Source organism: Hakea prostrata, chromosome 3, assembly GCF_041222555.1.
Source record: "Hakea prostrata isolate BN-2017 chromosome 3, UWA_Hpros_2, whole genome shotgun sequence".
NCBI lineage: Eukaryota > Viridiplantae > Streptophyta > Magnoliopsida > Proteales > Proteaceae > Hakea > Hakea prostrata.
In genome coordinates this window covers 38426502-38498590 of record NC_142602.1, presented here as the reverse complement: position 1 = coordinate 38498590, position 72089 = coordinate 38426502, and the positions used below count along the sequence as shown (strand labels likewise).

Here is a 72089-nt window from a genome sequence, read left to right as displayed (position 1 = left end):
ATCTGAAACTTGGAGGGATGATTAATAACAATGTAAGAACACTGCCTAGCAAGTATTATCACAATCCAATGGTCCAAATGAAAACCCCCAAATTGAGGTCCTATGTTCTAAAGACAAGAATCCTAGCATTCATGAGAAATTGATGTAATTGAAAGGGAAGCTAGAGAATTAGTTGGGGAATAGGTTAGGAACATGATTATAATCACTTGCAAGCCAGAGATTAGACTAATCATACTCCACATCTCAGTTTAGTATAAGAAATCAAGTTGTTAGGCAAGGAATCATGGTAATGTATATGTAAGGATAAAGATGCAAGTGAAGCATAGCAAGAATGAAGAAAAAGCAAGTATAAATGGGAAGAGACATTCATGGCAAGGTGTTTGCAAGGTTGCAGCACCTTGGCCATGGTCTCATCAGTAAAAGAAGAAGGGAAGTGAGTAGAATAGAGAGCAAGAGAGAGAATCATACCTTAGAAGATGGTAGTTGGAGAAGAGAGACAAGGATTCTTGTAGAAGGTCATCACCCAAGCTAAGGAGGAGCCTAAGAGGAGCTTTCCCACGTTCTCAGGTGTTGAAATGAGTAAAATATCGTTCTAGGTTCAAGGTTTCACTTAAATAGATGAAGGAATATCCAAAAAGCATCTTTTTCTCGATTCTGGGCAACTTTGATCGATGGTCCTTGGTTGACCAAAACCATCGACCAAAATAGGTAACAGGTTTCAGCAGAAAATCCAGAAATAGTTCAGCAACTTCGAACAGGGATTTGGAGGGCTATACAAGGTCAAATTGATTGAGGTTTTCTCCTACAAGTCAATCAAGAAGTCTAGTTTCCAGAAATACCTTTGGATCAAGCATGGGAGGTCATTAGGTCCACCAACTAAGCTCACCTTCTTCGATGCGCAAGCAGGATTTGCCAGACAGTCCAGCAACTTCGGACAGGGATTTGGAGGGCTATATGGGGTCAAATGGAGTGGGGTTTTCTCCTACAAGTCCATCAAGAAGTGTAGTTTCAGGAAATATATTTGGATTGAGCACAGGAGTTCATTTGGTATTTCAACTAATTCACCCCTCTTCGGTGCACAGATTCAAAACTAACACTGACAATGCCCTCAAGTGAGGGGCATCATCGCCAATGTCCACGGGCTTGGGTTCCGACACCAAATCAACAACCAAAAGGGTCCACTAGTATATTTTCCCCCAATTTGGGTCTTCGGACCTATAAACATAATAGGTCCCGGGCCAGGCCAAGGTAGGATAAGGCCAAACATTACAAATCTACCCTAAGGGAAAGGTTTGACATGGCTTCCTAAGGTTTTCAAAGATAATAATATTGAAACTAAAGTCCAACTTTAAAGTCTAATATCAAACAAGTCTTTCTTTATCCCAAAATAAAAAGGGTGTCTGGGCTAGGTTTGGGCTGGATGTTACATTCTCCCACCCTTAAAATAATTTCGTCCTCGAAATTGGGAGAGTACTAGGCTTCTAAAGAGATGAAGGTACATCACTTTTACCTTGACCTTTCTTCTCCCAAAATCTTAGGAAAACAATTAACAAAAAGTCTTTTATAAGAAAACGAGAAATAAATCTAGCATGCTTCGAAATCAAATCAAAAGTATGATCATGGTTTCATGGAGACTTCACAAGGATCATGGCGAAGATCAATATGAAGATCATAAAACCATAAGAATGACAGGAGATTGTAGAAGAGATGGTTGCAAGGATGCAGCATCTTCTTCATAGTCTCAATCACAAAGAATAAAACATAGTAAGAGTAAAGTACGATCATGGCTTTATGAAGATTTCATAAGGATCATGGTGAAGATCAATATGAAGATCATAAAACCTTAAAATGAAAATAGATTGTAGAGAGATGATTGCAAGGATGCAGCATCTTCTTCTAAATCTCAATCACAAAGAATAAAACATAGTAAGAGTCGATCAATACAATACAAGAGAGATTATTAACCTTTGATTGAGGAATAGGAGGTGAAAAGCTTGAAGTCTTGAAACAATTAGAAGGGATAATTAATCATGAAGATCACACTTGATTTCCCTTCAAAATCGTCATGTGGAGAATTCACAAGGTTATAGGGTGTATGGAGATCCACTCTAGAATAGCAGGGATAGAAGGATCAGTCATGGGAATGACTTAAGATCACTCTCTCATCAAAGAGAATAAATAGAAGGGGAAAAAGATCAGCTTCGAGATAAACTTCCACCAAATGAAACTAGGCAACTCATATGACAAAGAATAAATCGAACAATGTATAAGGTAGGTATGGATTTGGCACAGTAGCAAGGTTAGGATTAGGCGGGATTTCACATTCTCCCCCCCTTAAAATAATTTCATCCTCGAAATTGAAAGCATACCTGGACTTCCAATAAGATGAGGAACTTTTTCAGGGGCGTGATTGTTCCACCAAATCTTTACCAAGGGAAAGGAAAGTACCACGAGAAATAAGTCTAATAGGTAAAGAAGCATGGGCTCTTGGCTGACTTCTCAAATAGTCAAGAGGAATTCAAACATTACTCATAGATATTTCATACGGACTAGGCAAATTCATATAGCAAGAATAAATCAAAATAACGCATATGGCCTTTATGCAATGAATCAGTAAGGATTAAATCAAGCAACACATATGATATGTATGTAATGCATAAGTAAAGAATAAATCGGAACAATGCCTGTGGTATTCATACAATGCACAGGCAACTATAAATCAAAACAATGCTTATAGTATCTATGCAAATGCAAAAATCAGAGAATAGGTCAATAACAAGAGTTGGGGGTTAAGAGTAACGCACTGGTTATGAGATCCTGATCTGGTTCCGATTCACTTTCAACAATGCTAATTACTTCATTGGCAGGAGGGGCTTGAACTGGTTTTGCAGCCAAGGCAACTTGACGACTTAGCTTGTGAGGGCAGCGGTGGGCGAAGTGTCCTTTTTGACGGCAGAGAAACAAGTGAGTTCCCTCGTCCCAAAGTTGCACCGGCTCTATAGGTCTTTGATGCACTGGCCTCGGATCTACCGAAGTTTGATTGAGGTTTGCATCCCCAACACCTTGTCCCACAGTTCGGGGCTGATAAGTCGAAGTGGGATACAGTGTAGGCCTAGTGAACTTTTTATCAGTCCTTTTAGTGTGGCTGGAACTTCCGCTGGGTAGGGACTTGGTGGCCTAACTTCACTTCTCCAACATTAACAAGGCCGTGGTCTGCCTAGGTAGCAAGCAACGGGTCTCGTCATGCCATTCCAAAAATTTGGTTACGCACACTCGTGTTGCAACATATCCCCCATGAGATTAATGATTTCTTGGTAGTTGACCACTGAGGAGCACCGGATAGGTTGCGGTAGCTTGACCCTTCGGAGGGTCGGACTTCAACATTCCGGAGGACACCCAGCTAGGAACAACCCCACACTGAGAAGCACACCTCATTCTAACAACCAAACAAAAAAATCTATAGGGAAAATGTTCAAATTCAAAATCACGCAATATCACAAAACACTGCTTTCAATAAGTCATCAAAAATCCAAACAAAGTAATAAAAATCAATTTTTCTCAAAATTGGCCAAACAGCAATTTTACTTCTTGTCGATGCATTTGTCGATGGCATCGACCAAAAGGATCGACCAAAAAAAGCCAAAATCAGATTTAAAGGCCATTCTTTTCTTGAAAACTTCATTTACCATTGATGTGTTTTTCATTAAAACTGAATAAAACTTGTTGCTAATGGTTAGAATCATGCATGTAGGTGATTAGAAACATGCTTCCATAACTTTTAAAGCAAGACTGAGCTTCAAACACAAGATTGCATTCATTTTGGTTACTAAAACACTATTCATTTCACAAAAACCCATCTTTACAAAAACTTGTCTCATTTTCAAACCAAAATGAATTTTAACATGAAATAAATTTCTACAATACTGATTTACTATGGGGAAGGTGTTCCCACTCTCCATTCGGTCAAATTCCAATTTTTCAAAAATCACAAATGCAAGCCAAAGGAGGGATTTTCTCTCTCCTACTTGCTGAATTTTCACTTTGAGGATGTCAAAAAGATGAATTTTCACCAAACAAAGTATTCCCGCATGTTTGTACAGGTCTTATGCACATGTTAGAATAATCAAATCAAAATTTTACCAAAAACGAAATTTTCTGAAAATTTACGAAAATGCCCTTCATTTAACAATCACACACTGGGACTAATCCAAATGAATTCCTTTCTTTGTTTCAACAGATTCACCATGCCTAGAGGAGGCCAACGGGTGGATAGGGGTAGAGGACTTGTTCCCCGGGTGAGGTCACGGACGAGGAGCATTTCACTACCCCTACGGCTGAGTTTTATATGAGTACATTTCATGATATTCCGAGAAACGTCGGTTGTTGATGTGGATGATTTAGAGGTGTTTCGTATTTGAGAGAGATTGGAGGCTATGGATTGGCTTCACTATCAAAGTACTAGCCCACATTGGAGAGGGAGGAGAGGGATTTCCGCTGGTAGATTCCGGTTGGCATAGACATCACGGAGGCTTCGCGACGCAAGCTAGGTCAGAGGATGAGGGTGATATTGTCAAGGATGATGACATAGAGGATGAGGATGCCGATGACAGTGATGATGGGGATGAGCATGGTGACAATGATGATCATGATGGGGCTCCAGTTCAGGATGAGGATGTTATTGATAATCAAGGAGATGATGATCATGGAGATGAGGATCGAGATCGGATGAGATTTCGAGACACGAGGAGATTCTTACACCACGCTTCGTGAGATTGAGATCAACACATAGACTTCGAGGCTGGGTGTGGCTTCTCATTAGTCATTGATTTACTCTATACTTGAGAGGATAAAAGCTCGACAGGAGAGGATACAGTCCTATATGTATACCTTGGGAGAGAGGTTTGCACGACTGGAGGAGGAGTTCAGATCTAGGAGGGATCAGACAGATCGTCAGAGTCGATCACCTAGATAGATAGTACTAGGAGTTTCCTTTTATGCTTTCAATGATGTATTTCCTTTCAGACTTATAAAAATCTCCTATGTGATTACTGAAATTCAGTTTGTTTCATTTATGTTATTGTACATTATGCATTTCTTTTATTGCATTAGAAATTGTTAATGTTTAGTTATGACTTATAACTCATGGACCACCACGACCATTACTCCCAATGACGACTCACTTAGACTCATACGACAACACATGAGACAACTCAACCGACTCATGGTGACATACGAGACAACCTGACTCACAATAGACTCAACAAGGCGACTCACGATGACAACTTCCAACTCAAGATCCAACTCACAACTCACAACACAAACACAATACTTAAAACTGACAACTTAACTCTAACCATGACTACAACCCAAGTACAAGTCATAAGTTTTTAATTATTGTGTATTATTCAACCAGTATGTATTATGCTTCATTTATTTAAGTTTCTAATCCAAATTTCTATTATTCACTTCTAAGAAAATTTGAGTCATGGGTCTATGACTCAAGGCTTCCATTAGGTGTGGTTATGATTGTCCGAAAACTTAGGCTCGATAAGTCATGCCCTAAATCCACCAAGGGGATACCCTATCTGGATTACCCGGGAGTGAATTACTGTCCCGCCGATCAAGTTTAGGAACGATCATAGTCACTTAGCACAATAATATAATCAAAAGCAAGAACAATTCCTTATTTCCAAATAATTCAATAATAATAGTAAAAGTACCTCGAAGGATTCACAAATAACATTAGAGTGCGAAAGATTTCATTAGTATAAACAATCAAGTGTAAAATGAGGGAGAAACTCGTCCTATAATATTAGCGGAAGATGAAAGACTAAAAGTAAAGGTTACAACCGATTACCAAATAAAAGTGAAACAACTAAACATAGTCCGACAATTCAAATAAAAGTTAAAAAGGGAATGAGGCGACATCCCATCCCTAAACACAAATATAAAACTGAATGCTACAAAAGTCCCATCTCGGTCTACTCGTCTTTATCAACTGGTTCATCGCCACCAGATGATACAAGTCTTCAACTCGGCTAGAGGGTTGATCGCCAATCAAACGGTGGTAGTACTGTAGGAAAGTCTAACAAAGTATGTTGCAAAAGGAGTGAGTTCGAAAGAACTCAAAGGTAGTCACCCATAAAATATAAACCATATGATACAAGCCATAACATGATGCAATATGATATGGAACACATGATGCAAGTATGGTTCTAACTCTATAAATGCTGCTCTCTAAGGTAGACATGCTTTAAGTCATAGCACCATACTCTGGGTCGTCGTCCCTCCCGTTCATATCTTGGGAATGCGGGAATATCGGTAAAGTCCTCAAAAAAACCATGGTTGGGATTTAGTCACCACTCTCTCACATCACCATGGTATAAGTATTGGTGCATGTCACAGTAAAGCCTAGCCCAATGCAAGTCATCTACTCATCATATCAACTAGATCCAGAAGCCATCGCCGGCGATCCTTTCCGGTATCCTTCTCACTAGAGTCAGCGTAATCCCGGATTACGGACTCATCAACCCTATTGGTCATCCACAAATAGTAAACGGGAAGCTCTCACGTCCTCTCACGGGTTGGTTACCGGTCTTAGCCGTAGCCCAAGTCTATCCAATGCAACCCTACCAATAAATGGCTCCCACAATGAGATTTATGACCTCTCACGGATTGGTTACCGGTCTTGATTGCCCACAAAACCCCGCTACCACGGGTGTTCGGTCTCAATGCCCTTGATTCGGGTCTGATACGACAGGGACATCCTAGCCAAACCACTAGACAGTCCTATGTATGTCATCCAATAACCCGGAAAGAGTCGATAGGCACCTTGGAGAACATCCCATACTATTCCTCGTGCCCAAGGACGAAGCGTCAATAGGACACTCCCCAATCCCAAGTCATACGTAAGCAATTACATATCCAATCTCATCATTTCTCATGCATCCAATGCATATTCATAATAGTAATCAAATCATGATATTGATAAGAATCATTATAAACATAAGCAAATCAAATTGATAAAGTAACACAACAAGAGTATAAAGATTTAAATGCTACTGTTCTAACACATATAAGTCTCATAATGATTGAAAGAAAATCAAGAGATCTCATTCTTTAAATAAAACACAATTCAATATTTGATGACTTATATGTTTATGGAGATAACCATCCTTACCTTGGGTTTAATTGATGATGAATTGAGAAAAGCAAGAATTAGTCCAAAAGAATTGTTAAGACCCTAAACAAACATCAATAATAAGTTAGAGAAGAAGTCGGGAAGATCGGATGTCAAACGGATCAAAACGGAGCAAGGTTGCTGTCAACAACAAGTTTGGTCGATGGTCTTGGTCGATGGTATCGACCAAAAGGATCGACCAAAATTGTCTTCGGGACAGAATAGTGGATTTTGGGGATTTGGTCCGAAATGGGTCTTCCGGGGTTCGGATCGATCTGAAACTTGGAGGGATGATTAATAACAATGTAAGAACACTACCTAGCAAGTATTATCACAATCCAATGGTCCAAATGAAAACCCCCAAATTGAGGTCCTATGTTCTAAAGACAAGAATCCTAGCATTCATGAGAAATTGATGTAATTGAAAGGGAAGCTAGAGAATTAGTTGGGGAATAGGTTAGGAACATGATTATAATCACTTGCAAGCCAGAGATTAGACTAATCATACTCCACATCTCAGTTTAGTATAAGAAATCAAGTTGTTAGGCAAGGAATCATGGTAATGTATATGTAAGGATAAAGATGCAAGTGAAGCATAGCAAGAATGAAGAAAAAGCAAGTATAAATGGGAAGAGACATTCATGGCAAGGTGTTTGCAAGGTTGCAGCACCTTGGCCATGGTCTCATCAGTAAAAGAAGAAGGGAAGTGAGTAGAATAGAGAGCAAGAGAGAGAATCATACCTTAGAAGATGGTAGTTGGAGAAGAGAGACAAGGATTCTTGTAGAAGGTCATCACCCAAGCTAAGGAGGAGCCTAAGAGGAGCTTTCCCACGTTCTCAGGTGTTGAAATGAGTAAAATATCGTTCTAGGTTCGAGGTTTCACTTAAATAGATGAAGGAATATCCAAAAAGCATCTTTTTCTCGATTCAGGGCAACTTTGGTCGATGGTCCTTGGTTGACCAAAACCATCGACCAAAATAGGTAACAGGTTTCAGCAGAAAATCCAGAAATAGTTCAGCAACTTCGAACAGGGATTCGGAGGGCTATACAAGGTCAAATTGAGTGAGATTTTCTCCTACAAGTCAATCAAGAAGTCTAGTTTCCAGAAATACCTTTGGATCAAGCATGGGAGGTCATTAGGTCCACCAACTAAGCTCACCTTCTTCGATGCGCAAGCAGGATTTGCCAGACACAGTTCAGCAACTTCAGACAGGGATTTGGAGGGCTATATGGGGTCAAAAGGAGTGGGGTTTTCTCCTACAAGTCCATCAAGAAGTCTAGTTTCAGGAAATAGATTTGGATTGAGCACAGGAGTTCATTTGGTATTTCAACTAATTCACCCCTCTTCGGTGTGCAGATTCAAAACTAAAACTGACAATGCCCTCAATTGAGGGGCATCATCGCCAATGTCCACGGGCTTGGGTTCCGACACCAAATCAACAACCAAAAGGGTCCACTAGTATATTTTCCCCCAATTTGGGTCTTCGGACCTATAAACATAATAGGTCCCGGGCCAGGCCAAGGTAGGATAAGGCCAAACATTACAAATCTACCCTAAGGGAAAGGTTTGACATGGCTTCCTAAGGTTTTCAAAGATAATAATATTGAAACTAAAGTCCAACTTTAAAGTCTAATATCAAACAAGTCTTTCTTTATCCCAAAATAAAAAGGGTGTCTGGGCTAGGTTTGGGCTGGATGTTACAATCTTGGAGGAAGAGCTTTGGCTTATAAAGTCTCAAGGCAAGGATTTTACTGGCCACAAATGCAGTTTGAGGCGATTGAATATGTAAGGAGATGCCATCAATGCCAAATCCATGCTCCAATTCAGAAGCAACCAGCGGAACAGTTGACTTCGATTTTAAATCCCATTCCATTTGCAATGTGGGGAATTGATTTACTTGGCCCATTTCCTATTACATATGGAGGAAGGAAATTTGTGGTAGCAGCAATTAATTATTGCACAAATTGGGAGGAAGCAGAAGCCTTAGCAACAACAACAACAAACCAGATGGAAAAAATTTTCAAAAACAAGATCATTTTCAGGTTCGGCCTGCCTAAGGTCTTGTTGACAGATCATGGCACCCAATTTGATAATGAGAGATTCAAGGAATTCTGTGCAGATTATCACATTGAGTATAGAAATTTCTCTGTGGCTTATCCCCAATGCAATGGACAGATTGAGATAACTAACAGAACTCTCTTGCAAGGAATTAAGAGAAGATTGGATGAGGCAAGTAACTTGTGGGTAGATGAGCTACCTCATGTGTTGTGGGCCTATAGAACTACAATAAGGACCCCAACAAGAGAGACACCTTTCAAATTGTCTTACAGATCAAAGGCCTTGGCCCTTGTAGAAGTGGTGGTTGGGTTAGAAAGATCAGAAAAATTCGATCCAATGACCAATGAAGAGGGATTGAGAATGAATCTGGAATTTTTAAATGAAGTCAAGGAAAAAGCTTTATATCGAAATATAGAATATCGAGAAAAAACGGTAGCATATTATAATGTTCGCGTAAGGCCCAAGTCTTTTAGAGTTGGAGATCTGGTTTTGAGGAAAAAATCAGCATTAGATCCAAGGAATTGTGGGAAACTATCTGCAAATTGGGAGGGGCCATATGTAGTAACAAAGGTTGTTAGCTCAAACACATATTGGCTTAAAGATCTACATGGAAGTTGTTTAAGGCGACCGTGGAATGTAACCCATCTCAGAAAATATTATCAATAGCAAGAACAGAGGTTCCTATCATTCTTAAAGACATATTTCTATTAGTTGTTATCACTTAAAGATTCTTCTTCAATCGTGCAAAAGGGTTTCTTCATCAAGCCAGCCTTCCGAGGCTTGATCATGCTTTCCAAAGCCGATCAAGGATCATACCTTCCGAGGATGATCCCGACTTTCTATAAGTCAGGCTCTTAGTAAGCCAGCCTTCCAAGGCTTGATCATGCTTTCTGAAGCTGATCAAGGATCATACCTTCTGAGGATGATCCCGACTTTCCGTAAGTCAGGCTCTTAGTAAGCCAGCCTTTCGAGGCTTGATCATGCTTTCCTAAGTTGATCAAGGATCATACCTTCTGAGGATGATCCCGACTTTCCGTAAGTCAATCTCTTAGTAAGCCAGCCTTCCGAGGCCTGATCATGTTTTTCGAAGCTGATCAAGGATCATACTTTCCGAGGATGATCCCGACTTTCCGTAAGTCAGGCTCTTAGTAAGCCAGCCTTCCGAGGCTTGATCACACTTTCTAAAGCTGATCAAGAAGATTTTATTTTTCACAAGACAAAGTATATTGAAGATCCTAATCAAAATTGCAAAGACTCTACTCAGCCGACTATCTAACGACAAAAGGATCTGATCAATAGTCATAAATCATCCACAACAGTCATAAGGGGTTATCTTATAAGAACTAAAAAGAGAAAGAAAAGGAGATTCACTGATCAAGAAAAGAAAATCAAAAGGATCAGTGGAATCAGTACATCAAAAGGGTGAATAAAAAATATAAAAAAAAGAGAGTATTTTCTTCTAAACATCTTGATTAATAGGAGAATTGTCTTCAATGGGAGGATTCTTGCCATCTTGCTTGGATGCTGACTCACCATCAAAATCATCATCCCCACCAGAGCTTGAGGTTTCTTCTTCTCCAGAATCTTCATCTTCATCTTCAGTTTCTTTTGAAGAAGTTTCGGAATCAGGATACTTTAAGTGCCTAAGATCAAAGAATTTCCTGGAGGGAAGGAATTTAGAGGGAAGAAATTTGAAGTTGACATTGGGACAAATTTTGAGTATTTCAGCAAATATTTGATCAAAGCAGATCTTCACCACATTCTTGCAAAATCCCAGAAAAATTGGATTATCTCCTGTTTGTTCACTTGCAGAGGTAACAATGCTGAAGGCAATCTAATGATCATCTTGCATCTTTTTCTTCTCAAGTTCGAATTGTTTCCTCTCTGTCTGAAAATCTTGAACTAAGGAAGTTTTCTCTTTAGGAACTTCATCCAGAATGGTAGCCAGACTATTCCTTTCTTTAGAAGCTTTATCTAGAGAAGCTTTAAGGTTATCCTTTTCGAAAGAGGTTTCACTCAAGGTCAACTTCAGACTATCCTTTTGGACCTCTAGATCAGACTTTTCCTTTGAAAGGGAATCAAAGGCTTGTTGTAAGCATCTGTTTCCTCTTTCTAAATTTGATTTTAGCCTGTCAACCTTTTGAAGCTTGGCCTAGAGGTCATCTTTTTCCTTTTCAAATATTTTTGACCAGATAATAGCCCTTTCCAATTTACCTTGAACTTCATTTCACTCAAGTGTTGCAAGTTTGGCCCTCTCTAGGGCATCATTCTTCAGCATTTCAATTTGCAAAAGTTCATCCTTATGCTTCGTTGTGGAAGCCCTTAAATTTGAAACCTCCTCCTGCAAGTCAGCACAGAGATCAGAACAAATTTGAAAATCAACCTGCAAATTATCTATCTCAGAGCATAAATCCTTTTCTCTAAGGTGGGCAGCTTCTAGTTTTCTTTTTGAGTGTTTCAGATTTTTCTTAAGTTCTTGTACCTCATCAATCAATTCAAAGTTCCATTTGATCAAATTTTCATTTTCCAAAAAAGAATTTCCTCCCTTTCTAGAACTTCGGAGAAAGCATTAAAAGCAACACCAAAGCATCTGTAGACAAAATTAGAGGGGCTTAGCAAAATAAAGCTCAAAAAAACAATCCATTCCAACAAAATAAGTAGAGGTTTATTTCTTACCCCCAGTCATGTGAGTAAAGTCCAAAGTCGATCATGCCAACCATCTCTCTCTTGTCACGAGGGATCTGCCTTTAGTTCCCCATTCACGGGCAACTTCACAATTCCAATTGGCAGTGTGATTCTCTTTCAAATTTCAGGTAGGGCTAAAGCGATCCCCAGAGTTAGCAACACTTTGAGCATCCTCCAACTATCCAGAGCCAATTGGATGAGGATTGGCGATTTCAATCATTTCGTGAGGATTTGCATCTGCTGCGGCATCATTAGAAGCGACTTGCAGGTCGACAACTTCAGCCACAACATTTTCCTAATCCTCAAGACCCGCAGGAGGATCAACTGGCATGTCAAAAGCAAGAGGAGCAATATCTAAAACATCATTTGGGGGTATAATTGGAATATTTTCTTCAAAGACATCAAGAACAACATTGATGTCTAGGATAACATTATCAAGAACAGGAGCAGGAAAAACAAGATCTAGTATGGGGGGTGCAAGAATAGGGGAATTGTCGGCAAGAGCAATATCATTTTTAGGAATATCCCTAGGGATATTTTCCTCAAACACATGTTCAGGAGGGGGAACAGAATTATTCTCATCAAATAACTGGTCAACTATTTGTTCATTGATGTTACTAGCAGCATGAGTAACAATCTCTTCAGCCATTTTCTTCAGCTGATCAAGAAAGTAGTCAGAAATTTCCTCACCTTGGCATTCAGTTTCAACTATTTTCTCTAAAGGGGCTGCCTTAGCATGAGGAAGATGAGGTGACATGGGAGGAGTAAAAACTTCATTTTCAGGAGAATGAACAGGTTCAACAATCTCCTCAGCGGTCTTTTCAATAGGATTTCTTTCTCAATGTGTACTTTAGCAGAAGGAGAAATAGAAGATTTTTTTTTTCTACTTTTCTTGGTGGTAGTTAATTCCTGGCCTGAGGAAGGGCCCATGGAGCGAAGTCTACTTCTCAGGGTCCTTGTTTTTTCAATAGGATTTTCACTGATCACCACCTTAACAAACCGCACATCAGAACTTTCAGCATCAGCATTTTCATGTACTTGGTCCACTTTTTCCTGATCAAATTGATCTTTCTCCTCAACAGTTTTTTCTTTAGTACCTTTGGAATTCTTCTTGGGAGATTTCTTAAGATTTTGATCATTTGAAGGACGGATGGCTGAATGTTTTCTCTTCCTTCCTGGCTTCTTGGGCTTGAGATCAAACCTTTTTTCTTCTGAAACAGGCCTTTCGATGTTCAGAAATATTGGGGATTTGGTAGATATCAATCCCTGAAAAGTAAACGAATATCAAAAAAATATATATATATATATATAAAAGAGAGAAGGGAAAAAGGGATTTCATGTACCTGGGAAAAGATTATGGCTTGCTAGGCCTGCATCAGACTTAAGGTCAGCCGCATTAATTGGTTTACCGTCAGGGATCAAATTCCATGTTTGTTGATCATACTCACTCAGTGTAGGACGCTGGTTCAAGGAAAGAAGGAAACTTTGTGCATGTAAACACCACCGAGAACGATAGTTGGGAGTGGGAATAGCACAAAAGAAATATTTCTCTCTCCACCTCTTGTTATCATGGGGTATGGAGGAATTAGTGAAGATTTTCGTCTTCTCACCTAATTCATTGGCAATGCATGTTATTCTGGAAAAATGGATGTAACCACGCTCACAGGAAACTTTGAGGGTATGGTAATTTTTGAAAAGTTCAATAGAAGGAATGCACCCCATTTTACGAATGAAGGCGAAAAAACAATAAACTAATCTCCAAGTGTTGGGAGTAAGTTGACAGGGACAGATACGATAGTAGTTGAGCTAAGATTGAACTATGGGAATCAAGGGAACTCTAAAGCCAGAGTCAAGATGATGAAGGTAAATAGCAATAACACCAGAGTCAGCATCGTATGGACGATCAAAGGGTTCGGGAACCCATACCTTGGCTTCGGAAGGAAAATGTTAATCTTGCAAGTAGGAAGACAAATGAGACTTCTTAACCTTGGTCGGATTCCATTCTGGTCCAGTGTGCATAGGGTCTTTCTTTTCTTTCGTGATGTCCAAAGGCACATAAGGAACAATCTTTTCATCCTAAGCATAAGGAGCAGGTATCCAGTCTAGTGGGGTTTGTTCAAAAGAAAAAACACTCAGGGCTTTTTCTTGGTTGACTTCTGAAGAAGTGTTAACTTGCCCAGAAGAATTGGGGGTTGAAGGGTTAGCAGAAGGATCCATAGAAAAAGGAAAGTAAGAATGGAGGTTCAAAAAGTGAAAGTGAAGAACAGAAGGAATAATAGGAAATGGCAAATGACCGTAGTCTGTGTTCGAAGAAGGAAGATATGTTATGGCCGAAGGATGAATAAGTGACATGATGGGATGTTTCTTGAAAATTGGAGGGAAATATACGATGATTCAAATCAATGGCTATAACTATTCGTAATCGACGCTTGAAATTAATCAGCGGATTTGGAAACATTGCGATCAGACATGTGGACAGTGCAAGAGAGATTAAGAAGGATGTTGTAATCGTGAGGTGAAAAGTAAGTGATATTTATGATCGAGCGTCGGGAAAGAGGATAACGTCAAGGAAGCCCGAAAACTTGTATTTATAAGGAGGTAAAAAGGTCTGACAAATAAAGATTTTTGGCTGATCCTCGAGATGGTTTGGGGGTTGAGCATAGTGATTTGATGATTATGGAGGATGGGTATACTTCCAAAAAGATTACAAGTTTATTTTTTAAATAAAAGACGGATCATAGATCAATGTTCAAATTTATGATGATCTGGAAACCCGAAATTGCAATTTTGGAAATCATAATTTCTGGGAGGAGTACGAAACGTTGATCAATCAAGACTCTGCCATGTGGAAGGAAAAAGTGGAGGTTTAATGTGGAAGACCAAGCGTATAAAGGGAAAACAGTTGAACTCAAAGAGATAGATGCATAATAAAGTGTTTTGATTGAATCCAGTATCTATTGATTGATCTCTCTAGCTGAGTTGAATTGGACGATACTAATGAGCTCTAAGGATGACAAATGAGCTCTACGAAGCTATAGATTGATCTCAGAATTTCTGATGAACTCTCTCAACCAAAGGATGAACTCAGCATCCAAACAATCCCTCATAACTGGAGATGAGCTCGAGTACTGAAGAATTCTCACAACCAATACGAGATACAAAATATTCTAAAATCATTTGGGAGAAAGATTCAAGGCTCCTGACCAGAGTCTCATAAAGGTTCAACCTGATTAGCAAGCTTGGGGGCTCGCGTTGTGAATGAAATATCCTGACTCCGGTTCAAACCGGTTCGCTCCAATTTAAAACCGGTTCAATTGGTTTAAGATGATGAAACAAGGCCATTATTGGGTCCGCCCAGGAACTAAGTGAAGGCCTAATCATGACCATCCAATTCATCATTATAATCCGAAGATCATAATCAAAAGAAAATGAGTTAGGAAATCTATAAATAGAGACGACATGTTCATTCAGAAGGTAAGAGACTGAGATCTATAAACACTCTCGTTCTTTCCTATTTTCCGCCATTAAAAGCATCTCAGAAGCTCTCAAAGAGTTCTGAAACCCTACTTCTTACCAGCTACAGACTTAATCGTCGGAGACGGAATGCCAATCCAGCTGATCGGCTATGTTTCTAACCAATCCTCTCTGTTTTACCGGAAACAAGAGTTCAATTCAGTTCAGTTCAAATCAATCCAGATCTGATAGGTTCGGTGCTGGATTCATGGTCTAAGGATCACGGCAAAATCTACACCAACAATAAGTTATTAAAATTATCCAAATTTAGTCAATCATTACCAAGTGTAAGATGTTCACATATAAACAATCTGTCCATCTCTATCCTAACCCACCAACCACACCACTACAATATGCGAGTCACATATGAACAAGAGTAGGAACAACACACGTCTTATACAACGGCTCAAGGGCTTGGCAGCCACCACATTACCAGACTCTTCTAGTGGAAGAGCCTCTAGGGCATTCATCTCAAGACTTGCATCATCATCTAAAATGAAAGACATCCCATAGGGTGAGTTCCATAAAACTCGTGAGGAGAACACAAACACATTCATTGTGTATGAATTGTGATCTTAGAATACCTTACAAGATACATTTCAAGATGTTGGTCTCTAACAACTATATCATGCATAAAAATTGCACCAGTCCTCTATGGGAGGGTCATCATCCCAAAGACTGGGTGTTCTGGGTAAGGGCCACACTCCGCTCCACAACCAATATTCAAGGGTATATCGGTCAACTCATCTCTCTCATGAACTCATCCATGAATTTTCATCATCTTTTCTATCTCTCGAAAATGAAAATGTATGAAGTATGACTAGCCATGTAGGGTTCCTTGTAGTGCTACGCATGGTTAAGCCATACCATTCCTTAAGAGTTAGCTATCTTGGTCAATGGTAGGCAGTTGGTGACCATCGACCACCACCCGTCAACCGCCTTCTATTTGACGACAGCAACAATATTAAACCTCTTCTCACTGTTTGTGGACCATAACTTCCTTGATACTGGTCCAATTGACTTGATTCTTTTTACATTGGTTTTTAGACCAAAAGTACATGAAGAAAACTTGATCAAATTCACCTTTTAACCTTCCCTAATATGGGTTGGAAACTGGCTATTGTGTCATCAGCATGTTGTTTGGGTGACTATATAGTGTCAACGGGTGGCTGGGTCTTGACACTATACCAAACTAAGGGTTATGATTTTAGGTAGTGATATTAGAAATAGAGTATCCCATTCCCCCAAATTACTCCAATTGATCAGTTGGCAATGCCACTCAATTGGCTATCAACTGGCTAGTTGACAACTCTATCAACCACCACTCCTAATAGTAGCTAGGTTTGACCCTTGCGCACTATTTGGGTCATAACTTGGTCGATACAAACTCAATATCTGATTCATTTTGCACTGTTTCTTAGACTTGGAGTGCTCCACTTCATAATGCGGATTTGAGCTTGATACGGAGAGATTATGATCAGACCGGGTTCATACCTGGTCCGACCCTCGACCCGGTCAAGACGGAGAGATCCAACTCTCTCCCGAGCAAACCGGATCCGGAAGATGGCTTGTTGAAGAAGAAAGCTTATTCGGCTGCAAGCACGCCCTAATCCTACTTATGGATTAGGGTAATCACCCTAATAATGGCAGACTCTAATTGACGGCTACGGATAATCATTATCGAAGGGATAATCATCACATAACCTAAAGGTTATCTCAGGAGTCCTCTAGTAGTCCAAACTAGTAGAAGTCTATTGCTCAATGGATCTAACTGTAAAGATCCAACGACTACCCGAAGAAGGCTCAAGTGCATCCAACGAAGGAGATTCGAAGGTACACTCTATATAAACCTCACTACCATACAAGGTGAGGGGATGGAAAAGAATACTATCTGAGACTCAGGTTCAGATACATACTGATAGACCTAAACTATCAGTGATCTGCTATCTAGATCACCTTTCCCAGTTCTTCATTCCTTAGCTCTGCGCTTCTAGCAGAGCCGTTTGTGATTAAGTTCATCAAATGACTTAGCCTTCGGAGGTGGACTCCCAACCCCAGTGGTCGGGCCACATCTGACGCTTTCGTTTTGCAGGACATCACGAGGAGATCTAAGGGCTGAGCAGATTTTGGACTCATCAATTGGCGCCATCTGTGGGAAACAACTTGAAAAGCCATGGGTGACTAGATCAGCAGCCGCTGCACAACGCGATTCCGGTGTTCAGATCCCTGGAGTGAATAATTCAGATATTCCCCAAGAAAGCCAAAATCCTATCGAGGTAGATGGTGGCCAGGGAGGACGTAATCCTCCTCCTGATACAATCCAAGATCAATTGGATCAGGTAAAGATTCAACTCTTGGAGGTGAGCCAAGCACTCCGCATGCTCACCGGACTAGTGGTTTTACCACAAGAGCACGATCGGCGCGATTCGGGGAGACGTGCATTGCCACGTGACCAAAGATTGGCTGAAGACCGGAATATCGATCAGAATTTCCGTGAAGGAGACCGAGGACTTAGGAGGATCGATGATCAACCGAGGCGAGACGATCGGTTTGACAGACCGCAAGAGAGTACAAACTGATTCAAACACAAGGTTGGATATAGGGGTAAGAACTCACTCACCCTTCGTCGGAAGAACCGTTCTTGATGATCGAGCGCGATTCGCGACGAGCGGAATGCTCGGGAAGGATGGGCTGTTCGTGATGATCGAGTAGCACGGGATGATCGTGTTAATCGAGGTTGTGATCATATTGCTTGAAGATCACCGACCCGGATCGGTCGGGAATTGGCCAACATCAATGAGAAATTAGGGCGTTGGCTAAGGGAAGAATAAGCGAGGATATTTACTCGGTCATTCGGAAGACTCCCTTTGCCGAGCCAATTGCGGGATATCGGTTTCCCCGTAACTTCCGTTTGCCTACCTTTTCAACATTCGATGGCTCCGGAGATCCAACAGCTCACATCGGCTATTACCAATAGACCATGGCGGATTTGAGGTAATTCGATGAAATTTTATGCGGGGTTTTTGGTTCATCACTTCTTTGGAGCAGCACAAAAGTGGTTTTTGAACCTCCCCTACTGGAAGGATCGTAAACTTTGACGAATTGGCGCCCCAATTCATAGGGCGATTCCAGAGTGGGATACGGGTTAAGAAAATGGAAGAAACCTTGTTTCTTGTCAAACAAGGAAAGAGCAAATCGATCGGAGAGTTTCGAAAAGATTCAACAAAGTGACGATGGAGATAGAAAATTTGGATGAACAAGTAGCCAAAACTGCTCTATTCACGGGACTCACTAATCGGAAACTCCTGGAGTTATTACTACGGGATATGCCTGCGACTTATGCTTGAGTTGGTACGAGAGATGCCGAAGCGAGGCTGAAGTCATGGAGATTCTAGATGCGCGCCAAGGAGATAATAAAGTCTCCAATAAAGGAACGAAGGCTCCTGAGCGAAGCGAAGCCAAAGAAAAATGTTCGTGATCGGGTTGGAAAATCTCAGCCTTGGCGCCAAAGGTCCCCCGGTAAAAGTGAGTACACTCCATTGAATGCTCCTCGGGCTGATATTTTAAATATCCTCAAAAGAAAAAATATTTTAAAGTGGCCGCCTAAAATTCTTTTGAAACGCGGAGAGCAAGCGGGATCGAGAAAAGTATTGCCGATTTCACAAGGACTATGGTCATTATACTAATGATTGTCGTCATACGAAGGCGAGATATTGAGAGATTAATATCTCGGGGACATCTGTCCAGTTTCGTTAGCAGAAGAAGGGAGGAGCCACGTGCGGCTGCTCCGAAAAGGGATCTTTCAGTTAGTTCGGAACGATCAAGGGAGGCCCCGAAATCTAAGAAGGGCAAGGACGTGATTGAAGCTACTCGGTCACCAATCCTTACCATCTTCGGGGGGACCAGAGCTCTGAATCACTCCGGAGTCGAAAACAAAATCCAAATTTGTTGGAACCGGAGAGACGCGAAGCGGAAGAAAGCTGAATGGTGAAGATTCTATCACCTTTAGCGAGGAAGACGAAAGAGATATTTGTTTACCTCATGATGATGCTATAGTCATCAAGGTAGAAATTGCACGACGGCAAGTGCATAGAGTTTTGATTGATACGGGTCTGCAGCTGACCTAATTTCCTACGAAGTGTATCAAAAATTGAAGGTGGACCAGGACTTGATGAAACCTTCATCCACACATCTATATGGTTTTGCGGGGGTCATCTGCGGTGGCGGAAGGATCGGTCCAGTTGGATTTATCCATTGGAAGTTTTCCTAAGGAAACAACTGTCCGAATCAATTTTTTGGTGGTTCGGGAACTGCCGACTTATAATATGATCCTCGGGCGACCATCTTTATCCAAGATAGGTGCTATTGTTTCGACAAAGCACACGAAGATAAAATTCCCGACTGATATGGGAATTGGTCAAGTCTCCTACGACCGGAAGATCTCTCGACAATGTTATGTTGCCTATTTAAAAGACAAGGAGGGCCCGAGGAAGGTAACTACCCTCCCCATAGAAGTTCGAGATGATCGGGAAGAGACAGAGATGCAAAGACCCGAACCAGTGGAGAAGCTGGAACAAATCCAGCTGTGTACCGAGGATGAGAAAAAGATTACTTATATCGGGTCCGAACAGTTGGAAGAATTTAAAGATGAGTTGAAGTTATTTCTTCAACGAGAATAAAGATGTATTTGCATGGTCTCTGTGAGGACATGCCCGGAATCGATCGGGCCATTGTAGAGCACAAACTACTCGGATAGACCCTAAGGCGAAACCAATGATACAAAAAAGAAGAAATTTCTCCATTGAAAAGTATGAAGTCGTTCGAAGCGAAGTTGAAAAACTTAAGAATTCTGGTTTCATAGAACCAATTGAGTGCCCAACTTGGTTGGCCAACATGGTAATGGTAAAAAAGGCGAATGGGAAGTGGAGGATGTGTACAGACTACACAGATCTTAACAAAGCTTGCCCAAAAGATTGCTACCCGTTGCCTCGGATTGACCTCTTGATAGATGCGACTGCAGGATATGAAACTTTAAGTTTCATGGATGCCTACTCAGAGTATAAACAGATCCTTATGAATAAGGAGGATGAGAAGTATACGGCTTTCATGACTGATCGGGAGAGCTATTATTACAAGGTCATGCCTTTTGGCCTGAAGAATGCGGGAGCAACATATCGGAGGGCCGTCAACAAGATTTTCAAAGAGCTGATAGGAAAGAATGTTGAAGCTTATGTTGACGACATGCTAGTGAAAAGCTTTACAAAAGCAAATCATATTGCAGATTTGACTGAGGTATTCTCGATCTTTGCGGAAACATCAAATGAAGCTAAACCCGGAAAAATGTGCCTTTGGATTCTCCTCGGGCAAATTTTTGGGCTTCATGGTGTCACGAGAGGGGAATTGAGGCTAATCCTGCCAAAATACAAGCTCGATTGATATGGAGGCTCCCAAAACTGTTCGGGATGTGCGGTGTTTAACACGGGGAGAGTTGTTGCTTTAAATCGATTTATCTCCAAGTGCTGGAGAAAATGTTTGCCTTTCTTCAAGGCACTTAAAGACCTGAAGGGCGATAAGGAAGCAAAGTGGGTGAAGAGTGCCGAAAGCTTTCGAGGAATTAAAAGAAGCACTTGGACAACCACCGATCATGTCCGGACCGGAGAAGGGGGAAATATTACAGCTATATCTAGCGACGTCCCTTTCGGCGGTCGGTGCAGTACTTGTTAGGGAAAAGATAAAAAACAAGTGGCCGATTTACTATGTAAGCCACGTGTTGCTAGATGCGGAGACAAGATATTCCACAGATTGAGAAGCGGTGCTCGGCTCTCATGATGGCCGCCGGGAAGCTAAGGCCATATTTTCAGTGCTCATCCAATTGAGGTATTTACAACTTTTCCTCTTAGTAAAGTTCTTAACAAACCTGATTTGTCCGGAAGGATGGTGTCCTAGTCGGTTGAACTCCAGTGAGTTCCAAGTGAGCTTTAAGCCCAGAACGCAATCAAGGCTCAAGCATTAGCCGACTTTGTAGTAGAAACTACGCACCGGTGGAACCCACCATTGAGGATCCCATTATACCAACCACTTGGGAGGTATATGTGGATGGTTCGAGTAATAAAGATGGAGCGGGAGCTGGAATTCTATTAAAAAGTCCAGCAGGATTTATTATTCGATATGCTTTGAGATTCGCATTTGACGCAAGTAATAACGAAGCGGAATATGAGGCTCGATAGCGGGACTTCGGTTGTCAAAAGCATTATCTATTGCAGATGTTACTATTTATAGTGACTCTCAACTTATAGTCAACCAAGTCCAGGGGGAGTATGGTATTAAAGAACCACGCTTGCGGAAATATCAAGAGATAGTGCGGGCATTTCAAAACCAATTTCGAATTTGAAGATATCTCGGATTTCGAGGAATGAAAATTCGGTGGCGGGTGGGCTATCCCGGCGGGGCGGAGCCGGGAAAAAAAATTCGGCGGCGGGGGTGGAAAAAGAAAAGTTAATTTTTCAAGATAAAAAAAAGAAATATTTTTTTAGGGGGGGGGGGGTTGGGGGGGGGGGCGGGGTCCAGGGAGGGGGGGGGGGGGGGGAGAGGGGGGGGGGGGGGGGGGGGGGGGGGGGGGGGGGGGGGGTGGGTGGGTGAGGGTTGGGGAAGGGGGGGGGGGGGAATGGGATTTTGTGTTTTTTTTTTTTTTTTTTTTTTTTTTTTTTTTTTTTTGTTTTTTTGTTTTTTCAATTCGATTGCATTAGATATATAGATTAGGATCGTTTAGTTTAGTTAATTAGTTAACAAAAAATATTGAATCATTCCACTCTCGCATTACTATTAAGAAGTTCAAATTCTAAGTGGCATATCTCCCTGAGATCGACCCGTTAGCTACACGATACCGTGCGCTTGCGGTTACTTTTAAAATTCACAAACAAGTTTTTGGCGCCGTTGCCGGGGAGGTATTAGTCCACTTTGTTTTTCTCATTCTTAGGTAAATCGAAGTGATTTAAAAAAAAAAAAAAAAAAAATTCAAAGATATTACTCTTAACTTGAGTAGAAACAAAAACGTATAGTAGTCCCCACTCTCCGCAGAATCCCGGGATTCGATTGTAGGTGGCTCCGAAGACTATACGGATTCCCTTGTCGTCAAACCTATAAGCGCTCGGCTATACGGCAACCTTACGGCTTTGGAATCATTGTTTCAATCTTTGTGGTGGGAAATTCACTACTTTCCCTTCATTTTTGTTATTTTCTTTTCTTTTATTCTTTAGTTACTTTATTTATTTTCTTTCATAAGAGTTATTAATTGCATTAAGTGGTTAGTGCATGTGTGTCTGGACTCGTGATTCTACAAATAGAATTGTACGAGTGTCTAACTTGACCATGGAAGGTCTACCTCCACCACCTCCACCTAAGAGTCTTAGGGATAGATTTTATCCTACCCGATCTGCACAACCTTCTTGTATACGTTCACGAAGTGAGGGGTAATAATTTTGAGCTCAAATCTCATTATCTATCTATGTTACCCCAATTTCATGGGTTACCCGATCAAGATGCATATTTGTTCCTTAGGGAGTTTGAGGAGGTTTGTGTCCTTATGAAGGTACAACGGCTCACCGATGATCTTTGTAAGACTAAGATTCATTACATTTGCATTAAAGGATCAAGCTAAAAAGTGGCTTTATAGCTTACCTAGGGATAGCATTATCACATGGGAACAATTTCTTGTCCTATTCTTAAAGAAATTCTTTCCTTTCTCTAAGATGAACAAAATAAGAAATGATATTCTTCAATTTCAGTCGAGAAACCCAATGAGTCCTTTGCTAAGGTAATGGAGAGGTTTCAAAGCCTTCTCCAAGAATGCCCTCACCATGGTATAGAATTATGGCATTTATGCCAAATAATTTATGAGGGTATCGATTACCAAACAAAGCAACTGTTGGAATCAATGTGCCCCACAGGATTTACATCATTCACTGATGATTCCGAAGCTTGGAATTTTCTTTTAGACCTAGCAGATAGAACTAGAGAATGGGAGTCAACCCAAGAGTCTGAAAGGACTAGTAGGGGATATTTTGTTGATAGCCAAGTCCATAAGGAAGTACAAATAGATAACATTTTGAAAAAGTTAGAGACTTTGTTAAAGCTGCACCACCAAGTCAAGCACATTTTATTGACAAATCTATTGCTATGTGTGCATGGTGTCAGTCTCCTACACATGTAATTGAGGAATGCCCTAGCTATTCTGGAGGCCAACATGAAAATGTCAGTGCGATGTTTCCAAACCCGTACAGTAACACGTACAATCCTGGGTGGAAGAATCATCCTAACTTTTCATGGTCTCAAGGGCAAAACCAAAATGGATTAAGCAATTATTCCACACAAAATCAATTTGGTGCCCCTCAAAAACAAAATGCCCAATTTTCTTATAATCCAAATGTCCAGTTCCCTCAAGCCTCTAATTTTCAGAATGCCAATTTAGCTAGGCCTGCCAATCCACCTATTGTGCCTCGTATTCCTCATATTACACAAAATCAATCACCACCTGGTTTCAATAGAGGTAATAATCCAGAGTTTTCTCGTCTTTCTACCTTAGAGAAGAATATGGAAGTACTTTCCAGCACCTTCATGACTTCTATGCATAATATGGAAAAACAAATTTCCACTCTTGCAAGTGCTTTGTCTGAGCGAGAAAAAGGTAAAATGCCTAGCCAGCCTGAGTTAAATCCTAGGACTCAGATTCAACAAAAGCTACCAAATCAAGTCAACCAAGTTGAAACCACTTCTTCTTCTTTAGAGCCAATTACTTCTGTGTATGCATTGAGAAGTGGAAAAGGATATTTAACAGGTGAATCTCCTATTACTGACCAGAGCAAAATTAGTAACCATCGTGATACGGAGAATGTTCAAGTATCTCCTAATGAGGGTTTGTCTGAAGAACCCTTAGAAGTTGAGGAGGAACCAATTGCTTTAGAGGTACCTAAGTCTAATGAATCATTATCTGAAACCTTGAGAAAAGAACAAACTTCAAATGAGAGATCTTATGTACCTAAGGCCCCTTTTCCTAGCCGATTAGCAAGTACCAAAAGGAATGAAAATGTTGACAAAATTTTAGAAGTTTTCAAAAATGTGAGTGTCAACATTCCACTTTTAGATGTTATTTCTCATGTCCCTTCTTATGCTAAGGTTCTTAAAGACTTGTGTACTCAAAAGAGAACCACGAATGTCCCAAAGAAAGCCTTTCTAACAGAAAATGTGAGTTCAATCCTTCTGGAACAAGTCCCGATTAAGTATAGAGATCCAGGAAGTCCAACAATTCCATGTATTATTGGTGATAAGAAAATAGAACATGCTTTACTAGACTTGGGCGCTAGTGTTAATTTTATTGCCGTATCTTGTTTATAAACAATTGGGTCTTGGGGAACTCAAACCAACCTCGGTTACTCTCCGGTTGGGTGATAGATCCGTCAAAATACCCAATGGAATAATTGAAGATGTGTTAATTCAAGTAGGAGAATTTGTTTTCCTGTTGATTTCATTGTCTTAGACACACATCCAGTCCACAAATCTTAAGGACCAAATTCTGTGATATTAGGGAGACCATTTTTAGCTACAAGCAATGCTCTTATTAATTGTCGAAATGGTCTTTTGAAGTTATCATTTGGGAATACATCCATTGAGTTCAATGTCTTTAGGTTGGGGAAACAACCAAACTTTTCCCGAGAATATTAGTATGTTGCAAAGCAATTCGATGATATTGATTTCTCCATTGAAAAAGGTTTTGAGGATGACTTTTACACTTGTTTGGAAGAACTAGAGGATATAGGGAGTGATTTTGTTTCTGATATGATGAGCTTGCAACAATTTAATGAACCACTCGGTAAGCTGTCTAGAAATCTTCCTGTCCCATCTGTGGTTGAGGCCCCCCAACTAGAATTGAAACCTTTGCCTTCGACTCTTCGGTATGCTTTTCTAGGCTCCAATAAAACTCTTCCTGTAATCATTGCCTCTGATCTTACCAAAGACCAAGAGGATGAGCTTCTTAGTTTGCTTAAAGACAATCAAGAAGCCATAGGTTGGCAAATGACCGACATTAAAGGAATTAGTCCCTCCATAGTTCAACATCATATAAATTTGATTGATGGATCCAAACCCTCTAGGGAGCCCCAAAGAAGGGCTAATCCTGTGATGAAAGAAGCCATTCACAAAGAAGTGTTGAAATGCATGGATAATGGGATTATCTATCCCATATCAGATAGCCAGTGGGTAAGCCCAGTCCAAGTTGTTCCTAAGAAGTCCGGAGTCACAGTAGTTACATCTACTACCAATGAGCTCATCCCAACTCGTATTCAAACTGGTTGGCGTGTTTGTATTGATTACCGGAAGCTTAATGCAGCTACTCATAAGGATCATTTTCCTTTGCCTTTCATTGATCAAATGTTAGAACGTTTAGCCGGCCATGCTTATTATTGTTTCCTTGATGGTTATTCTGGCTATAATCAAATTCCTATAGCACCCGAAGACCAAGACAAAACCACATTCACATGCCCATATGGAACATATGCCTATCGACGCATGCCCTTTGGGTTATGCAATGCTCCTGCCACATTCCAACGGTGCATGATGAGCATATTCTCAGATATGGTAGAGGATTATTTGGAAGTATTTATGGATGATTTCTCTGTTCATGGGTCTACCTTTTCTAATTGCCTTCACCATCTCCGCTTAGTTCTTGAACGTAGTAGAGCCAAAAATTTAGTTCTTAATTGGGAGAAATGTCACTTCATGGTGAAGAATGGAATAGTCTTAGGTCATATTGTTTCTAAGGAAGGAATTATGGTTGATAAGGCTAAGGTTGATCTTATATCTAATTTACCATCACCTAAAAGTGTCAAGGATGTTAGATCATTTCTAGGTCATGCTGGTTTTTACCGCCGCTTTATAAAGGACTTTAGCAAGATAGCCAGACCATTAACTTCATTACTTGCTAAAGATGTCCCCTTTCATTTTACCTCTGAGTGCTTACTATGTTTTGAACTATTGAAAGAGAAGCTCTCCACCGCTCCTATAATACAAGCACCAAATTGGTTAGAACCCTTTGAGTTAATGTGTGATGCTTCTGATTATGCTTTAGGGGCAGTGCTAGGTCAAAGGTTAAATAAGATGCCCATTGTGATTTCTTATGCAAGTCGAACCCTCAATGATGCACAACTTAACTATACGACAACTGAAAAAGAATTTTTGGCTGTTGTGTTTGCATTAGAGAAGTTCCGCTCATATTTGATAGGTAGTCATGTAATTGTTTACACTGATCATTCAGCTATCAAATATTTGCTACAAAAGAAGGATGCAAAATCCCGACTCATTCGTTGGGTCTTGCTACTACAAGAGTTTGACTTAGAAATTAGGGACAAAAAGGGAACTGAAAATTTAGTTGCAGACCATCTATCCCGCCTTTCTAATTCTAGAAAGGAAGAGAGTCAAATTCTAGAAACATTTCCAGATGAGCAATTGTTATCAGTAAACACGGTACCTTGGTATGCAGATATTGTCAATTATCTTGTGACCAATGAAACCCCATCCCATTGGTCCACCCAAGATAAATATCGGTTCCATTCACAAGTGAAATATTTTTTCTGGGATGATCCATACTTGTTTAAAATAGGTTCAGATCAAATCATTAGGCGTTGCGTACCTGAGCATGAACAAATGTCTGTTCTTTCATTTTGCCATGATCATGCCTGTGGGGGTCATTTTGGGCCTAGGAAAACCGCAGAAAAAGTGCTTCAATGTGGGTTCTATTGGCCTACAATATTTAAGGATTCATTTTCTTTTTGCAGAGCTTGCAAAGCTTGTCAATCTCTTGGTCGAGGGACCAAAAGGAACATGATGCCCCTGAATCCAATTTTAATTGTTGAAATTTTTGATGTTTGGGGTATTGATTTTATGGGACCATTCCCTAATTCTTACGGGAATCTATATATTCTATTGGCTGTCGATTACGTGAGCAAATGGATAGAGGCCATAGCTTGTAAATCAAATGATCACAAAGTGGTAGTCAAGTTTTTAAGGGAAAATATTTTCTCTCGTTTTGGCACTCCTCGTGCTTTGATTAGTGAGACAGGGCAAGCATTTACGCAATCGGCCTTTTGAGGCCTTGATGAAAAAGTATGGAATCACCCATAAGCTTGCTACTGCATACCATCCGCAAACGAGTGGTCAGGTAGAGGTTTCCAATAGACAGATTAAGCAGATTTTAGAAAAGACAGTTAACCCCACTCGTAAGGATTGGTCAAATCGTTTGATTGATGCTTTATGGGCCCACAGAACTGCATATAAGACGGATTTGGGTCAATCCCCATACCGTTTAGTGTATGGTAAAGCTTGTCACCTCCCAGTTGAATTAGAGCATCGGGCTTTCTGGGCAATCAAGAAGTTGAATTTTGATCTTGACGATGCGGGTATCCATCGTCGTATCCAACTATCTGAGTTGGAGGAACTTAGAAATGAAGCCTATGAAAACTCAAAGATTTATAAGGCTAAAACTAAAACCTTTCATGATAAGCATATTGTTAGGAAATCATTTTCTATTGGTGATAAAGTTTTGTTATACAATACTCGGCTACATTTGTTCCCAGGAAAATTGCGAACTAGATGGGAAGGTCCATTTATTATTCACCGTGTTTTTAACCATGGTGCTGTGGAAATAGTTGATCCTCATTCTAACCAAATTTTCAAAGTGAATGGTCAACGTTTAAAGCCTTTCCTTGAAATGCCAAGTGTTGATAGTGTAGAGATCATTGATCTCTATGAGCCTTTTTACACTGGTGATTGAGAAACTCCAAGGTATGCCCTCTTTTGCCTTCCCCTTATTCTTCTTTTCATCATGCATTGAGGACATTGCATTACTTAAGTGTGGGGGGGTATAGCTTCGTTGTAGATTTTAACTTTGACTTTTGGTTAGTATACATATTCTTTCAATTGCTATGATGTGTGAAATGAGAGTGATTTTGGTACCCATTGTGAACACATAAAAACCCTGTTGAGAGGAAGGTAACTTGTATATATGTTGAGATAAGACTTTCCTTAGAAAATAAAAGGCCCTTAACTTAAGGCGTTGAACCATCTATGAGTTTTGTGGGTCCTTGTTTCTTTGGCTAGAAGTTGAGATCAATTTTGTGTATGGCATGACAAAAGGGAAGAAAAAAAAAAAAAAAAAAAAAAAGAAGAGTAGAAAGTAAAAGTTGAATTCCTTGGAACTAGACAGGGCACTCCGACTCAGGAATCGAGGTGACTTGATCGAAACTCTTAGGAAGGAGATTATTGAAAAGAATTCTCGCATCACTGTCTATGTGGGCATATGCAAAGCAAAGCTACAAAGTAACTTGGGTTTCTAGTGTCTGCTCCACCATGTCATTCAAGCCAACCGTAGTGGAGTAATGTAGAGTTCACTACTCAAAAGAAAAAAAAAAAAAAAAAAAAAAAAAAAGAGAAATAAATACAAGTGTCATCAATGCCTTGGTAAAATTGTTTGGTCAAAAATACTTCAAAACCTTAGTCCTTGGTCCCCTTACTTTATGAGTGGTTTTGCTTAAAGGAGAGGTGTACTTGAAAGATATAAGGTGAGTCCTTGATTGAGATATATGCTAAGTCTCAAGAATCAATATGGGGTAATAAAGTTCAAGTGTGGGGGATCTTAAATCAATTGTGAGAAAAATTGTCATAGCTATTGATCCTGTATGAGTACTTACCAATTGTTAGAGTTGGAATTTGTAATGTTTTATTTTGAGCTAAAATTGGAATTTTGGATGTACATTCACTGCAAACATCCACGAGACAAAACTCGTCCTCTAGGGGTAACCTATTGGTTTAAAGGCCTGTTGCACATGCTAAGTGTAACCGTGATTCCTACGAAAGTGAGTTAGGATTTATTTTGTTGCACTAGTTTCTTACCTGCATTTGTATTTTTCTTTAATTTTTGCTTGAGGACAAGCTTAATCTAAGTGTGGGGGAATCTGATGAACACATTTATGTGTGAAATCTTAGGGCATAAAGCATGCATTTTATACACTTAGAATGGAGTTACCTTGGGTTTTATGTTGTTTTTGCAGATTTTAGGACTTTTCAAGATTTAAGCAAATATTTGGAGTTTTGGGCTTGAATCATGCTATTTTACACGTCAAGAAGTCCATTCACATTCTAAAAATCGAAAATGGGCCTGATCTGGAGCATGATGGGCTAGAGATGTGTGATTACGGGCCAACTCCGAAATATTGAAGAGATAAAGAAGGCAAATTTGATCTACGGCTGAGATTTTAAATCAAATCTACAGAGATATTATTGAGAGAGTCCAGATGGAAAAGAGTCCTTGCATACCTCAATATCTTATTTTCTATTTGGGATTTGATTAAAGAAAGAAAAAGAGGAAAAAGAATTATATTCAGATAAGGATGAAGCAAAAATCCCGTTTTTGAATGCCTCTGTCCAGTTTCGATCAAACCCTTCATCGAATGGTCATCCGATGTCCGATCGTGCTGATTTTTGGAGGAGAGCTTGACGACTACTTAAACCTCAAATCCAACGGTGGGATTATGCATCTGATCTCTCTAAGTCGGCGCGATTAGTACGTCAAAACCCTAATTGGATGAGTCGGGATAGAAACCACGAGTTTTATTCAAATTCAGCCGTGCTTCATATCTCATGTAAACTCTATAAAAGGAGAGCCTACTCCATCAAAGGGGAACGTGTCTTAGAGCTTAGTAGAAGCATTCTTTCTTCTCTCTTCAGTTTATTTATGTTTTCTCTAGTTTTCTTTGCTTGCATTAGTGAGATTTAAATTTCTAGATTCAATGTTTAGGTTTAATCTTTTTATGTAATGCAATTCAAGTTCAAGCTTCAAGTTCAAGATTCAATTTTTTTAGATTCGTTTTTCTCTGGGTCTAGCAATTGCAAATTTAGATCATTCTAGATCTAGATCTGGTTGTTAGGGTTGGTTGAGATTCGAATCGTTTGTTCAATTCGCAAGTAAGTAACCTTCTTTATTAATCTTCTCTCCTCCCTCCATTCCCGCTTCTATCTACCCCTCTATATTCTTAATTTAGGATTTACTTTCAGCATTATCATTATTTATTGTTCCGCCTATTCATTCATAATCTCGGACCACATAACCGGAGCAAGCCTACGGTCGTGCCTGCGCTTCGGTGACGGGTGGTGTTGCATCCGCATTTTAGTTATTTCCTTTTCCTTTTATTGCTTTGTTTATTGCTTTGTTATTTACTTCTGTTATTTACTTTCTGCCTATTCATTCATAATCTCGGACCACAAACGGGGGGAGGGCCTGGGGGGGGGGGGGGGGGGGGGGGGGGGGGGGGGGTGCGTGCGGGGTGGGGGGGGTGGGGGGGGTTGGGGGGGGGGAGGGGGGGGGGGGGTGGTGGGGGTGGGGGGGGGGTGGGGGGGGGGGGTGGGGGGGGGGGGGGGGGGGGGGCGGGGGGCTCACAAAAATTCGAGACTTGGGTTATATTGGCCTAAGGTCCAAGAGGCTGCTATGGAATACGTTCGTCGATGTGGTAACTGTCAAATTCATGCTACAGTATCGAAGCGCCCGGTGGAAACTATGACTTCAATTCTAAATCCCATTCCTTTTGGGATGTGGGGAATTGATATCATGGGCAAATTCACCAAGGCATCAGGCGGACGGGAATATCCGATAGTAGCAATTGATTACTTCACAAAATGGGTAGAAGCCGATTGCACCGGCGGCAATTCCTGAGAAAAAAGTGGAGAAATTTGTGCTTGAATCAATCATATATCGCTTTGGGATTCCAAAGATTATTGTCACTGACCATGGTACTCAGTTCGACCGTCCACAATTTGAGCAATTATGTGGAACATATATGATCGAGCATCGTATGTCCTCAGTGGCATACCCCCAAAGCAATGGACGGGTAGAGGTTACTAACCGAACGCTCTTTGGAAGGAATAAAGAGAAGACTCGAAGTGCGACAAAGCTTCTTGGGTCGAAGAACTTCATAATGTCTTGTGGGTTTATAGAACTACGGTTTGAACACCCACAGGAGAAACTCCATTCAGGTTGGCATATGGATCCGAAGCATTGGCACCAGTGGAGATAATGGCGGGGACATTACGGGATCGTGAGTTCGAGGAAAAAGCAAATGAACAAGGGCTGCTTAATAGTCTTGATTTGTTGGACGAAGTTTGGGCAAAGGCAATAGCACAAACTCAACATTATCAAAGAAGGATAGCGTCTCATTATAATACTCGAGTGAAGAATCGTCGGTACTTAGCCAGAGATTTGGTGTTGAGAAACACCCTAGCTTCCGACTCGCGTCACCAAAGAAAATTGGACCCTTCCTGGGAAGGACCTTATATGGTTGTGAAACCGGTCGGTTCGAGAGCTTACAGTGAAGAACATCAACACCCGAGAAAGAGTTGGATCGTTCGTGGAATGCTAGGCATCTCAAAAAGTTTTATCCTTGAGGATGATTTCAATTTTGTTTGCGATGTAATCATTTTCAACTCAATCAATGCAATTTTTGGCTTTCAACAAACTATCTTTTGATTGAGGGGCATCATACACCACATTCAAGAACAAGATCCAACTATAAGGCATCGGATGAAAATTCGTGTGGGTCCTTCAACACTTATGGAAATTTTTGGACTTTCTTAAGTCGAGGCATCGGATGAAAATCCGAGTGAGTTCCTTTTGCAAGGCGTCGATTTAAAACCCGAGTAAGTTCCTTCAAGACTTATTGAATTTTTGAATTATCATTAAGTAAAGGCATTGGTTTAAAACCCGAGTGAGTTCCTTCTCAGACTTATTGTATTTCTCCGGAAATCCTTAAGTAAAGGCATCGGTTTAAAACCCGAGTGAGTTCCTTCTCAGACTTATTGTATTTCTCCGGAAATCCTTAAGTAAAGGCATTGTTTCAAACAACTAAGACCTAATGCAACAGCGATTCAAGTGGCTAGCAAAGTTCAAGATAAAGTTAATTTCTTATTTCTTCAAAAGATCCAAAGAGGCCAGTATCAAAACAATTACAAGAGCTGGATACAATCTTCGGTCAAAAAAGAAAGTCATCATAGGTGACTGTTAAGAAGTTATACAAGATCGATGCGACTTTGCTAGAACAAACATATGAGTCAACCATTGGTGGGGATTCAAGGAAAAGAAGAGAAGAAATGAGGATTACAAAAATATTTCGGTATGCATAAAATCCTCCGCAATTTCATACTCTTTGTTCAGCTTGTCCAGGAGAAGCATGGTCCTTGACCAAACTCGCATTCAGGACAAGCTCGTCATAATTGACTTCTTCCAGGGGAGAATAAATAGGAGAATCTTCCAGATAATGCATAATATCTGGATCGGAAGGTGGAGGATCAATCTTATCCTTGGTCCAGTCGGGAGGAGGAATACCCGGGTGCAAGTAAATACTTCGGGATGGCAAACAACACTGTAGGGAGTCTTATCAAAATGAGGATCCTTCCTTAATATTGATTCCCATACTTCGTTCTCACCATCCCGATGCGCTTTGCAAGTTATAAGCATTCAGCATATCAACAAAAGGCTTACTGTGTAAATACTTGAAGACGCAGCTTTGCGAACATCGGTTGGAAGGGATTCGGGCAAAGGAACGACAGCTTGCCTTTCGGGTAACGTTTGAGATCCTTTGGCTCCGACTTTCCAACTGTTCGCTCCGATCACCGGATCTTCTCCCTGGCATCATCCAAGTCCGACCGAAGATGACCAATCATCGAATTTTTTTCTCCCCGCCACCTCCCAAGCTAGATTCCGAAGGCGAGCAATCTCAACATCTTTAGCTTCGGAGATTTCCCGAAGCCTAGAAACTTCATTGCTCAATCTACTGAGCCTAGTAACTACTTCCACTTGGTTGTGGAAGTTACCAGCAAGATTCCTGCAAACAACTTCCGAGTTAACGAGGAGCGGAAAAGTAATTTTTCAGAATCGAGAGGATAATGAAGAAAGACTTACATCACCAGGTGACTTCGTAAAGACTTCATCTGGAAGTTTGGAAAGAACTGCGCTCTCGAAGTCATTCGAGCAGCAGTACACCATTCCAATGCTCTGTCAAACTCGTTTGACACTAATTCAGGCGAAGGATGAGCTACACCAAGAGAAGGATGAGCTGCATCACTTGTCACCCGACGGCGCTTCCTAGTGGCAAAATCCTCCAACTCGGAAGGAGAGGAGGAGGATGCCAAACAAGCACCGGAGTTGGAAATAGGAGCAGCACTGCTTGGGACCACACCTTCATCGGGACGCCAACATAGTTGCCTCGGATGCCCGAAGAGTGTCTTTCAGGGGTGCACCAACAGTCTCACCAGCAGGGGCGTCGGCAGCACCATCGGGAACGGAATGATCAAGATCTTCCTGGGAAAGACGAGCGATCACTTAGAGCAAAGGAGGCGCAGGGACGGCATCAATAGAAACTGTGGGAATCTGACTTGAAGATTCACCGGCAGCAGTCGCCTTACGCTTGGAGGATTCACTAGCTGAAACCACCGCACGGCCCCAACCACCACCGACGGAATGATTTTCTTGCAAGATTTTGCTCGATAAAGTTCGGGTTGATCTTGGGAGCCACTATGCAAACAAACAAGCCGTATCAAGACAGTAAATAAACGACAACAACAAGAGGGAAAACCCTAGTTTTTTATCACTTCCAACAAAACTAAATAACTAAACCCCAAGTATAACTACTGTGCAGTTTACTCAGGGGGGGAAGTGGGGAAAGAGATGAGTAATCAAGAAACTCACTTGTTCAGAAGTTGATAGAGCTATTGTTGGAGTACGAGGAATACGGAAGCAAGCCGAAGGACGAAAGGTCGCTTTAACACTTTAGCAAATCTAACTTGCGAGAAGGCGGGATAGATGGAGAGTACCCACGAAGGCTTTAAATAGCCTCAGGTATTAAGACGACGGTTGAAGGCTAAGGACAACCGACGACCTAGATCGAAATGACGCTTCGAAATCCGCAGCAAGCAAGATCAACGGTCGGAGGGATGCCACATGGAAACATGTGGAAGCGAGCACCTGATGCAGAGATACCTCCAATCGTCGCACCGCCATTAAAATAAAAGATGTATTTCCGATTCATTGGAAACAGTGAATGGTATACAAAGGCAAGAAAACGTTTGAATTTCGCAGAAGGGAAACGTGCGGACTTTGCAATAAATGAAGTAGTGGAGAAGATTAATGCATCTTCCCGAAACGCATCTTCACAATATTTCTACAACATTATTATTCGGCGAGGAATGTAAAGTTAAGTGATGAGTTTTATCATTAATACTTTGATATTCAAGGCAAGATTTCGGCAGGAGACGGGAAATATAAAGGCCAAAATGAGAAAGAAATGTCTATTCATTAAATAGAGGGTAAATTTGTACAAAAAGATAACTCCCTAAGCCTTTTCTTCATTGTTGCCCGAGGGACCCGGGTCGGGAGGACTTTTCTCGGGATCATGAGAAGAGCCTTCCTCAAGAATGGCATTGGCTGAGTCCTCTACAGCAGCAACTTGAGACTCGGCTTGTGATTTCTCCTCTGGAAGTTCCGGCTCGTCAGCCAGGTATGCCTCATATTGAGGGTTAGCTGGAAAAGGATCATCTTCTTCCCGAGCCCGGTCGGGAGATCCATACCAACTTTCCCGAAGACCTCTTTGTGGCACACCTCACGAAAGGGAGCAAAGTGTCGAAGGCGGGGATTGATCCGAGGATTCGCTCCCAAACGTAGTTCTGCCCCAAGCGATAAGCTTGAAGGTTGTAGATACCTAGCAGCTTGGAGAAAGGTACGATGTTCAGGTATTTCCGAACACACTCCTTCCGAAGCTCTGGCTTTATATGCTCGGGCTTGCTAGGGATCGCCAACTTCAGATGTTCTTCGAGCTCCCTACTTTTGAATTCAAGCCAATGTGGCAACTGCTTTTTGCTTCTTGGCCTCGCGCTCGGCAGCAGCGGCACGAATCTTCGACGCTTCGAGGGCCTCCTTGAGGGAGATCACTTCTTCCTCATGCTTTTTCTGCAGCTCCACGGCAGCTGCAATCAGCTGGTCTATTTCAGAATTGGCTTTCGCCAAATTCTCTTAACAGGTTTGTAGCAAGGAGCTGGTGCCACCAACCCGGCTCAATGCTTCCATGTGTTGATAAAAGCTCAAAATAGCATTCCTGGGAAGGCGGAAAATATCAGAAGAAGTCATAAGAAATTATGAAAAAATAACTAAGCAAGAAGACCGGTACCTTGTAGATTGACTAACAAGGGAGGTGTCATCCAGGGCTTCAAATTCCTGGAGATCAGAAGGAGCAAGACTGAGGAAGCTCCATTCTGCATCTTTCTCGGGATCCCGAGTCACCCTGTCGGTCAACTTCAGGGTCCACTGGGGGGTGAAGACCTCCTCACCATCCGTTGAAGCTTTGGATTTTTTATTGGAGGGAGCATCAATTGTGTCATGCCTCCTCTTGGTTCGGGTGGAGGAAGAGACATTAGACCTCTCCACCATCGGTTTCTTCCCTTTACCCGAAGCATCAGCCACGGGCCTGATATTCCTGATACCCCTATAAGAGGGGTCGGGAGAGGGAATAGAAGCCTCTTGATCTACGGTCAAGGCTCTGGGCGATCGTTGCTCGGCTATCACAATGGCCCTAGCGGCCTTCACCCGCAGGCTTTCAGGGTTCATTCTTGGAGGCACTGCAAAGAAGAAGGACAAGAGTCAGAATTAAAAACATATCACTTCAGTCAAATTAAAGGATGGTGGTTAGAAGCTCACAATGAGCCAAGCCCCAGTATTGAAGGATGGAGTTATACTCCACTTCAAGTCCGTGTATCTCTTGATACCATGGAATGGATTTGATCTTCTTGACGGCCGCCTCGTCTTCTCTGGATAAGGGAAGGCCTCGATTATTCTCGGAAGAAGAAGTACACCTCCTCCAGGTGGTTGGGAAGTTAAGATTTGATGGAGGCGCTCGACAGAAAAAGTATCGTTCACGCCATTTTTTGTGGTTAGAAGGGCAAGTTCCTTTGACAAGGATGCTGCCCCTCCAATCAAGTTCAGCCTTATTGCGTTTGGACAGAAAAACCCATCCGGGAAGATGGGAGATAGAAAGAACATGAAAATGTACAAAGAGAGAAAGAGATGGCGTAATGCCAAGTTCAAAACACAAACCCAAGAAGCCGACGATAAGACACCAGCTATTGGGGAGGAGCATTCCGGGACAAATGTTCCAATGATTCAGAACTGCGGAGAACAAAGGATTAAAAAAGGGAAAGCGAACCCCGCTTTCCAGTGCATCTATATACAGAGAAAATTCACCCGAAAGGGATGAATCAACCCTCTCATCAAGGTGGGGAGCCCTAACCTGATATGAGGAAGGAAAATCAAAATCTTGGACAGCTGAAAGAAGGGTTTCCTCATTGTAAATGGAGGGAACAGAGCCAGGTCCACCATCGGACCCGGAAGTTTGAGGCAGCCTAGAAGACTCGACAATCTTGGAAGATCCAAACTCAAGAAGGACAGGAGAAGTTTCGGTTTTTCTTTCTAAACCTTTTTGAGAAACTTCAACGAACTCGTGCCAGAGGACAGTTAGGGTTTTGTTATCACTATCCGACTGTTCGGGGAGCAGGAGAAGCAAAAGCCTCACTTCTATTACCAACACTGGTACCGGAGAAGCCCTATCGTCCGCCATTACTTGTTTCAAGTAAACTACAAAAAGAAAAAGACCAAGAAACTTACCGATTCAAGTGAGGCGGAAGCTTGAGAGCAAGAAGGCGCGAAGCAGACAACAAAGGTTCAAATTCCAGACAGGAAGAATGAAACCTACGAAGACAACGAACCGCTTTTAAAACTCCCGCACGAGTGTTCGGGAATCTGAACGATCGAGATTGATTCAAAATCAGCGATCAAGATTGAAAGACGTTTTGAAAGTTTGAACTCACGAATCCGAAATAGGCATTCAGAAACCATCGCTTGGATGACGTGAGCCACGACAGATCAAGCGCAAGGAGATATGTGGCCTTACACTCACAACGCTCGAGGAAAAGTGACCACCGCATTAAATGTGATATGACATTTAATGAAGCATGCAGAGATTATCACCTGACGACGAACCCAGTTAAAAACCAAGCCCTCGGGATCGACCGAACGCTTGGTCTGGGGGGCTCGTGATACGGAGAGATTATGATCAGACCGGGTTCATACCTGGTCCGACCCTCGACCCCGGTCGAGACGGAGAGATCCAACTCTCTCCCGAGCGAACCGGATCCGGAAGATGGCTTGCTGAAGAAGAAAGCTTAATCGGCTGCAAGCGCGCCCTAATCCTACTTATGGATTAGGGTAATCACCCTAATAATGGCAGACTCGAATTGACGGCTGCGGATAATCATCATCGAAGGGATAATCATCACATAACCTAAAGGTTATCTCAGGAGTCCTCTACTAGTCCAAACTAGTAGAAGTCTATTGCTCAACGGATCTAACTGTAAAGATCCAACGACTACCCGAAGAAGGCTCAAGTGCATCCAACGAAGGAGATTCGAAGGTACACTCTATATAAACCTCACTACCATACAAGGTGAGGGGATGGAAAAGAATACTATCGGAGACTCAGGTTTAGATACATACTGATAGACCTAAACTATCAGCGATTTGCTATCTAGATCACCTTTCCCAGTTCTTCATTCCTTAGCTCTGCGCTTCTAGCAGAGCCGTTTGTGATTAAGTTCATCAACTGACTTAGCCTTTGGAGGTGGACTCCTGACCCCAGCGGTCGGGCCACATCTTACGCTTTCGTTTTGCAGGACATCACGAGGAGATCTAAGGGCTGAGCAGATTTTGGACGCATCAAAGCTCTAATTTGAATACTAACCAGTCTTAAGAAATATGCATTCCATCTTCCCAAGCCTGTGGTATTGGAACCTTTCCTCCTCTCAGATTCCACCACAATTGCCTCTGTAGTGTCCACTTCATCTTCCAGGGATCCGGACTCCAATCAGTATTGTCCACCTGGATGGACCATAGCATATGAGTGCTTGATCTTTTGGATTCGGGTTCTTCATCATAGTTTTGGCTTGGGATCTAGTAGGCTTATTATAATAGTTTCGTAATAAAACTTTATTGAGTGTTTCTTTCTTTCTTCAAAGTTGCAAGTATGTGTACGTGTACGTATAGAGCATGAATTGCGCGACTTGTTTCTTGTGTACGTGTGCTAGTGTGTGTTCTCCAACAGGAGGAATATATTTTAGATTTGAATGATCTGGGCTGGAAATCTTTGGCCAATGTGTTTTAACAGTTTAAGAATAGAAACCTTTTGTCATCTGGTTGATGTCATTTCAAAGGACTGTGATTGAAAGATGCAAGACTAATTCCTGTTAGTTCGAAAAGGATCTTGGATAATATGAAATTTTGCCTGCGTCGCCTGGCTGGTGGATATTGGACTGGTGGAATCTGAATTTCTCTACACTCGTTTGCCCCTCATTGTCAGTGTCTCCTACTTTTGCAGGGTGTTATTGCTATCATTGTTTGATCATTGTCATTCAATTCAACCCCCACTTGGTGTCATTTACTCATTTGAGCCTCCCTACTATCTTGCAACCTTGGGCAGGAAAGAAACTACAGCTAGGATATCATGAAGATGTGAAATCTTTTCTTACCTTAAAATTTATGATAATTTCATTTATCCCCCCCCCCCCCCACCCCACCCTAAAAAGAAAAGCCCAAAATAAAATAAATATAAATAAATAAATAAAAGAATATAAAGAGATGAAGGAAAAAAAAAGCAGGGAAAACCTGGTATAATGAGTCATTATGATGTTACACCACCAGAGATCTACATGATGAACTGGAAATGATGTGGTTGGAAATTCATTCATGGAGCTTTTAGTTGGAAAATTAAGAAGATTTTGGGGGCCATTAGTACAAATTGATTGTGTAGCTAGATTGCCACGAATTTTATTTATTGGAATGTTTTCCAAAGAATTCATAATATTTCATCACCGAATAACAGATAGAAAAAGAAAAAATCCATCTTACTTAGCTAATGTAGAAAAAGAGGTCAAGTAAAGCACAAAGAGACACCACACCCCAAACCTCTTTCTCTTTTCTCCCCACAAAATATATACTTAGGGGGGAAATAGGCAAAAGCAAAAACCAGCATGAAATACTGAAAGAGGGTCAAGCTACTCTCCATTCCCTATACCAACTGCGTATCAGAAGAGTTCAACCCTAGTAGGCTATATGTATCATGTCTGTGTCAAATGAGGAGCTATACAACTCATGTAAATCAAGTAACATAATTTAGGACAATTAACAAGATGAAAGGCTCGAAAGAAGTGCAAAATTTTATTAGAAATCACACACACACACACACACAAAAAGGAATAGGGGGAAATGAAGCAGATATCCTAACCCAAAGAAAGTCTCAACAAAAATTTGAATGAGTTTAACTTGCCTTAAACTATTGAATGACCTTCCTAAGAATGGAGATTGCTTGCTAGTAGCCCTGAACCTGATTCTTAATCTAGTGTTAGTCTAGACTTCTAGATAGGTGGGAGAATTTGCCAGATGTAATATAGACTCTGTGCTCTGCAGAAGAAAATGAAATGAATTAAAACAAGGATGCATAGCATGTTAGGGAAGTTTCCATCAGATGTAGGAATGTTGAGAAAAAATATGACAAGCTCAATCCACTACAGAAAGGGAAACTTTCATGCCATAAATTCTAGGACTCTAACTGTATGCATATGCATAGTCCTGATCCTCAGATTCTATTTCTTTTATATTCTCAACTATCTCATGAACACTTCTTGTTATGTGATTAGTGTGTGTCTCAATATCTTTCATGACCATCTGTAGTTGTTCTCGACATTCTGCCAATTTTTGATTTGCACGGTGAAGCTCGGTGGTCAGTTCCCTAATTTTCTTGTCCTTCTCATCCTACAAACAAGAGAAAACATGCAAAATTTATCAATGTCATTAATGAATGGTTTTATGCAGTTAATTTAGAACTAAATGTTGCAAAATATAGTTTAGAAGTTAAAAATATTTGCATAAATAGAGACCAAGGAGAGGACTAAAAGTTCATTATGAGGAAAAAGTAAGACACAATGAATGACCAAGAATGGCAGCAATGAACAAGGGGGCAAATGAAAGACAGAAAATAAGAAAATCATAAAGACCAACTATTCCATGAACAATTTTTTTTTAATATACTTTTAAAGCAGATAGATATAACAGTTCAACTTAGAACTAGCCACCTAGAAAATTTCCGGGGGGGGGGGGGGGGGGGAGAAACCCAGCTAGTAGGAAAAATATAAAAAGAAAAACTCAACATTGGAGTAGACAATCCTGAATTCATCAAATACTTACAAATGCCATGCACAAACCTACCAACGAAATATTTAGAGGAAAAAGAAAAGAAGCCCACGTGATAGGCCAGAACACTGATTTTTTGGAAAGTTGCAAACATAAATTCATCAAAGGTGCCAACATGGAGGGTCATCACAATACATTATTAACATTAAAATATAGAACCTGCATAATACTTTTATCAAAAAACAACGAAATCAGCTTTATACCAACTTAATAGGGTTAACCATGTGGGTGACAGCTCCACAAACATTAGAAAATAACAAACAAAATCTGGGTCTAAACTCAAGAGATGACAGATGGCAAAAGAATGTATAAGGAAAAAGGCAAAGTCCAGTAAGTTGAATGAGTCTCATCCAAATGGGTCTGCTATATAGATCATTGCCTTCCAATAGGCTCTATCTAGAGTCATAGATGGAGATCCAAAAGTAAACAATTCATGATTACTTGTTAAGGCTTCCCATATTTTATTAATATATTCAACTTTCAACTATCAGTTATGGGAGGATGGCGTGTAATGCAATTGCACTTTCGCGACTGGACTGGCATGAACAATCTGGTAAACTAGACTGAGACAAACCAGGTCCAGACATAGATTCTGACTAAACTGTGATTAATTAGTAGGGTTATCTTCTAATTTGCATCATATTTTTATACAAAATGTATGAACTCAAGTTGTTACACCCAGCAAGGAAAAACTAATGTTTTTGGGTTATGTTTCTATTCCAGAAATAGCATTATCTATTTCTGGACAAAAGAAGGCATTTGGTAACATATGTTAGTTCTTATTTGTAGGCCAAAAAAGAAACAGAAATGTGCAGTAGTTTCAGGAACAGAGAAAATCCAAATTAAAGCGGTGGTGGTGGAGCTAGTTGTGGCTGTGACGGGCAGTAATGGATTTGGTGGCGATGGCAGAGATGGCAGCTGTGCTGATGCCTGATGGCGGTAGCACTTGCTACGTAGCAGGGGGGCAGAGGTTGGCCAAATTTGTTTTGGAGATGGTTTTTATTTGAACATGAAATTACTGCTTTGCTTATTGAACCAACAATATGCTCATTTAAGAGAAACACCCTTTACTTCCCCTTTTTGTTTATGGAACAGAGAAAATCCAAAAAAAAAAAAAATTCTTATTCTTTTATTTTAATCAGCAACTTTGTGTTAAGGGCATTCCAAATATCGACTCTCGGGTAGTAACTTTGATGGTTGGGTTTTCATTTGAACTTCGTAATTAGAATTATGAGCATGTGTAATTGTTGAGAAAGTCGATTGCGGTAGAATGGCTTATCGATCAATGATCTCAAGCCCTTTATTCATAATTAAGTGGAAAGTACACTATTACAAGGAATATAATTTTACATGAATACAAACTCTAATTGAACTCGTAGTAGAATCCAACACTCCTCCTCAAGTTGAGGCATAGATATTAGTCATGCCCAACTTGCCTACAATAGGAGGGAAATCTCTTTCTTTCAAACCCTTAGTGAAAACATCTGCTACTTGGTCTCCAGATCTTACAAAAGGCATGCAGATAAGCCCTTGTTCAATGTGCTTAGTTCGATCATGTTGCATCGGATTATTAGCAATATTAATAGCAGCCTTGTTGTCACAATATAACATTATAGGGTTTGGAACTTGGACTCCAATATCTTGCAGCAAGCCTTTCAACCATAGTAGCTCACAAACTCCACGAACCATAGCTCTATATTCAGCTTCACTATTAGATAAAGCTACCACATTCTGTTTCTTACTTCTCCAAGTAACTAGATTACCTCCAACAAAGGTACAGTAACCTGAAATTGACTTCCTATCTGGAGATCCAGCCCAGTTTGCATCAGTGTATGCTTCTACTTTTAGATTATCAGTGGGTGACAAAAGTATTCATTTTCCAGGAGTTCCCTTCAAACACTGTAGTATTCTAGTATAAATTGGCTCACTATCCCTACAACATAAGCGATGTCTGGCCTAGTGTGGGACAAGTAAATAAGTTTCCCTACCAGCCTTTGGTATCTTCCTTTGTTCACTGGTTCTCCATCTTTTTCTTTAAGTTTAGCTCTAGCTTCATTAGGGGTATCAACTACTTTACACCCCAACATTCCCATTTATGATAATAAATCTAGGACATACTTTCTTTAGGATAGGAATATACCTTTCTTTGATCGAGCCACCTCAATCCCAAAGAAATATTGTAACTTCCCTAGATCTTTAATTTCAAACTATCTGCCAAGAAAGTCCTACAACTTTTGAATTTCTTCACCATCATTCCCAGTGATAACAATATCGTTTACATAAACAATGAGAAGTGTGATGTTAGTACCTAACTTCTTGACAAATAGTGTATGATCAGCATTGCGTTGCTTGTACCCAATAGAAGTCATTGCCTTCAGGATGCATCCAAACCAGCATCTAGGAGACTGTTTTAACCCATAAATTGATCTCTTCAACCGACAAACTTTCCCTGCAATATTGTCATCGGAGAAACCATGTGGGATTTCCATATAGACTTTTTCCGCTAACTCCCCATGCAAGAAGGCATTCTTTACGTCTAGTTGGGCAAGTTCTAGTCTTTGTTCATAGCTACAAACAACAGAACTCTGACAATGTTTATTTTCGCAACAAAGGCAAAAGTCTCCTGATAACAATCCCATAGGTCTGGGTAAACCCCTTTGCAACTAGCCTAGCTTTCAACTTGTTGACTGATCCATCCATATTTTATTTAACCACAAGTACCCATTTGCAACCCACTGATTTTTCTCTTGGAGGAAGTGTAACCAACTCCCAAGTGTCATTTTTCTTCATTGCCTGTATTTACTCTACCATAGTTGCCTTCCATCTCTTATCAGCATAGGCTTCCCGCCAGCTTTTAGGAACAGATACAGATGACAGAGAGGATATAAAAGCACGGTAGGAGTCAGACAAAAAGTTATAAGAAACATATTTAGCTATGGGATGTTGAGTACAAGATCTGACTCATTTTCTCACAACAATAGGAAGATCAGAAGAAGATACCTCAAGGGGAACAGTAGAATCTGATTCTAGAGGAGGAGATTGAGGTGGTAACGTGTCACCTTTCTCCACTTGCTTTAGCCCGGTTGTAATTCTTTCTCTGATAAGTCTACATCTCCTTATTCTGGTCAATCTGGTTTTGAAAGACCTTAACAGTGTGCCTCACAGGAGTGGTCTCCTCCTAGCTAGGTTCTTCACATGGTTCAGAAAATGAAGGGGGAGGATTAGAGTCCTCGGGTATACTGACCGAAGTCTCCCCCTGGTCAGGAAACTCTTCATGAATTCTTAAGTTGTGTTGGTGTGCAATAGGAAAATCTAGAGTTGGAAAGAACACCTCTCTCCTCTAGGACTCTCCCCCTAGAGAGGTGTATAGTAAGGGCAAGACTCATTAAAAATTACATTTATGGATACAATGGTTTTCCTGGAAGGAGGATGATAACATTTGTACCCTTTCTAGGTAATAGAATACCCCAAAAATATGCAGCATAGGCCGCAGGGAGCCAGCTTACTCTGGTGGGTTGTGATTCTGGCATAACACACACATCCAAAAACCTTTTGGGGAATAATAAAAGAAGAGGTTCCCTAAAAAAATCTCATTAGGACATTTAAAACCAAGTATCCTACTAGGCATCCTATTCATAAGGTAAGAAGAAGCAGTGAGCATAGCATCACTCCAATATTGGTTAGGTACATTCATAGCAATCATAATGGAACGGGCTATCTTTAAAAGATGCCGATTCTTCCTTTCGACAACCCCATTTTGGGCAGCCGTATCAATACAACTGGTCTAGTGTATTATGCCAGAGTCATAGAGATATCTTTGAAATTCACCATCAATATACTCTGTGCCATTGTCACTGTGAAGGATCTTCACAGTGGCATTGAACTGAGTTTTAATCATATTATGAAAATCACGAAAACATCGGAAAACCTCATTTTTTTGTTTTAAAAGATAAATCCATGTAGAACAAGAGTGACAATCAATAAAAGTAACAAAGTACCTATGGCCAGTAATAGGCACACGTCGGCAAGGACCCCAAAGAGCATAAAAGGAATAGATTTTCTATTATAAAGAGAAGGTAAATAAGTAGAACGAGTCTACTTCGCAAAAATGCAAGCTTCACAAAAAAAAATTATCCTCATTACAAGAAGAAACCAAATCACGAAATATTTTCTTAAAAGTTCCTAGAGGGAGGTGACCTTGCCTACGGTGCCACTGATGAAGGTCTGATATTGCCGAATGGACCGGATTAGAAGATGTAGTCAGCGCAGAAGCAGATCCTCCAATCGGCTCGAGCAAATAAAGTCCATTATCTAGTTTACCATGTCCAGTCTCCTTCCCCGTGACCAGATCCTGGAAGACACAGCATAGTTGTCACGGCGACGAGGCGATGCAAGGCGGTTTAGGCTAATTGAGGCGATGAGTCGATGAGGCGCCCTCCGAGGCGCTTTTGAGGTGGTTGAGGCGTTTTAAGTGAAATTTTTAGTGTACATCTCATTCACTCTAAATCTATCATATCTTATATAATAAAAAAAACTAATATCAGACTACCTCAAGTCATCCAACATACTACAAACCACACATAATAGGTCCTAAATAAAAAGTCGCAAGAAAAAAGGAAGAGAAGAAGTTGCTTGTCACTGACCACTGCTTGCCGGAGTGTCGCTGCGGGAATGGAAGAGAAGAAGAGAGGAAGAGAGAAAGAGATTAGGTATTAGAGTGAGAGTGAGAGTGTGAGACTTGAGTCAAGAACTTAATCTCTTTCAATTTTGTTTGTTTTTATTTTTATTTTAACATTTGATCACATGTAGCGTCATTATACATATGCATATAGGTTCAAACAATAGATACTTTACAATCGGAATCTAATTAGTATTTCAATATATGTCTTTGATTATGCATCTTTCTTGTGATTTAAAAAAGAAGGAAAAAAGGCGGACGCCTTATTGCCTAAAAATAAGGCGACGCCAATTTGAGGCACTCCGAAGGAGCCCAGACGCCGAGGCGACAATTAAGCGACGCCTAGGCGACGCCTTGACAACTATGAGACACAGTAAGGTGGGGAAAAAGTCACTTCACAATTCAAATCATGTGTAAGACTACTAATAGAGAGCAAGTTAGTAGAGAAAGAGGGAACATGTAAAATTTAGACAAAGAAAGTGATGGCGAATGCTGAATGGTCCCTTTTTCCAGCAATGGAAGAATAGGAGTCATCAGCAATTCGAACTTTATCCTTTCAGAAGTTGGAGAATATTGTAAGAAAAAAAAGGATAAACTGTCATATAATCTGTAGCTCCCGTATCAATGATCCAAGGAGTGAAAACTAAAGAAACTTGAAAGCCTATAAAAGTTTTACCTGAAGTAGCAAGCTATGAGTTGGTATGGGTAGTAGAGGAAGGAGTGGTAGAGGCTATACCGGCAGTAAAAGACTGCAGAATACGTCGCAGAGTAGCTAACTCCTCCTATGAAAAACCAACGTCTGCAGAGGGTGTGGAGGCAATTGTCTCAGAAAAATTAGCCTTCGGTTTTCCCTTTCTTTGTGCTCTTTTTTGCTCAAAATCAACAGGCTTCCCATGCAGTTTCTAACAATTGGCCTTGGTATGATATGGTTTGTGACAATGCTTACACTTGACAATCTCCTTAGCAATCATATTTAATGCGAACAAATTGTAAGGCTTAATTCTCCATAATAGGAGTATGAAGCATGGCTAATCGACGACTTTCCTCACACTTAACAAGAGCATAAGACTGTTCTAGTGTAGGAAAGGGAAAATGACTTAATACATGCACTCTGATCTGATCTGATCATACTCCACATTCAAACCTGCCAAGAAGTCATATACCCGAATCTTATCAATGTGCTTCCTACAAGTAGTCACATCATCTGGGTTAGTGGGGCGATAATCCCCATAATGATCCTACTTCTGCCAAAGAGATCGCAACGCGGCATAATATTAAGCCACAGTCAGTTCCTTTTGGGTAGTCTCATGAAGCTTCTTTAGTAACTCATAAACCTGTGCATCATTCCCCAACTGTCCATATGTTTCAGTAGTAGCCTTCCAGATTTGGGCTACAATATCAAGTAATAAATATCCATGGGCAATATTTGGAATCATGGAATTTAAAAGAAATGACATAATAAAAGAGTCATTCGAGATCCATTTATCCTGTAAAACACCTATAAATAATAGGTTTGATAGTGGTGCCTGTAATGTGTCCAACAAGGCCTCTTCCAGCAATAGTCAGGTAAGCAGAGCGAGGCCATATCAAATAATTTGTTCCATCAAATCTTACCGAAAGAGGATGAAGAGTAAGGTAATGTTCGAAGCCAGTGGGAGAAGTAGTACCATCAGTGGTTGCCATGTTGAAAGAATTGTCTACAGTTCTTCAGTCTTCACCCCTTCAAAGTAACTGAAATGTCGCAAAATGCAATAGCCAAACCATCCAAACAAATGATAGAATTCAAAAAATGCTTATAAAGAATACCTTTTTTTTTTTCTTTTTTTTTTCCTTCTTGACTTTTTTTTCTTATCTTTTCTTTCTCTCTTCTTTTTATTTGTTATTATTTTTTTTTGTTTTGGAAATTACAAATAAGTCCCTAGAAAAGCAAAAATTACAAATAAGTCCCTAAAAACTGAAATTACAAATAGGTCCATGAAACTATGCAAATTTACAAATAGGTCCCTATAACATGCACATTTGCACATAGGTCCCTGAAACTATTTGAATTTACAAATAAGAACCTGAAAAAATCTGAATTTACCAAAGAAGTCCCTGAAACATCGTATTCTGTTTCTTTCTGCTTTTTTGGGCTAATAGACACGTAGTAAGGCAGGAAAACAAAACCTAAATATGGTTTGAAGAGATTTAGGTGAAATAGGCTTAATTCAAGGGTTGAAATAAGAGATTTAGACGAAAGAATCAGATGAAACTCATTGTTTGAGATGAAAAATAGATGGCGGTATTCTGTTTGGCTTCTCTTGAAGCAGCAGAAAGCAGCGGAGCAGCGGCAAGTGGTTCTCTTCCTCTCTCTCTCCTCTTCTTCTTTCCATCTGTTTTTGTTGTTCTTGCAGATTTCTGTCCAAAACTGAAGAGCGATAGGTGCAGAAAATTTCAGAGAATTGAGATTACTGCGATGGTTGCAAAATTATGGTTGCAGAAGAGCGAGAAAATCTGCGATAGGTTTTGGGGGGAAAAAAAATCTGGGATGGGTTTTACGGTTGCAAAAGAAAGAGAAAATCTGCGATGGGTATGAAGAAAAAAATAGAAGAAGATCCTAATCGAATTTAGACTCTGATGCCATGTTGAGAAAGTTGATTGTGGTAGAATGGCTTATCAATCAATGATCTCAAACCCTCTATTTATAATTAAGTGGGAAGTACACTATTACAAGAAATAGAATTTTACATGAATATAAACTCTAATTGAACTCCTAGTAGAATCCAACAATAATGTATTAAACTTTTTTGAAGTTTGAACTTTAAGCACTAATATATAGTTACATGATGTGAATAATATGCCATTTCAAGATTTCACTTCAGTGAAGTAGTTTCGCTCTTGGAGTCCAAAATTGAACTCAATTTATGCTATTTTTTCCCTCATAAATCCAAGGTCAACGGTGTGTTTAGAAGCGCTGAAATAGGTAGTACAAGTTTCAGCCCCAAACGACCCCTAATACCCCTCAAGTTATGGCAAATAATTCCATTAACTCAGCAAGATCTCACTGAGATCTCAAGCCAACTCTCTTTTTTTAGTTGGCGAATGGGCCTCGAGATCGAGATCTTGAACCATGGATTGGTCTTAATGAGCTCCAATAACTAGATATTTTGGGACAAAAAAGTGGTTTTATAGAAGACCAAAACAATCTGAATATTTTCTATCCTTGAGAAATCCCATGATCGACTCTAACAGCTAGTTGTTGCTTGCATAAAGGCTTTGAGTCATTTGAATTGTATACCAAAAACATACAAGAAAACATCATCTTGTAGAAGGGATTGATAGCTTATGAGCATGGTACAAATTTTGGTCAAACCCACCAAAATTTTGGTTGAAGTTGGTTTTAGAAGAAAATGAGACAAAACCTAGGCGGAGTTGAAAAAGTACCGGGTTTCCACCAAAACGGTCGAAACATGTCTAAACTTGTGAGATTTGCAGGTTTCACTTTGAGTTTGATCACCAAACAATTTTTTGGCTGGATTTTGTGATTTTAACCTCTATTTCACGCTAAATCAATAACTCATTTGTCAAAACTTATGGGAAAATGTTGGAAATTTGTCAAAACTTGTCCAAACTTAGGGGAAAAAGTTCACTCAATGAGATATCTACATTACGTGGATGATTCCACCTATAGAAACGCAGTGTCTCAGTTCATGGATAACTTCATGGGCAAAATGTCATGGACAACTTTCATTCAATAATTGAAGTACGACTACAGATAGGGGATAGATCCACCGATTCCAGGCAAGCACTCAATATGGAACTGAAGTCTGCGACATTGTAGGTGTTAGTTGGTCATTGTATTTTGTTGACTTGTTTTATATGTAATCATTCTATCGAACAATTCATGTATGCTAATTATTCTATGTATGTATGCAGTGCACTTTGTACTCCTCGGAACCAGTCATTTGTTGGTATACTTGAATGATAACTTTTTGATGGTTTTTTTTGGGCAAACCACTAGCTCCATTGTGTTCATTATGCTCTAAATAGGTAGGAGGCAAGAAATTAGATGGAATGGAGACCATAAAAGCCCTAAAATCTAGGGTCCAGACCTTGCTCGAAAAGTACCAGGTTTTGACAGAAATTTCAGTCGAAACCTAGAAATTTTGGTTTTCGGCCAAGATGAGACCAGCCTTGAAACCGAAACTGCGATCCTTGCTTATGAGTATCATTGAGCTTGAGCCGGTGCAACTACAGGGCTATACAAAATCATTTTAGTAAATAGCTTATGGATATCTTTTACAGCTATTGAGATTCTTGTAAAAGTGTTCTATGACTAAAGAAATCCTTGAGTTGTGTTATCTAAATAAGAGAAATTATTGGCATGTGTGGTCCAAGTAACAGAAATCCTTGGTTATGTGGGTTGGGAAGTTAACCCTCAATTTGCATGATCCTAGTACTCAATCCAAAAGACCATGATTGAGAGGTGTAAGCCTTGATTCCTACTCTTTGAAAAGGCCCACAGCCTATGTGGCTTGGCAGTGAATGTGGAATTGGTGTGCCTAAATCACTCTAAAATTAATTGCCTCATATCTTTTCTTTTTCCTTTTTTGGGTATAATTGCCTCATATCTTTTCTATCCCATGCTCTTGCATTACTATTTTAACTATTTGCTACATTTTGCAAGAAAGCATTGTTGCCAAATTCACACTCCCCTGGTGGGTATTGTTATTTGATCCTACAATAGTATTTTTCTAATGGTTCAACCATTCAAGGAAAAAATGGAAACACCCATCAAAAGCCTAACTTTGATTTTCCTCTTCCATCCTCATTTCTTTGTTCTAGATTAAATTTAAGCACAGTATTCCATCCACAAGTGTGAACGATCTGTCAGAAAAATATTCATATTCTTGAAGACAGGTTGAGCAACTTGTAAGAGAAGTTAGAGTAAGAACTTGTCACCATCGTTCAAGAACTTGTTGAGAAAAACTCAAGAATCTCAACTATATCGAGACAAGATGAAATACAAGACACCAAATATTGACCAAGATTTCAAGTATTTCAAGAATCTCAATAAAATTTAAGAGAGATCTTGAATACTTTGAGAATTTCAGCCTCCTATTAAGCAGTTACATGCTCATAGTATTGTGTTGGATTAAGGAAGTAATATTTGCGACTTACAAATCATCCATTATACTTGGGTTGCATGTCTACATGATAAGCATTGTGGACACTTATATGCATCTTGTGGTTTGTATCAGAAACTTTGAGTCTTAAAACTATTTCTTAAGTAATTATGTCTCTAATCCTTTTATATCTATTGCATAATTACGTCACTAACACTCAAACAAGGTGTAGAATAGAGAATTTCACATTTCAATGTTTACAACCTAGTATGCAAAATCAACTCACCAAATTAGGTACCTTTATATTGATTTTTTTCTCTCCAATTTGAATATTTAAATAAGTCTACTAAGCCTAAACAAGCTTTTCTAAAGTTTCAGCGCCAACTTTGGACATTTCCCGCTGCAAAAACACCTTTTGAAAGCGGAGAAAATGCACAAACTCACTAAGATCTCAAGAAATTCAACCTAGTCAAGATGGCCGTTCAGATGAGTTTTTGAACTTTGCTTCTCACAAATAGAATTAACTACAATAATAATCATTGTCCAGCATAGAAAGACTTTGGGTCCACAAACTATTCAAAAAAATTGTCAAAAGTAAAAATTGACACAAAAGAATGTACACAACTCAAGCATTACGAGGAAAGTTATGCAAACATTAGAAAAAGGTTTTGGAGTTTAATGTAGGCAATAAAGTTTTCTTAAAGTGGCACTGAAGAAAATAGTCATGGGGTTTGGAGAAAAAAATGCAAGCCCTAGGTATATGAAACATTTTAAGGTATTAGAAAGTGTTGAATGGATGTAATGCAGAGTGGAGGATAGTGGAGAAAGAGAAGAATGTGGTGGAATGTCGTTATCTGTCTCTACAAAACACATCAATATATAGATACCATTAAAACAAGAAAGAGAAATTACATCCTTGCACCCATATACCAATAGAAGATAACTAAGGAGGTAAAAACCAAATAAGAAGGAACATGTTACAGTGCCTCAAATACCTTATGAGTTCTAACATCACTCCCCTTCAAGCTGGAGAACAGCTGCCATACATTCCAATCTTGCACAGAAGAATATTGTAACTGATGAGGAATTAGACCCTTGGGGAAGCTGCCAGATAACTAACCACCAGTCCTTGCAAAGGCAATGCATATTGAGCTGATATCGATCTTCTCTTTGATGAAGTCCCTATCCACCACAATATGCTTTATTCTTTGCAGGGTTATAGGCTATACTGATGGCAGCTTTGTTGTCACAATAAGGTCTCAAAGATGATTCAATATCAAAGCCCAACACTTGAACCAGCCTCTTCAACCATAAGAGTTCAAGTATGAGTATATGACTACATTATTGTTGCTTCTCTTTTTCTTTGGGGGGGTGGGTGGAGGGGTGGGGTTTTGGAAGGTGGTGAATAAAATATAATTACCAGACCCCGAACAAGGGAGAAGAGTGAAGAAAAAAGGAGGGAGGAGAAATAATTCAAGAGAGCAGAACAGAGCACATGGAGATGATTCCAGACTCCCGAGAAGGGGTTCTTTTTTTTGGGGGGGGAACGGGGGGAATGATTCAAGAGAGGGAAATATGGGGGTGGGGATCATGGCAATATAACAGCTAGTTGAGTGCAACCTTATCGACAATTCCTAAAGAATCTTGCTTTTCTAGTGAGGAATCTGTAACTAACATTGGAAGTCAGTCGCTTTTCTAGTGAGGAATCTGTAACTAACATTGGAAGTCAGCAAATACACTGAAACATATATAAGAATTTTAATAATAGGAATTCCTACCACAGTGACAGGAGGACAACTAAATTAATGGGAAAGGTTTAGAAATAATAGACAGCAATTTAAGCATTAGAGTAGACAAACTGATCAGGAGTAATTTAAGAAAGTTCGATAAATCAACATTACTTGCTGATTGAAGTGGCTGCAAACAATGGTTGGTGAATTAGCAAAATAAATAACAGAGAATATTAACATATATGGAAGGGATTTTCTGCTGTGAGAAGAAGAAGAGAGAGAGAGAGAGAGAGAGAGAGAGAGAGAAAGAGAACAGTAGCAGGGGCTGCCCAAATAGAAAAGAAAAGACAAGAGAAAGGCAGCAGGAACTGCTGGAGAAGAATGGAAGGGGATAGGGGATCTGTTTCACACAGAGAAGAGACAGAGGGAAGGAAAGGAAAGATTTCCGAGAGAGTTCCTTGTGCAAAGAGTCTGTATATTTTTTCTAATTTTGTTCCAATCTGATTCATCGTGGTCACATTCTTCTTATTCAAAATTCAAAAATACAAGAAACACCCCAAATCTCTTTTATAGTCAATTCATTGAGCAAGCGAGGACATCATGACAGAATGAAGTGGGCTTAGCTCTGACAGAAGGAAGCCTGGTCTACTAATAGAAAGCAATCTGCAGAAGATTTGAAGCATTCTCCTTTACGGAAAGGAAAGATTTCCGAGAGAGTTCCTTGTGCAAAGAGTCTTTATATTTTTTTTCTAATTTTGTTCCAATCTGATTCATTGTGGTCACATTCTTCTTATTCAAAATTCAAAAAGACAAGAAACACCCTAAATACTAATATTCTAACACTAGGGTCAAAACTGAACCAGAAAAGTACACTTAAGTGAAATAACCTGTGGGCTGATTATAACCCATGGATTGAACCAAAGCCCATTTCACATTAACTAACCCAAATAAGAACCTAGTGAACCAAATAAAACCCAACAAATGACAAAATAATCAAAATAGAAGATGCATAACCAATGAAAGACAATTAAACTACTCGTTGAACTAATGGATCCTACCAACCAAATAGCGTCTACGCTCATCGTCCATCCATAAAGGTGCTGCAGTGAGTTGACTTCTACGCCGTTGCCGTTGATAAACTCAGAACTGTTGTTCCATAGGAATAATGTCCTCATTAACTCTTGCAAACTTGAAAGAGTTGACTTCCAGCAAACAAATGCTCTAGTAGTTCTCAAACATATATGGGTCAAGCTACTGTATTTCCTCAATAGTGACCCAAGTGCTGTCAATCTTGAGGCAAACTCCCTGGAACTACCCTCTCGTGTAGCTATAAGCCTCTCATCAAGGATGTCCTCAATTGCTTCAGCTCTGTTGTGAAACTTTGGCCTAGGTGGTAATGATGTCGTAGGATGGGAGAGGTTTGAACACCAGGGTCATCAAGAATGAAGGGAAGGACCTCAAGGTCATCTAGATATAGGAGGCAACAATAAAGGTGCTATGGTATGGAACAAGATCCTTTATATTGAAAACAGTAGTAACATGTCAACTAGCAAATCAAGATCACAAGCATTGGCACCTATTCTTTTTAGAACCTCAAAGGGACCTACAATACGATCATGTCATTGCTTGCTTTCCCTTTAGTTGAACATTGCGATCTGCAAGGTTTAAAGTATTAGTATCAAGTATAGTATCGGTTAGGTGATTTTAAGAGACGTATCATCCCATATCGAGTATTGTATCGCTCTGGCTAATGTATTTTAGCATAGTTCAATAGAGAGACGTATTGAGATGTATCATATCGCTTGGGTCAAATATGGATACTTATCGGCTAGTATCGTATGGTATCATGGGATACTTTAAACCTTGGCGATCTGATCCTAACCATCACCATATCTCCATTTTGGGATTCTCACAGTCATTGATGAACTTAGAGGATTGATGACTCAAGTTCAAGAGCAACCTGAAAGGCTTGAAGAGAATAGACCATGCAAGAATTTCAAAAAGGATACATGTGTGGTTAGGATCAGATTGCAGCATTTCATTGTAGTGAAAAGGAACAAAGTACATGCTCATCATGCAAGTCCATTCAAGGTTTTAAAACGAATAGGCATTAATGCCTATGCTCTTAATCTACTAGCTAACATGGGATTTACTAATATTTTCAATCTAGAGGATCTTCTTCCCTACCATGGCACCCCTACTGCAACCTCCTTTTATCTAGATGACCTTATACCCTTCCTTAAATTCTTGATGACCCCATTTGCCCAAACCCCCTACCTCCCGACCACATCACCACCACATATGCCAAAGTTTCACAAGAGAGCTGAAGCAATTGAACAAATCCTTGATGAGAGAGTTATAACTACATGAAAGGGTGGTTCCAGAGAGTTCTAGTTAAATGGCGTGATCGACTCGAGATTGGCAGGACTTGGATCACAGTTGAGGAGCTACAGCAACTTGACTTATACAAGCTTGAGTACTACCAAAGTCTTTATTCAGCGAAAGTGAATACTTCCAAATTGGAGAGAGTTGATGAGAACATCATTCCTTTGGAGCGACTGTTTCAAGATTATCAATGGCGACGATGTAGAGATCAGCCCACTACAGCACTTAAATGGAAGGACAACAAGTTTAGAAGCTATCTAATTGACAAAGTCTGTCGGTGAAGCTTGGTTGCTTTTTAATAGTTACACGTATTTTATTTGGATTAATTTGTTTCTTTGTTGGGTTTATGTGGGTTATTGGGTTTTATTTGGTTCATTTGGGTTCTTATTTGGGCCATTTAATGTAAGTGGGCTTTGGGTTGACCCATGGGTTATAATCAGCCCATGAGATATTTCATTCAAGTGTACCGCTGTGGATTTGCAATTTTGGCCTTAGTGTCGGGACATTATTATGAAGATTATCTTGGGTTTTGAATTTTGAACTTTAAACTTCAAATTTTTCTTATAAGAATAATGTAACCACGATGGAAATCAGATTATCGAATGAAATTTGGAAACTTTTATGCACAAGAAACCTTCTCCCTCTCCCGACATCACTCCTCTCCCTCTTATTCTCAGTAAGCCCCCTTCTGCTCTCTTCTGGTAACCTCCCTCTTTCCTCGTTTCTCTCTTCTCTGCACAAACAGACCCCTATCCCCTTCTTTTCTCTGTCAGGCAATTCCTGCTGCCTCTCTCTTTTCTTTTCCATTTTTTTTCTTCTTCATTTTATGTTTGGCAGTGGTTCCCCCCCCCCCATCCCCTTTTTTTCTCTTCGGCATTTAGTTACAGCCTCCCTTTTTTTCTTTGTACGGCAGTCCCTTGCTGCCATCTTTCTTTCTTTTTAACTCCTCACAGTGGAAAATCCCCCCCCCCCATCTCTTAATTTTCTCTGTTAATTAATGCCTCCCTTCTTTTCCCCCTTTTTCTTTTCTTTTCTGTGCAGTAGTCCCATCCTGCTATTTTCTTTCTTGGTTTCCTTTTTAATTTTCTCACAGTGGAAATCCCTTCCCCCTATCTCTTAATTTCTCTGTTATTTATTTTCTTAGTTCACTGACCTCTGTTTGCAGCCCCTCCTGGCCATTAGCAGGTACTTTATTTATTTTTTAATTTTTTTCCTATTTTGTTTATCAACTCCTGCAACTGCTTGATAAGGTAACTTGCACCTGCCATTCAGAATATTTAATTTTTCTACCTTGAGCCAGCTTGTTCACCTCTCTTCCTGCGGTAGATTTATTTCCATTAAATCCTAGGATCCTTTCAAAATGTTGTTTGCTAAATTTTATTGTTAGTTACAGATTCCTGAATATGACAGCAAGTTTAGGAAGTCTTGACAAGCTGGCATTCAAGTAGGTGCTATATTGCAGGATCCCCAACCACATGTTTCCCCATTGAGTATTGTTTAATCTTGCATATTAGTTTAGGCTGATATTAAATGATACTCCATTTATTTCTTTCAGAGTCGTATGTTGATCACTTATTTGCGGCTGCTATCCTCTATGTTTGATATTTTCCCATTTACACATGCATCCACCTACAGCACGCATAACCTGCCTTGTAGGACCCCTAGCCCCTAGGGTTTCCCATACATCACAATCACTTATGCACTGATCATCCATGGCAACTGTATGTAGAGAACCCAAAATTTTAGTAAAAGAGAAACCCACCAAACAAAGTCACTTCTTCCCCCGGACCCTTCCTCTTCAATCTTCTTTTCTTCTTGTTCCACCCCTTTTAGAATCCAACCTTCTCCACAACTCTTCTCCCTTCCCCTGCACCCCATCTATGTGCAACTCTGACCCATTGTACCCCTATCCACTACCAGCCCCTGCTTTCATTCTCTGCAAGTAACCCCTTGCAATAATTATCTGATGCACGGTTTTAAGAACTGAGAATCAGATTTCTAACTCTGCCAATTTGGATTAATTATCCTTAACGACAAGATGGAAGAACCTGTAAGCAAAGTTAGTTACGTGGACTCAGAAGAAAGAAATTTGCAGGGGAATAAGACTTCAAGCGCAGAAAATCACAAAGCCATTGCTTGAACGCAGCAGGTTCTTTTAGGTTCTATTAAGAAAAGGAAGCAACAAGAGGTGGAAGTCTTGGAAATGCAAAATGTGAAATAACTTACCAAGCAGCATAAGTAATCCTCCAATTCAAACAACACCAAACACCATTAACCAAAAATGGAGAGCAGATGGGGACCCTAAAGAAAATATCAGATGAGTTTGCCGACCTTTTGATCCAAACTCGCCCAAGACCACCAATGTTATCCTAAATTGGGTTTAGATATCTAATTGATCTTTAACAGATACTTCCATCATCAGGATGCAAGTTCAGGCTACTTGAGTTTTTCACAATTGGTATGACCTCAGTAGAGGTAGGACAACTTATATGATTTCAAACATTTTCTCTGATGTGCGCAACATTCTCGCTCTTTTGAAGCCAACGTTTACAAAACCAAACAACTTCGAGAGCATCAGCATTCAATGTGGCATGAATGTGAAGCCTCAATGGATTTTTCAGGGATGAAATAAGAGGTACATATATTTCTGTTTGAAGAGGATAGCGAGAACTAAGAAGTGGGATTTATTTCTTGAAACCCATCAAACTTGGAACGATTGGAGGTTTAGCTATCGAATTGAAGCTTGCATTCCAATTGAACCCCATATCCACCTACCCACTGAATCTGCAACTTCGGCTGGGGTTTGGGAGGGGAAGCTGAGGACATTGATTAGAATGAGGGAAGAGTGGGGAGGGACAGGAAGCTTTGTGAGTGAACATGTATGGTTGCTAGAATGGGACCACCAACAATGGAACGAGATTACGTTATCCGCTTCTTGTGGGCGGAGGGTCACGGTAGACCTCCAAGCGTGACCACCGTTCAGTCTGATCTTAAGTTCGATACAAAATCAGGTAATGAGCTAAAGGTAGCTTGTCTCACTCTCCTCACTAAAAAATGCCCAACCGGGATAGTCATCGAGTCTGGCCAAAGAAATAGCCTTATGGGTTGGGACACAGATAGAGATTCTTACTTTAGTCGATCAATAGTCAGTATCACCACTTTGTATCGGGACCAGAAGAGATGATCAGGGACATGCGGTCAGCCATTTTTTTCCTTGTTTTTGGATATAGACATGTTTAAGATTTAATGTCATAAATAAATGTTCATAATTTAACACAACAATTCTGAGGTAAAATGGTCATATCAACCCTAATAGGGGTAGTTAAGTCATTTCTGATTTTTAACTGAGACGCATTTTTATTGGAGGATGTACATATAAGGTGCAATTTTCTGAGAAGGTGCATGAAGACAGCCCTCTTTCAAGTATGTGCATTTAAAATTACAATGATTTAATAAATGGTATGGGAATCCAAATTGTTCCGAGATAATAAACATCCCAATCAGCATGGACTCGATAATTCAAGCAAAGGACTACAATATCTGGCAAAAAGAAACTCAATATTGTTGATGAAATAGTACATATGATGTATCATATGAGTCAACCATATATTGTTATCGATTTGATAATCCAGATAAGCAGGACAAGTGGAAGCCAAGCTGTCTCAGCTTGTTTACCACAACAGTAATCTAGCCGGGGATTGAATGGTCAAAGTGCCCAAACAATTCTAAGAGCCATCAACTATAAGTCTATAACAAGGAAATGAGAGAGAGAGAGAGAGAGAGAGAGAGAGAGAGAGAGAGAGAGAGACAGAGAGAGAGAGAGAGACAGAGATCCACTTTCAGTATTGAGTGCCTCAAACGTGTCTAGGAAATATCTAAGAAAGTTATTGATGCAGAATTAAAGACATTTTTAAGAAAGAAAAAACCCATTGGGTTAGGCCCATCAAAGGCCATGGGCTAGGACTGTTTTAGTGGGTTAAAGTTGTCCACATATGCTGAACTTCATAGTCTAAACCTAAAGCCCAAGTCCAGTTTTTAAAAAGTCAATAAAAGGGGTTGTGGTTTGAAAATAAAAGAACTCATTGTCAAAGGGGTTTTCCTTTGTCAAGAGTTAGGTAATAATAGAGTTATTAATAGGTAGGTGGTGTTAGCTAGTGGTGGGATGTTACCATTAATACTTACGTCTCTTTAGAATGCTATATAAAGAGACTTATGTAAGAGGTGAAGACACAACTCATCAATTGAAATCAAGTTGCTTTGTAGCATTCCTTCTCTATGGAGAATCCTTGTGTTTGATCAAGGTAAGTTGGTGTTCAATCCAATTGATCCACCTTGCGGTGTGAAGCCCAAGTGTTATATTGGTATTCTCAATTCCCTCATATTGTCCTTTCAATTTCTTCATCATAGTTCTGCCCCTGTTTTGAATATCTATTCAGCCCGTATTTTGTTACTCTATTATCCTTATAATACCACTCTAGTTTCAGCCCTCTTTCACATTTAAATTCTGTTTCATCTTAAATATATCAAATCTGAACTTGATTCCTTGTGAAAGATCTATTTGGCTACTGTTTTGATCAATCAAATACAGTACTACATTATTTGGTATCAGAGCCATGACAGGGAGTGAAAATTCTGGACCATCCAGTCCAACTAATCCTATGGCGGCAATGATGGAGATGGTTCAACAACTGAGCAACCAAATCACTGCGAACCAGAAGCAAATGGACGAGAAGTTCTCAGAAATGGAGGCCAAGGTTGCTGCCTCTACTCATGCTCCTCACCCTCCACTTGGTGAAGAATCCCATCCAGCTCATTTTGTAGCCAATTTTCCTACTCGGAGAAATATGGGGAAAGGACCCCAAAGGATTCTAGTTGTGCAACCAACTTTTGAGGAGCACCTACGAAGTTATTTCGCTAGAGAACAACCTACATTCAATAGGCATGTTGGTGACTCTTACAGGGTTAAGCTTGAACTCAAAGAATACTCGGGTAATCATGATCCTCAAGTCTTTTTTGATTGGTTGGCAGTGTTGGATGACTATTTTGATTGGTATGAACTATAGGAGGTACAAAAGATGAGGTTAGCACGTAACAAGCTAGTTGGAGCTGCATGTGAATGGTGGAGAACTCACGAATATAAATTGGAAGATCGTGGTAGAGCTCTTACTACATGGGAGGAAATGAAGGAAGAACTACAAGAAAAGTACTAGTCATCTACTTTTCGATTGCGACTACAAGACAGCTTAAATTCTCTTCGTCAAGGGAACTTGTCAGTTACAGAATATATATGGAACAATTTGACTCTCTTTCTTCTCGTACAGGAATTCGAGAGAGGGCGATCCAAATCTTGTCACGTTTCAGATTGGGTTTACGACCTCAAATCAATAGGGCCATTGGAATTTTGGATGTAGAAAACATGCGGAATTGTTTTGAAAAGGCCCTACGTGCGGAAGAATTATTGGCATCCAACAACAAAAGGTTTGGATACCAAGCCGGGGAGGCTAGGCGCAGTTTTCCAGCACCAAAACCTACAAAAACAACCCCTACTCAACCCGGCAAGGCTTCTATGACTAGTGGCAGCCAAGCACAATGTTTTCACTGTCAAGAGGTTGGACATTATACTAAACATTGCCCACACCGTCAAAAGATTAATGTTGTTGCTAAGATTGTCAACAGAGGAAGAAGATCCTGATCTATTCCCATACCCGCTCGATGATGGCAACTATGACGAAGCTACATATGATGAGGATGATGCTAATAGAGGTGATGCATATAGCATTCATATAGTAAGCCACATCTTGGTGGCTGAAACCAAAGGAGAGGACTGGCGGCGCAATTGTACAGCCGTATGAAGCCTGGAGATAATCCCATTGGTGATAGTTGATAGTGGGAGCTGCGTCAACGTTACTTCAGACACCTTTACGAAGAAATCAAACTTGAAGGTGGAGAAGCACCCTCAACCATATCGGGTAACCTTGCTGAATGGGAATACTCGTAGGTAAATCAACCAGTGTTTCATACCACTGAAGCTCCATCAATATGAGGAAGAGGTATGGTGTAATGTAATCCCTATACATCTTACTGATGATCTGTTTGGTCAACCATGGATGTATGATAATGGTGTTATGGTCGGGGGGAAGAAAAACCAATGTGTATTCAAGTTCAAAGGACTTCACATTGTCATCCACCCAGTCAATGTCCCAACTGAAATGCATCAATGGAGGTCCTTGAGGACCAACCAAAAGGGGACCAATGAAGCACAAAAGTTGTTGTCCATACTGCAAAAGAAGTTGTTGGTTGTTCCTCACACGGAGTTCATTCACACTAGCCATGATACAAGGTTGGTATTGGCTCTTGTTACGAGGGAAGTCATGCCTCCACCTGAGGTAACATTCCCTCCACCCATCAAAGAGTTACTTTTTTATTTTTTTTAATGTGGTTCCTGATGAGTTGCCTAATGAGATACCTCCTATGTGCGACATTCAACATGCCATTGATTTGGTACCAGGTTTGGTGTTACCAAACCTACAGGCTTATCACCTTAGCCCAACAGAGCACAATGAACTCAAAAGACAGGTGAATGAGTTGCTACATAAAGGATTCATTCAGGAGAGCTTAAGTCCATGTGTTGTACCAGCATTACTGACTCCAAAGAAGGATGGCTCATGGCGCATGTGTGTGGACAGTAAAGCAATCAACAAGATTACAGTCAAGTATAGGTTTCCTATACTACGTCTTGATAACATGTTAGACATGATATCCAAGGTTGAGATCTTTTCTAAATTGGATCTTAGAAGTGGCTATCATCAGATTCGTATTCGGCCTAGAGATGAGTGGAAGACTGCCTTCAAAACCAAGGATGGACTATTCGAATAGAAAGTCATGTCTTTTGATCTAACAAATGCACCTAGTACATTCATGAGGGTAATGACACAGGTACTCCATCCTTTTATTGGTCAATTTTTTGTCATAAACTTTGATGATATATTGATCTACAACAAGCATCTAGACAATCACATCGATCATCCACAGCAAGTCTTAAGAGTGCTTCGCCATGAGAAGCTATACATCAATCTCAAGAAATGCTCCTTTATGCTGCCAAAGGTTGTGTTCATTGGTTTTATTATCTCATCATAGGGGGTTGAAGCTGATCTAAAGAAGATAAAAAGTATAACAAATTGGGCTACACCAAAGACAATCATAGACTTGCATCATTTTACAGGAGATTCATTCGGAACTTTAGTGCAGTCATGGCACCTATTACCGAGTGTTTAAAGCAAGGCAAAGGTGAGTTTAAATGGACAGCAGCGGCAACCAAAGCCTTTTGTCTTATCAAGCAAAAGATGACAGAGGCTTCAATACTTCGCTTGCCAGATTTTGACCGTATATTTAAGGTAGCAACTGATGCCTCACATATTGGTTTAGGAGGTGTATTGATGCAAGGAGGGCACCCTATCGCTTTTTGTAGCGAGAAACTCAATGATGCCAAGTGACACTATTCGACATATGATCTAGAGCTCTATGTTGTTGTCCAGGTGTTACGCCATTGGAGACATTATCTCATTGGCAAAGAGTTCATTCTCTATATCGATTATGAGGCCCTCAAGTATTTACATTCACAGAAGTCAATTAGCAACAGGCACACTAAATGGGTTGTTTACCTACAAGAGTTTGTGTTATCAATGAAGTACAAAGCAGGAAAGGAGAATACAGTGGCTGATGCATTGAGCCGAAAAGTACTTACTATTAGCACATTCTCAACACATGCAATTAGCATTGATCATATACGTGATGGGTACGCATCTGATGAAGATTTCAACATGCCATACAAGGAGTTACAGCAAAGCAGGCAGCATCATAAATACTCACTTCACGATGAGTATTTGTTTTTGGGAACTCGGTTATGCATTCCAAATTCCTCCCTACGACATCACATCGTACGGGAGTTGCATGGCGGAGGTTTGGGAGGTCATTTCGACAGGGATAAGACTATCATACAAGTTACCGATCGGTATTATTGGCCTCATATTGCAAAGGATGTTGATTATGTAATCAAGAGATGCAGAGTCTGTCAGCTAGCCAAGGGAACCAAGCAAAATATAGGTCTGTACTCAACATTACCAGTTCCTCATGCACTTTGGATTGATATTAGTATGGCTTTCGTACTTGGGCTACCCTCAACAAAAGAGCAATACGACTCCATCATGGTTGTGGTTTAACCGATTCTCAAAGATGGCTCAGTTTATACCATGTCGCAAGACCTTTGATGCATCTCACATTGCAAAGATATTCTTTAAGGAGGTTGTACGACTACATGGGCTACCACGTAGCATTGTCTCAAATCGTGACGTCAAGTTCATGAGCTACTTTTGGAAGACATTGTGGCTGACAACTAACACAAAGTTACAATTTTCAACCGCATTCCATCCACAAACTGACAGTCAGATAGAGGTGGTGAATCAAAGCTTGGGAAACTTACTAAGGTGTTTGGTTCGTGACTATGAGAAGACATGGCCGTCCATACTCAACATAGTTAAGTTTGCTTACAACAGCTCAGTTAAACATACAACAGGTCGTACTCCTTTTGAGATTCTACTTGGAGTTCAACATCAACGGCCTATAGACCTCATTCCACTACCACCACAAGCACGCTTGAGTACTGAGGCTGACAAGTTTTTGTGCCATATCACAGAGGTACATGCTAATGTTTGCCAAAGAATAGCTTTTAGCAATGATGTCTACAAGGCTATAGCAAATCCGTCATCGACGATATATGGAGTTTCAACCGGGAGACATGGTGATGGTTTGTGTCAACCCAGAAAGGTTCCAACATGGAGTCAACAACAAACTCCATCCAAAGAAGATGGGTTCATACAAGGTGCTGAAACGTATTGTACCAAATGCTTATGTACTCGAGCTACCAGAAGAAATGAACATAAGCAATATCTTCAACGTGGCTGACTTACATCTTTATGTAGGACACCACTCTGATGATGGAGACACTTAACAAATGTTGAGGCTGCCCCAACTCAAGCCACCAATCACTACATCATTAAAGAGGTTTTGGATGACTTTTACAAAACCACTTGTCGTGGCACTGGATACCATGCTTACCTCGTCAAATGGAAGAATCGTCCACGACATGATAGTTCTTGGATTCATGCTGATGATTTAAAAAAACTCGATCCCGATTTGTATGAATGTTACATGTCACTCATTCATTCGTCAGAGACAAATGTTTTCAAGCCAGGGAGAGTTGATGCAAAACTAAAGACATATTTAAGAAAGAAAAAACCCATTGGGTTAGCCCATCAAAGGCCTAAACCTATCACCTAAATCAGCCAATGGCTTTCATGGGCTAGGACTGTTTTAGTGGGTTAAAGTTAGCCCACATATGTTGAACTTCATAATCTGACCTAAGACCAAGTCTCGTTTTTGAAAAGTAAATAAAAGGAATTGTGGTTTGAAAATAAAAGAACTCATTGTCAAAGGAGTTTTCCGTTGTCAAGAGTTAGGTAGTAATTGAGTTATTAATAGGTAGGTGATGCTAGCTAATGGTTGGATTTTACCATTAATATTTATGTCTCTTTAGAATGCTATATAAAGAGACTTATGTAAGAGGTGAAGACACAACTCATCAATTGAAATCAAATTGCTTTATAACATTTCTTCTCTATGGAGATTCCTTATGTTTGATCAAGGTAATTGGTGTTTGATCCAATCGATCCACATTGCGGTGTGAAGCCCGGGTGTTACATTGCTATTCTCAATTCCCTCGTATTGTCCTTTCAATTTCTTCATCATAGTTTTGCCCATGTTTTGAAGATCTATTCAGCCCGTATTTTGTTACTCTATTATCCTTATAATACCACTCTAGTTTCAGCCCTCTTTCACATCTAAATTCTGTTTCATCTTAAGTTTATCAAATATGAACTTGATTCCCTGTGAAAGGTCCTATTTGGCTATTGTTTTGATCAATCAAATACAGTACTACATTATTCGATCCACCATGTGGTGTGAAGCCCGGGTGTTACATTGTTATTCTCAATTCCCTCATATTGTCCTTTCAATTTCTTCATCATAGTTCTGCCCCTATTTTGAAGATCTATTCAGCTCGTATTTTGTTACTCTATTATACTTATAATACCACTCTAGTTTCAGCCCTCTTTCACATCTAAATCTGTTTTATCCAAATCTGAACTTGATCCCTGTGAAAGGTCCTATTTGGCTACTGTTTTGATCAATCAAATATAGTACTACATTAGTCATCATATTACAGCATTAAAGAAAACTATCATATCATACAAAAGAAAAGTCAGCAGAGAATTTTAGGATAACTATCATACTATCATACTATTTTTGTTTATTATTTTACCCTCATTCTTTTGACCACCTATGCCCCCACCATCGCCCTTACCAACTCACCTTTTCCCTGTTCATCCCCGTTTCGGCACCTCCTCTAACGATTACCATAATTGTCTCCCCACTAAAATGTTACAATTTTCTCAATTTAAAGATGTTATTAAATCGTGGTGTATAAACTTGAAACGAATGTTTTAGGTGGTAAGGATTGGGATGCTTGATAAGTACATTTATGTGTGAAATCTTAGGGCATAAAGCATGCATTTTACACATTTAGAGTGGAGCTACCTTGGGTTTTATGTTGTTTTTGCAGATTTTAGGACTTTTCAAAATTTAAGCAAACATTTGGAGTTTTGGGTATGAAACATGCAATTTTACACGTCAAGAGGTCCGTTCAAATTCTCAAGTGTGAAAATGGGCTTGATTAGGAGCATGATGAGCTAGAGATGTGATTATGGGCCAACTCTAAAATATTTTAGAAATAAAGAAGAACACAGAGAGAAAGAGTCCTTGCATGCTTCAATATTTTGTTTCCTATTTGAGACTTGATCAAAGAAGGAAAAAGAGGAAAAATAATCCTATTCAGAGAAGGAAGAGGGAAAATTCCCGTTTTTGAGTGTCTCTGTCCAATTTCGATCAAACCCTTCATCTAATGGTCATCCGGTGTCCAATCGAGCTGATTTTTGGAGGAGAGCTTCACGACTTCTTGATCCTCAAATCCAACGGTGGAATTGTGCATTTGATCTCTCTAAGTCAATTCGATTAGTATGCAAAACCCTCCTTGGTTAAGTCAAATAGGAACTCTGAGTTTGATTCAAACTCTGTCAAGAATAATATCCCATGTAAACTCTGTAAAAGGAGAGCATACTCCAGCAAGGAAGAAGGTTTTTTAGAGCTTAGGAGGAGCACACTTTCTTTTCTATTTACTTTATTTAGGCTTTCTCTAGTTTTCTTTGATTGTTTCTGTGAAATTCTAATTTCTAAATTGAATGTTTAGGTTTAATTTTTCTATGTAATGCAACTTCAATTTCAAGTTTCAAGTTTAAGGATTCGTTTTTCTCTGGGTCTAGCAATTGCAAATCTAGTTGTTAGGGTTGGTAGAGATTCGAATCATTTGTTCAAGTTTTTTTTATTATTCAAGAATCAAAAATGCAAGTAACCTTCTTCAATAATCTTCTCTCCCCCCCCCTCCATTCTCGCTTCTATCTACCCCTTCATATTCTTAACTTAGGATTTATGTTTCAGCATTTATTTATTGTTCTTCCTTCCCCCTGGGTCCTTGATTAGAGATGCCTACAGTCGTGCCTCTCTTTGGTTAAGGTTTCCCTTTTCCTTTTATTTCTTTGTTATTTACTTTCTGCAATTTATTTTTCTCGCATTTATTTATTAGTCTCCCTTCCCCCTGGATCTCTTGATCAAAGATGCCTACAATCATGCCTCTCTTTGGTTAAGGTTTCCCTTTTCCTTTTATTGCTTTGTTATTTACTTTCTGCACTTTTTTTTTTCTCTTTAACATCCAAGTCCCCCGATTAGTAGACTGTAAGCTAGAACAAAGGGTCCATGATCAAAGTCATCCTAATTATACTCCCCTTCCCTCGATCCAGAGCTGACACTCGGATCACTTCCCTTTTATTTTTATTTATTTACTGTTCGCATTTTTTTCCTGCCTTTTATCTATGCGTTGGTTATGTTTGTGTTATGTTTAGTCTCAATTCGATCGCATTAGATGTATGGATTAGGCTAATCCGCTCATTTAATTTAAGTAATTAGTTAACAAATTTGAATCACTGCACTCTCGCATTATCATTAAGAGGTTAAATTCTAAGTGGCATATCTCTTTGAGATCGACCCGTTAGCTACACATACCGTGCGCTTGCGGTTATTTTTATTTAGCAAACAATGCTTCTACTGGAGTTCACAAACTCACCATAGGCAAATCACCGCATGGTTAGTGAATGGGGATGCTCATCTAGGTTATCTGCAAATGATCTTCGTCCTTTTAAATTTGACGCAAAATTTTTGTTTATTATAGATCATATATCAAGTTGGATTTAGTCACCACACTACCCTATGGTACCCCTTAATGGGAGGTTTAATAGGACTTGCTGCTGCAGCAGTTGGTTTGGCTGCTGCAGCCACACAGCATGAATTCCAGATCACTATATATAAAGTATGACAGTATACGATATTATAGTATGATATGTTTGTTCTTTGAAATAAAACTTCTCATTTTTTTCATTCAAACCACTGAATAATACAAAACACATGCATTTGCACATGGCTCTTTACTACTTTTCCTGAAAAGTACATACCGAATTACATAGTATTCCAAGTAAATAGTCCAATAAGCTTTTCTATGGTTAGTTTATAGAAAGTGAATACCATAAAAGCCACCGTAAGAGGAAAAGTTCAAAAAGAGAACTGGACCACTTAAGAATTAATGAGGACAGAAGCATCAATGATATCAATCAATCAAAATAAATAAAAAGAAATTAACTGACCTGTGGTCGAGCTTGTATTGTACCTTGACGACCCTTACCAGTAGGTATCCCCAAAGGATGACTATGCTCTTTTTCAAGCTTTGTAACAACCCATTTTCCTGACTTCTCTTTCCGTACCATGATCATTGCCTTGCAACCTTCCCTTGTGACTGCCCGTGGCTTCCTTACTTCGAGACACTTGTTTTTCTTATTATTTACACGAAAACCCTCTTTGTTACAAAGAAACCTTCTACTAATAACCGATCCATCACGACCTGAACGGTGGCAATTTCCAACACGGATAATAAACCCCATGCGCCTAGCATATGCATCATAATATACCATGGCAGATTCTTCAGATTCAAACTCCATACCAATATAAGGATCAATATTTCCATCTAGCAGATCAGCATGTTTAACTAACTTCAATCCATCAGGAATTTCAATCAATTCCCCATCAACTTCACCACTCATCTGTACTAGTGCATTTTCTATATTCTTGGTGTCCATATCCCCATCAGATACCACTCTGCCAGGATCTTCTATCATTCTATCAGCATCACAAGTGTACTCTCCAAAGTTCACTACACATGAAATAGTCCACCCTATCACCTTTCAAACTACACATAATACTCAAATTTTCAATGATGATAAATTTCAAACAAGAAAATTACATTGTCTACCAGTTATCCAACTGATGACCACCCCCACATACAACAAACAATATGGCACTCTAAATGGTTACTGACTAATTCAACAAATCGGAGTCATAAGCTGTTAATAAACCCTAAAAAAATTTACAGAAAGCTTGCCCACAACCAGAAGATTATTTGATCTTTTATCTAAATCTTACTCTATTATTTTTTTGTAATGGATCTCTCAGACACTCTGTCAAACAATTGGCAGACATCAAACTCTAAGCACAACGCACGAATCCACAACATCTGCCAAAATTGACAGAAAACGGTTTTAGCTTCCGAAATCATTTTGATATGTAACCCCATCATAAGAAGAGAACACCTCATCCCCGATAATCGAAACTGACAACAGCAGTTGGGAGAAAAGTTCCGTCTCACCAAAAACTTTCATAGATGAAACTCCCCAGGTTTTACTCCAATAAATATTATATTACTTCAATGAGTTGGTCTTTTGATTCAAAATTCAAACTTGAATCCACTGGAGATTCAACTAACAATCAAATAAAGCTTCTAAGCTCACAATTTCAGGGTTCATCTTTGGGTATCTGCCTTCCTCTATCGTTTAATTTCTTTTTCCCTTCTCTTTTACTTTTTTTAAAAGAAACGATCGCATGTTTTTCAAGGTAGAATAATAGAATAAGAAACGAAATCCCGTAACTTACTCTGAGTCTGGTGCTCCGTTTTGCTAACGTGCTTCTTCTCACCGTCTCTTCCTCCTCGTTTGCGATGAACTTTGTGGGTTATTCGCTTATTCGCCTTGCACTGATATGTGATAAAAGAGACGAATCAAAGATTATGGTTATGGGTTTCCTTTAGGCTCAATTGTTGACACATATATCTAACGGTTCAGATTACAAGGTAACCTAGTTGTAAAGCTGATGAAGAGCATGGGATTGTTCTTCATCAATGATTGGAGATGGTTTATTTGATTTTCCTTCCAATGGTAAAAAGAGTCAAGATCCAGCATCGCCAAACAAAGATGGACCCACCTCTGAACACTGACAAGTTAAATGAGAATTGAATCATTTTCTAAATATGTAGTGGAGAGGTGTTAGGGTATTTCAATCATCCATTTGCGAGAGTAGAAAATCTCAACTCAAAGAAAACTACGATTTGATTATTTCATTTAGGTTAAATTTGGTTCCAAAACTTCTTGGAGTCAACATTAAAATGATGTTATTTACCAAAAAAAAAAAACATTAAAATGAACCAATGGTTGTCATACTTAGGGCTGTCTAGCAGTGTTTGGCTAGGATGTCCCCGTTATATCAAACCCTAGTCGGAAGGATATTGAGACCGAACAACCCATGGTAGCAATGGGGATTCATAGGCACTCAAGACCGGTAATCAACCCGTGAGAGGACAGGAATCACATTGTGGTGGCCATTTATTGGGAGGGTTGCATATGGATAGACTTGGGCTCATGGGAGCTTAAAACCGGTAACCAACCCGTGAGGGGACATGAGAGCTTCCCGTTTACCATATGTGGATGACCAATAGGGTTGATGAGTCCGTAGTCAGGGACTATGAGGACTCTAGTGTGAAGGATACCGGAAAGGATCGCTAGGGGCGAGGAATGGACGTATCTGGAACTGAGTTGATGTGACTGAGTAGATGACTTGCATTGGGCTAGGCTTAACCTTGACATGCGCCAATACTTAGACCAATGGTGATATGAGAGAGCGGTGACCTAACCCCCAGCCATGGAATGTCCCGAGGGATGCCGGACCCATTACCAACCGATGATGAGTAATTTGAGACATTCCCAAAGAAGTATGGTGCTATGATTTAAATCATGTCTGTCAATGAAGACCATCATACATAGAGTTTAGATGCATACTTACATTACCTGTTTCATATTGCATTGCATCTTGTTATGTTCTACTGCATGCTATTTATGTTGTTATGAGTTAACTTGCCTTGCTGAGTTCATTCAAACTCACTCCTTTTTGTGCAATCTTTTTGTTAGATTATTCTACAGGTATTGACTACTATGAAGGACAATATGATGAAGTGCAAGCAAATGAAGCGTACTACACACAAGGTGTTGGCAACAATGAAGATCACACTGATGATCCCACGAGCGATCAAGTTGCGTACTACAATTAGACATAGGGTAGAATTGGAACATCTGTGTTGGATTGATGAAGTCCACTATTTTGAAGATGTTATCTATAGAATAGAAAACTCGTAGTTCAATTTGACTTTCTTTTCCTTACTTTCCTTTTGAAATAGTTGTAATTCTTTTTAGACTTACGTGCTACATTCCATTGTAACCATGGAGTGAGATTCTGCCTCACTCTACTTCTTTTTGATGTGCTTACATCTGTAATCATTTTCCGCACTCTAATTATACTGATATTCATTTCCTGATTTAGATCTTTTGTTTATAATATTAAAACGTTGATTATTTTCTGTTCATGTTTATATTGCATCTGTGGGAAGATGATTTCCTTGATACTTGATCTTTGGGGCTGTGGATCACACACTCGGGTATGCCAGTTAGGGTACCGGCTGGGGGGATGTGACAGTGTGAACCCGGTTCAATGGGTTCGGTGCAACTTTTCTCGTATCATTTGCCCCATAGGCTGAGCGTTCGAGCGACGCCGTGGAATGCTTGGTTTGGCTTTGCATTCTTCCTGAACTTGAGTGAAGACAAGAAGTCTTTTCATGTTAAGCTTCTTCGCTTCCTCTGACTTCTTTAGCCATATCATCACATTTAATACTTCTGACATTTACTTTCAGCAAGGTGTCGTCGAACCGTTCTAACGCCTCACTCCCTGTGTATAGTGCGCCACATGGCAGTCGGGGAGGTGCGAACATTACGTCTAGTCGTTCGAACTGTCGTGTCTCAGGCTTTTATCATCATTGCTAATGTTTTTGAATCGTCATTGATTAGAGACCGTTGATGATTTTTCATCTGAGTCGATTGTTCATTTTACTTGAACCAACGCATGATCTTGCCCGTCAATCAAATTCAATCTCATGCATTCATTTGAATTTTGAATCTATAAAAGGCTTTTCTTGCCTCATTTCCTCTTTTCACTTCTCTGCTCTTATGCATCAGAAAACACTCTTGCTTTCAAGTTATTCAGCTTGTGCTCTTACAAGTTTCCAATTTTGGCCTGTGAGATTCAAGCTTCGTCCTTCTAGTTTTCTCAAGATCACAAGTAAGTTTTCTCTCCTTACTTTTGTTACATCTTTTTGTTTTCTCTTTTGCATTCATACAGTCTATTCTGCCTCTGCTATTCTATCCATCCCTTTCTCTTTGAAAATGGATAGTGGTAAGACTTCGGAGGAGGGCGATTCTATAGATCGCTTGATTGAGGGTGAGGAATTTGCCAAACAGGGAACTCCTACGGCTTTTGTTGAACTCTCTAGTGATCGGGACTATAGGGTGACCAAACACTGGTTGCAATCTGCCCTACTAGCCCTAGAGACCCACCTGGCAATGCCCCTATCATTAAAAGGACTTCCTCAAAGAAGAGGAAAGCTCCTAAGAAACCGACGGCGGAGAGTTCCCGACCGTCAAAAAGACCTTCCATCAGTCCCTCAGACGTCATTTTTGAGGTTCGTCCAGCAGACCTCAAAAGTCCTTTTTCAAATTATTCAATTCCACGTTCTTGCGTTCTTCGTTCCCCGAACTCGGATGAAAGGGTCAACTCCAATCCCCTAAGGGAGTTCTCCCTTTACCTTGATTCTTTTAAGAGTGGGGTTCGACTTCCTTTCTATTCTCCCGTAATCGCCAAAATTCTTGACCACTGGGATATTTGCCCTGGTATGCTCCTCCCGAACAGCTAGAGGCATATAATTAGTTACCTGGAGCTTTGCCA

At 40.0% G+C, this 72089-nt stretch overlaps 1 protein-coding gene across 1 annotated transcript; it reads right to left on the bottom strand.

Moving 5' to 3' along the window:
- Positions 1-39223: 39223 nt before the first annotated feature.
- LOC149022199 (protein FAR-RED ELONGATED HYPOCOTYL 3-like) lies at positions 39224-69139 on the bottom strand. The gene is made up of 3 exons (XM_089150370.1): positions 68919-69139; positions 67580-68142; positions 39224-40380 (listed from the first exon to the last, which is right to left on the bottom strand). Coding segments are annotated over exons 1-3 (771 nt in total). The 5' UTR covers positions 68920-69139; the 3' UTR covers positions 39224-40173.
- Between the last annotated feature and the right edge of the window lie 2950 nt (positions 69140-72089).

Excerpts from the sequence above, each read along its gene's own strand:
- LOC149022199 (XM_089150370.1), bottom strand. Across the intron at positions 40,381-67,579 it reads CAATACAAGCTCGACCACAG|GATGAGAAGGACAAGAAAAT; the intron begins GTCAGTTAATTT and ends TCTTGTTTGTAG.